The sequence below is a fragment of the Sylvia atricapilla genome, chromosome Z (assembly GCF_009819655.1).
Source record: "Sylvia atricapilla isolate bSylAtr1 chromosome Z, bSylAtr1.pri, whole genome shotgun sequence".
Classification (NCBI taxonomy): Eukaryota; Metazoa; Chordata; class Aves; order Passeriformes; family Sylviidae; genus Sylvia; species Sylvia atricapilla.
The window spans coordinates 37,388,207-37,460,295 of NC_089174.1; the positions used below are offsets into that span (position 1 = coordinate 37,388,207).

At 37.0% G+C, this 72,089-nt stretch overlaps 2 protein-coding genes across 3 annotated transcripts; both read left to right on the plus strand.

Moving 5' to 3' along the window:
- Nucleotides 1-16,194: 16,194 nt before the first annotated feature.
- Nucleotides 16,195-51,785, plus strand: ERCC6L2 (ERCC excision repair 6 like 2). 2 transcript variants are annotated; one of them, XR_010745884.1, is made up of 16 exons: nt 16,195-16,478; nt 18,971-19,395; nt 22,271-22,390; nt 23,818-24,011; nt 26,651-26,812; nt 27,965-28,172; nt 29,557-29,697; nt 31,217-31,330; nt 32,760-32,879; nt 38,744-38,815; nt 40,034-40,179; nt 45,005-45,100; nt 46,521-46,620; nt 49,440-49,594; nt 50,279-50,359; nt 51,648-51,785. XR_010745884.1 is itself a non-coding variant. In XM_066339663.1 (14 exons), the coding sequence occupies exons 1-14, from the start codon at nt 16,457-16,459 to the stop codon at nt 49,596-49,598; spliced, it is 2,079 nt and encodes a 692-aa protein (XP_066195760.1). In that variant the 5' UTR covers nt 16,195-16,456. The 2 variants fall into 2 exon arrangements, 1 of the variants encoding a protein (XP_066195760.1); XM_066339663.1 differs by lacking the exons at nt 50,279-50,359; nt 51,648-51,785 and having other exon boundaries at nt 49,440-49,598.
- Nucleotides 51,786-57,142: 5,357 nt separating this feature from the next.
- Nucleotides 57,143-71,769, plus strand: LOC136374349 (DNA excision repair protein ERCC-6-like 2). The gene is given in 3 exon segments (XM_066339664.1): nt 57,143-57,364; nt 68,712-68,899; nt 70,504-71,769. Coding segments are annotated over 2 exon segments (1,134 nt in total). The 5' UTR covers nt 57,143-57,364; nt 68,712-68,774; the 3' UTR covers nt 71,513-71,769.
- Nucleotides 71,770-72,089: the final 320 nt, after the last annotated feature.

A 72,089-nucleotide genomic window follows, 5' to 3' on the forward strand; every position in this document is an offset into this window, starting at 1 on the left:
TGACAGCACCTCAGTTGCACCATAAACCTTTTTCAGGCTAGCTTTCAGTTTAGCTGAGAGATCAATTTTTGTAAGTGCCCTTAGTTTTACATTAGGAGGATGTCACTGGAGGATAAAATTATAGTATTGTTTACATGGAAAAGGCTGCATTTTTGACACAACCTGCCTTTCAAGAAGCAAAATTCCATTTTCTTATCATTAAATTGTCTTTGATTCAAACTCCTGATAATAATATCTGTCAGAGAAATCTCACTGGTCACAACTGTATGGTCAAAAGAAAAACTGGCTTAACTCATGATGAATGGAATGGAATATACAAAAGAAGGGTTTTCTTCTCAGTACTAAAAGTTTTCCAAAGTCATCATTATACAAAGTAATAACTAAGAGCTGAATCTCTCAATCGATGACCACTTGGGATTCAGATATTTTATGATTCACTTCTTGAAGAGCTTGGTTTGGAAAGAAAATAATTTCCATGTTCCATACTATTTCTGAATTTAGCTCCATGAGCAAAAAACTAACAGGCCAATACGCCCAACTGGTTCATATACAACCCACTGAGAATAATTTTTGTTACTTTTAGTCACAGTGGACACTTTGGAGGCTCATCTTACCAGACAAGGAGCATTTCCATTCTTTGAAGGGTACCAGATGAATAGATACAGATCACAAATAGATCACCTTCTGCAATAAGACAAGCATTTACCATAAAACCCAATATAGGGGCTACAGCCTAATGTTACCAATGCTGTGGGCCATAAATTTCAGTAGAAATTATTCTCCCTGGTAATCTGGAGGCCCCTTGCCTATGTTCTTAACCAGTAAGAATCTCCTCTCCACTCCTGTATCTGTCCTCAGCCCTTAAGTTTTAGGCAAAATTATCAGTGTCCCAAAATGGACTCGTAGGGCCTCTGGCAGAGGATTTTTCTGCTTGTATTTTGCATATGAGGAATAAATCCACACTAAGCAAAAGGTGCCTACCTTCATAGGCAAAAAGGTCTGGCATGCGGCACTGTGTCAGGCTCCAGTACTTTATTTCAGGCCTGAGGAACACATCATCTTCAACTAGTCTTGAGAATCCACTTGCTAAGTCTTGTGGGTTTGGCTGATGTAGTACTGCACATGACCAAGGAGTCCCAGTGTATCAGCAAGGAGCCTGAAGCAATAAATTTGTGACAACCTCTTGAACATTCAATAAATGACAAGAATAATTTTAGGATGCACACACCACACAGGCCTCTCATTCTCGGTTTTTGGGTTTTTCTGATTAGTCAGAATGGCTAATCAGAATGCAGTTCTGAAATTCCAAAAACTATGTTTGAAAGTATAATACCCTTTGCAGACAGAAAATGTCTTTCATCTTCAATCTATCTGTCATGATGAAAACAGAAATGGAAGTCTTCACATGCCACAGTCCTTGTGGCTGGATTGTATTCTCCTAGGGCTAGAGCTTTATGTGTTTCTTAGATATACGCAAAGGAAAATGCTGCAGGGGGCAAAAAATGTATTTTGGAGGGCAAAAGACCTACTACTGAAGAGCAGCCTGTCAGTGTGTGGTATAAGATTAGACCATCCATTTGTCATGGCCTTTGCTATTACTCTGAGACTATGTGGGATGGAATACAACTGTCTGATCTTTCAGCCTCCAGTCAGTTCCAAACTCCTCCAAACTGCAGATATTTTAGAGAAAAGATATTGTTGGTTCTTTCCAGTTTTGGCTGAAGAATTATCCACACCCAAAATCTGCTAATGCAATTAATTCTGTTAATCTAATTAAATATTCTGAACATTTTAGTTGCACATGATAAAGATTCGTCAGAAATATACTGTCCACTAGTCCAGCCATTTCACTGGGGGCCTCTGTCCATGGTGCCAGACCAGGCACTTTCTTACTCTCTATCTGCTACGTTAAGAGGCACAATAGAAGAGCCAAGATTTTTTTGGGGGAAAAAGAGTTTGAAAGACACAGTTCAAGATGTCTCTCTAACTCCCTGCCTGACCCCATGAAAAATCAAATTGCAGCAATTCATTCTTTTGCTAAAACAAAGGCTGAAGAATGTTATTCATTTAACCCCACCCAGGGAGGATGTGGCTTTGGTCCCAAAAGTCTAAAATACAGTAGATAACAGCAAAGACAAAATGGCAGAAAACATGCAACAAGAGTAGAATGAAACAGCAAGAAAATATTGTTTTCTTCAAATCTCCTCTTCATGATTTTTTCCTTCTGTATTAACTGACATGTTGAAGAAAGGATTTAAAGAAGGAATAAGCTAAATTTATCAGCATTAAATAGTTAGAAAATGAAGCTCAGTAATCTCAGAAGTTTGGGATATTTTTGTATAAAACTCAACCTAGCAGATCAGTACCTTTTATGTTAACCTTTTCTGAAAAATACTCTAGAAATGCAAGTAAATTTGAAACACAATATAAGGCATCTAAACAAGAAGCCCATTTGTGAAGACACCATTCCTTTCTTTTCTGCAAAAGTAACCAGGCCCTTACAAACTGCATTATAGCTCCATCTGTAGGAAGTTTGGACATAAATAATTTCCTAAGTCAGTAAATATACATAGGTATATATCCATCAGCCTTGTGGTTTCTTGTGCCAGAAAGTGATTTCTTGAGTTTCTTGTTTCAGAAGGAAAACAGGTGAAAGGGAAGGTGAGGTAAAAAAAAACTCAAACAAACCCTAAACTAAGAGCATAACCTCTGTCTTCATCTAAGTTCACTAAAATGGTTTATATTACTCCAAGGTTAGAATAAACCTTTTTGTAAGATAGAGGTTTGCAATGTGATTGGAAAACACTTTTCAAAGTTTATTTTCTGCACCTTCAGCATTTGAACTTTCTTTGAAGTTAGCCCAACTACAAGAAGTGCTGGAAGAACCACCCAGGGAACTAAAGGCCTACCTTGATCTTGTTGCTGGGAAGATTTTCTGGAGTACCATTACATGGCACATGCAGGACAGCCAGGGTATCAGGCTTAGCCAGCATGTGTTTATGAAAGGCAGGTCCTGCTAGACCAGTGTGATCTTCTAAGACAAGGTGGTCCACTCAGTGGATGAGAAGGCTTTGGGTATTGTCTGCTTGGGCTTCAGTAATGCCTTTAACAGCATCTCCCACAGCATTTTTCTGGAGAAACTGGCTGCTTGCATCTTGGATTGGGGAGTGCTGGTTGCTGTGTTAAAAACTGGCTGGATGGCCAGGCCCAGAGAGTGGTGATGGATGGAGTTATATACAGCTGGTGGTCAGATCCCAGTGGTGCTGAGTGTTGGGGCCATGTATGCTTAATATCTTTATCAATGATCTGGATGAGGGGATCAAGTGCCCCTTCAGTCAGTTTGCAGATAACACCAAGTTGGTTGGGAGTATTTATCTGCTGGAGGGTCAGAACACTCAACAGAGGAGTTTGGACAGGCCGGATTGATGTATAAAGTTCAACAGGACCACGTGCTGTGTCCTGACCTTGGGTCACAATGACCCCATGCAGGACTATAGGCTTCGGACGAGTGGCTGGGAAGCTGCTCAGTAGAAAAGGACCTGGGGATGCCAACCCAGTAGTGTGTTCAGGTGACCAAGAAGGTCAATGGCATCCTGGCCTGTATCAGCAATAGTATGGCCAGCAGGACCAGGGCAGTGATTATGCCCCTACACTTGATACTAGCAAGGCTGCACCTTGAATCCTGTATTCTCCAGTTCTGAGCCCCTCATGACAGGAAGGTCATTGAGGTGCTGGAGTGTGTCCAAAACATTACTGGAGCTGGTGAAGGGTCTAGAACCCAAGTTCTGATGAACAGCTTAAAGAGTTGGAATTGTTTAGCCTAGAGAAAAGGAGGCTCAGTGTGACGTTGTTGCTTTCCACAATGACCTAAAAGGAGGATGTAGTGAGATGGGGATCAGTCTCTTCTCCCAGGTAACAAGTAATAGGATAAGAGGAAATGGCCTCAAATTGTGCTAGGGGAATTCCAGACTGGATACTTGATCTAAAATTATATGCAAACTATGTAAAACAATACTCCATTCCTTTATCCTTGAGATACATTAATTCCAAAACAAAGAGTGTGAAGTCAAGCATGGAACAACATAGTATTTTTTTGCTACCCTGAGAAAATGGCCACACTCACTTTAGTTGATGCACGAGAATTACTGTGTTTATATAAGATTGTTTTCTTGGCATGAACAATGCTTTTTCACTGCATATTTGTATATTTTGCATTTTTGCAGCTGGAGGTGAGTTTACTGGGTTTTAAATGTGGAGGTGAGTTTACTGGGGTTTTTTTTAGTAGAAAACAACATACTACCAGTAAACGTAGATCTCAGAATTTGAGTTTAGCAGTGCAGATCTATAGTGTAGAAATGAGAAACTAAAAATCAAAGGGCACCTTTTTCCTGAATACTGTAAGAATTCTTTTTCCTCTGTGGCAAGTCTTTCACTCAACCGCCTCATATTTGATTGCTTAGCTGTGAAATACTTTGCTGTCCTTTGTATATGCTGCAATATGCTACTGATTAGGTAGCAGAGATGCTGTCACAGAAGCATCTGCTGTTACTGTTAAGTAAAATATTTGAAGAAAATTAATTAGCAACAACTTCACACAGTTCATACTCACACAGCACTTGAAGTTTATGGTATATTTGTTCTTCAGATACAGGTTTATCCTATCACCTGTTTTCCACTACGTTATCACATAGTTGTTTCTACAGTGCAGTTTGTTTTGCATTTGCAAGCTACAATATGACAACAATATGAAAATGCTCCTAGAATTTTCCCCAGTGGCTTGGTTTGTTTCTAATGAGCAAGTCAAAGGCATAAGATCTGTTTGCTTTCTGACTGCAATCCAAACAGCACATTAATATCAATCCTGATCCCTGAGAATACTGTAATCTACACTTATCCTGCAGAAAACACTATTTACTGAAGAAGAGGAAAGCAATTAATTTCTCAGACATAGTAATTTCTTACAATCTATGAAGTGTGAATAGATTGTCAAATGTGATGTATATGACAAATTGTAAACCAGGAGATTTTGACAGTCTTCTTACAGAATTCATCCTTTAAAGACTTTTGGTAATAATGAATTCTGGAAGATCCAATGAAAGCTGCACAGTTGTTCACAGAATGAATAACTATTCACCTATAAGCACCCTGTACTTTGGATCTTTTATTGGATATTGGATCATACCCATTGCAATCTTCCAAGCAATTTGACAAAGCAGGTGTGATTACATTATCTACTATATATATCTATATAGTAGATGAGATATACATATATATAAATCTATCCTCTTATAATTCTCAAATTTTAGAGCCAATTTCAACTAAAAGGAGGAGAATCTTTGACAAGTCTTGTCAGAAAAAAGTTTTGGGTGATTATACATTCACCCTCTTGCTTTTTAAAAGTAGGACCAATTTCACATTAGAATTTCAATAGAGAAGCCTGAAGAATTTCAAGTTCAAAACCTAATTTCAAGCTTGAAACCTAATTTTAAGCTAGAAGCCTAATTTCAGCTTAGAAGCTTTGTATTTTGTCCAGTCAAGTTTTAAAAATATCTTAAAAAGTGATCATCCATTTCCTAAAAATCTCTTGTTATACTTATATTTCTAAAATTTAACAAAACCTGTCTTCTGGATAGAGAGGTCAATAAAAGTATAATTGTCAAAGAAAAGGCACATAGAAAGCAGATAGTACACATTTTGCTTGACTTTCTCAAGTTAGATACTCAGCTTATGGCTGAGGTTTTTTATGGCACACAGGGAAAATGGCAAAAAGGAAATTAGTGAACACATCAAGGATAAAAATAAACTTTGTTAACTCTCCTGTTTCCCAAATATATTGGAAAATCAATAAACACATGATGGTAAACAGAATTTTCACTTTTCAGCTATTTTTTTTTCACCTATGTAATGTAGTTCCACTTCCTAAACAGCATTTTACATTAAAGCTTTAAAAAGCAGATATACATAACTAGTGCCCAGATTAAAAAATCTTATTTGCATAGCTCATTCAAATAAATGCAAACCACTTAGATACATTTTAAGCAGAATTCAGTTTGTTTTGGAAGGCTAAAATCAGATTGGCAGATATGTTATGTACTGTTTAAGTACATAACAACACAAGTCCAAGAATGTACTTGATGTAACAGGTTTTTTAGAAATCCTAAGAGTAAAAAAGTATCAAACATTACAGAATGAATATCAGTGTCTGATATGGTTGTAACACTCATAATTGTGCACATTCCTACAGATCAGGACTAGAAATAAACAGTCAACACTGATGTACTCAGACTTCAATACCCAAAACCTCAGTTTATGAGTCAACAGCACGGAAGATGAATGGCAAAAAATGGTAATTTGTACTGTTTATGGTTTTCATCTGAAATAAAAACATTCTAAATATAATATATTCTTATAATAACTGAGTAATTTTAGACTTCTGGACCTTTACATCACCTAGTGTAGCAAGAAAATATATATTTTTATTGGGTGGGTTGCTGTCATGTCAGTTGTCTAGCAATGGAAGACAAAAACCTTTTTTATGCATTTTTACTTAAACATTTTATTGCACTTGATCAGACACCAATAAAAACCCCTTCAAATTATTTTATATAATTTTGTACATTGCAGATGAGGCAGCAACAAAGTTGAAAATGTCTGCAAAGTAAACAGCTAAGGCAGAATTTGTTTTTTCGACTGATTTTGTTGTTGTTTAAATTGGTATCTAGCCTCTAAGTATTAAAGAAAAATAGCTTAAAATTATAGAAATAAATCACAGTTTAGAGCTAAAGGCTTACATTTAACCTGAGAAATTGGTTATACATGATCATGACAACTTTGATTTCTGCATAGGAGCATTGCATCCAACTATACTTAGCAATCCAGCACTATATATTCTTGAAAGGCAGAGTGACATCAAAACCACTAAGCATTTCAGAGATCCAGTAATATAGACTGGGTTTTTTTCCTGTTTCAGATGCAGATGTTTGTTTAACTGACAAATTGAATTTTATGTCCTAGTCATCTGTATCTTTCAATGACGGATCATCATCCAGCCCTGAAATAAATGTTACCTGATTAAAGTAGTAAAGGTTAAAACATTTAAAACACATGCTGTAGACCTCAGAAATCAAGTCAAGATGTGTAAGGGTATGAATTATTAGAGGACTTATGAAATCTGCCCCGAACAAACTAATTCATCAGTTTAGCCAAAAGCTTGTCAATGAATTCAAGAGTTTTTCAAAAAATAAAACATCTGTTCAAAAAATGAAACACATATTTAAAGATTCTGTGTATATGTAAATGTGTAAATGTTGTAGATAATTCTTTCCAAGGTGGGATATGCAGCTTAAATAAATGTGTTTGGAAGTTACTTTGTAATTGCTGTAATGTCCTTGAAGGGTTCCAGCAGCCTCTGAATTGTCAAGCCTAGGGAGTTATTGAGGCAAATTAGATCTTGAGTGAAGCTGAAAGATGCATCCATAAATCTGCATAATGACATCATTGTCAAAACAATCTATTACCCCACAAGACTTAATAGTAGCTTGCTTTTTTTTTTTTTTTTTTTTTTTTTTAAAGGAATCAAGATTACATGGCTTTTTAGAAACAAGGTGAAATTCTTTCTGGATTCTGTTTTCTTTCCAAGATGACATAATAACCAAGGATCTCATCTGCTCTACAACTGAGCAACATACAACTGATCTACAACATTTGCTCTAAGCACTGACTAATCTCACTGTTTAGAAAATAATTTGAGCATCACTTCACTAAAACAATCTGATGTTTTCTCTTTCTTGAAAGGATGGTATTGATCCAAAAATTTGCATTAAGCAAAAGTTTTCTTCTTTGGTATATTTATACCAATTCTGTGCTGTAAATGAACATCCCAGATTCTGCAGAAAACTTACTTGATTGTGATAGTTTGTACTAGTTGCATAAACTTAATATGCACACAAGGTATAATGAATACAGCCACATACTAATTGAGATATTTTAATCTTCCTACATATTGCCTAAAGTATTCTAAGAAAACATTACATGAATGCAGCTGAATTAAAATATTTTTATACCATGTATATGAAATGGAACCTCAACTATCTGGTTTAGAAGGTGACATTTTTGCCTCTAGTATCTATGGTGACAACTGCTACTCCATTTACTTTTATGCTCCTGTAGTTGTAGTAGTTGTACAATAAATATCAAAAAAGTCACAGTAACAAACAAATTTGTCTTAAACCAGAATTATTCCCTCACACCTACAAATACTAAGCTACGTTAATATCGTCTTTAAGAAGAAGAGGAAAAAAAGGCATGCAAAGAATGACTGATTCTTGGGAACTTTGTTCTGCTATTTTTTTCCCAGTTAATTAAACCTATGACTGCAGGTCTGGACTTTTAGCACATCCTTTTTTGGTCAAAGTCAATGCACCTCCTTTTACATTTAGCCTTAGTAGCCAGTTACTAGTTTATTTTACCCGAAGACCCACACAGAGAGAATCAGCCCCCAGGTTCAACCACAAGACAGCTGAATTTGAAGAAAGGCTGGTAAGCTCTGGACTGGCAATAATCCTGAATGTTGTGAGAAGTCCCTGGTGGGCCTGTGCAGAAAGCAGAAGCAATAGAATACTGTATATTTTAGTCTTTTTTTTTCTGGCTACATTTGTTTGGTTTGGACACTACGACTTCACTATTATGGCATAGGGGTAAAGTTTGCTATTTTGTGGTTTAATTATGTTTTAATCACTGATACTCGCATTTGAAAAATTAAAGCCTTAATAACAAACTAGGAAAAGGTTTTAGTCTAGTTTTGGGCCAGGAACACATCATATGCATGTGCACATATATGTACAGGCCAACAGATTGCTTTGATTAATACCAACAGAGATACTGCCTATTAGGGTGATCAGATACCAAGCAACAATTTTAAGTTACACCTATACATAAAAAAGGTAGGCATGGCAACTTAATTTTTAATATAGAATATATTTATAATGATTCATTTCAATTAAAGTTACTTTTAAGGAAGTTACTTTTATTTCTCCTAGTTTATCTTCCATTCTATTTATAAACAAATAGTTGAAAAAAAAAATCCACCAGGAGTTTTACTGGTATTATAATCTATTGCCAGTGTCACGAATGGTTTCACACTTTTTTTAACACAAGAATGATCATTGGACAGGGGCTGAAAATTTGTCTAAATCAAAGATATGCTTTGCAGTGCAGTTACCATTGTGTTACGAAATGCGCTTAGGTTATTGACTTAATACATTTGTTATATCGAGAGCTGATTCAGCAGAAATAATCTCTGACATATTGGTGCCAGACTTTTGTGGTTTCTGGCACTACCAGCAGGCTGATTCCCCTAGTAAAAGAGGTTAACTGACTTTAGAGTTAGAGAAAATACCCTCAGGGATACAGTAAAAATATCCCTGCTTTCCACACAAAACCCCAGCATTTTTACATGCTTTAGGGAAGCTGACTGCTGAATTGTTTGACAAGACTCCAGTTTAGCCTGTCAGTAGTTTACATCTCTAGCATATTTGTATACAGTTATAATATTCCCCTAAAAACTGCCAGTTTATCAAGCTACCCTACTTTGTTAGATGTACAGACAGCACAAAGAAGAAACACAGGGAATAACTTGTAAAAAGCCCTGGATTCTACTCGCAATATTGGAATATAAATTTTTGTGTTTAAACAAGGGTCCTATACTCAATGGAGTTCCAAAGTTGCTTCCTAATATGCTTTTTTGTGTGTATTGTATGTATGTCTCTGCTTGTTTCCTCAAAAGTATAACACATCAGGTTATGATTCACACAAATAATGATGTAAACTGCCTAAAACAGGTCAGAAAGGAAAACAAGTTTTATATTTAAGAAAATCACTATACAGTTTTTCTTAGCTTTCAGATCCTTATAGCAGCCTAGCAATTTACAGCTGGCATTGGTATTTCCTATATTTTCACTTAGTTAGGGATCTTTTGGCTAGGTTTAACCTGATGATTGAGTCAGAGAGGTGTTTACAAGGGCCATTTATTACAGGCTTTATGATTTTAGTTATAAAAGATGCATGTTCAAGTTTCCCACACCAGATCATATTTTCATCTTATCTGCTTACAAGGCTTTAAATGAAGATTCTCTTATCTCTTGAGAACTTGCCATGTCACTCTACCTGATTCACGTTTTAGTCTATTTTGCTTTCCTTCTGTGTGCACTGCTTTTAACTCTTTCCCTTCATGCTTTGCTGTTAATCAGACCTCAAAAAATAGTGAAATTAAACTGGAGGAAGCAAGTACTTTTTTTTTTTCCTCAAGGAAAAAAGAGATTACGGGAACCAAACTCAATTGTAATTTAGCATAAAGTATTTCTATAACTACTAGTCCTAATGGAAAGATCTGTTCCCTTTCTAAAATAATTTTTATTTGTAAAGTGAAATGTGCAACACGTAATAAAAGATCCTCTGAAGAATAATTATGCTGATTTCATTTAACCAGACCAGGACTGTAACTGAGACTAGTCCACAAGCCTTTCAAATGTTCACAGATTTTTCTGCAACATTCAAAACTGCTCTATACAAATACCTGCTACAAATCCAGTGGAGCTGACAAGTCTCATTATCCAGTTTCCACTCCAGGCAATCATGAAATCTGAGTGTTGCTGACATGATCCATTTATATACAATATTTATTTAAGAACAAAACTTTACATTTTCCTCAAGTCACCCTTTAGCCAGACACTCAAAGGAAATGAATCAATACTTCATAACACTTGTGGAATCAGTCTCTCAGGTTTATTCAAGCTGAGTAACACATAATCTGGCAGACAAGCTTAAAAGGACAACTTTGTAGCAGTTATAGGAATTATATTACCCTGGCTTCTAAGAGTTAGTAAGATCTAGGACTAGTCAGAGTATGTTTGAGGGAGAAATAGTTAACAAGGAATAGTTTAAGGAATATCTGACTTATTGCGTTAAACTCTCAAGGTGTTATCTATTTTTATGGGTTGTGCACATGTTTAAGTGTGCAGCATTTCCAAACATCCTTAGTTAGCATTTTCAGGCTTTTATTTTACAATTGAGGATACAGAAGAGAGGAGAGACTTGAATATCTTTAACTTATTAAGAATAACCAGAAGATGAGAAATATGCATCCAGTTAGGTCAGAAATGGTGCCATATCTTATAGCACTGGGCAACAGAGCAAGCTGGATTCTATCTAAGCAATCTGACTGGTATCTGCAGCTCTTAATTTTTAAATAATAGCACAAGCAGTTAGCCAGGCCTCAGTTTGACCTCCACAATTACTCAAACACTTACAGAATGAGCACAGCTGGGGCCCTAGTGCAACTATGCCTACTCCAAGTAGTGTCACCTTAAGCAGGTTCCTCAGGCCTGTCTGCAGAGGAGTTTTGACTCTCTTCAAGGACATGGATTCTACCTCTCTCAGCAAACTGTGGCAGTGTTTGCCACTTCCACAGCTGAAAAGCTTTTCCTTATCTTTAAATGGAATTTCCGGTTTCAGTTTGCACCTGTTGCCTCTTGCCCTGGGGACCAAAGTATGGACCCATCCTTTTAATACCCTCTCATCAAGTGTTTGTGCACAAACAGGATCTCCCTAGACTTTTCTCAAGGCTACACAGTTCCAACTACAATCTCTTAAAACTCATGGCCTTGGATTTTCTCCACTATTTTCATGTCCTTCTTGTTGTGAATAGCCAGGAACTGTACACAGCACTTCAGATGTGGTATAACCTCGGCTGAACAGAGCAGAAGGCTCACCTCCCTTGAGCTGCTGAGCAGTGCTCTTCCTGACATAGCCTAAGACACTGCTGGCCCTTCATGCTGCTGGATGCACCACTTTCATGCTGCTGGATGTACAGTTTGATGTCCTTCAGAGCCCTTAAGCCCTTTTCCGCAAAGATGCTTTCCAACTAGTCTATCGCCAGCCTTACAGTGGTGCACAGGGTAATTTGACTGCTGGTGTGGGACTTTGTTGAACTTCATGAGATTACTACCTCCCCATTTTCCAGCATGTCACTGCCCCTCTTGCATGGGACCATGAGTATTTGGTTTGTTGACCACTCCTCCTGACTGAGTATCATCTGTAAGCTTGCTAAGGACGCACTCTGTCCCACCATCCAACTCATCAATGGACAGTACCAGCCTCAGTATCAGACTCGAAATAACGGGACTGCAGGTGGACTTTGTGCTACTCATAACACTCCTTTAAATCCAGAAGATCAGCCTGTTTTCGACCACCTCACTGCTCATTTACCTAGTCCATTTTCCACCAGCTTGTATATTGAGGATGTTACAGGAGAAAACAGTGAAGGCATTCCTGATCAAGGTAAACAATATATACTGCTTTCCCCTAACCCCTAAGCCAGCAACACTCCTTAAGTTCATGATCCTGCCATTTGATTTGCCTTGTTCCCGTCTCTCAAGATCCTGGACTCCAACATCTCATGGGCTCTACAGACCAGGCAGAGCTCCACATATCCTTCCTGTGGTCTGACATAAAAGGCCAAATCAGCTCCCTATTGTCCTGACCTGTTCTTTCTAAATCCTGCCCATTTCTGCCCACTCTGGCATTCAGATGTGCTATCCTTCCACATCTCTGTGATCCCAAGGAGGCTGTAGCCCTGCAGCTGCACACCAGGACTCTAATGCCTTTTCTTTGTTCTGTATGGATGTGATTCAGAGCACCCAGTCAGGCTCATTTTCATGAAAAACTCTGAAAGCTTCTTCAAAACTCTTCATGGGTCATGTTTAAAACACTGTGGCAAATAAATTGTTGAAGAGACAAAAAGCATTCCAAAATGTTAATTTGGTGAATATTACATTGTGAAGTTCTTCTTTGTGGCAATTTTAATGTTGCCATGCCTAATTAATGCTAATTAATTGAACCACCTCTTCTTTCTCCTAATATAGAGTTAAACAAACAACATTCAAAAGAATTCTGGGTGCCTGTACTTTCTGTGGCTTTTGGTTAGACTTTCAAACGCTGAGAATCAGTCTTGCTTTGTGGAGGATGCTGTAAATGTAACTAAGCCGCCATTTTTAGATGTACATCAGTTAATTTGTCTCCTTTCTCTGTCAAAGAAGAGTGAACATGAAGGCCACAATGTTACACGCGAAATGCTTTCAGGGATATAGCGCATATTTAAAAAGTGCTTATCTCCATTATGGTATTTGCTTTGGTTGTTATCTGAGCCTAACACTTCCCTTATGAAATCTAAACTAAGTCAGATATGACCAGTGTTCAAATTTTAATATGGAGTTTGGATATATTCAACTTTTCAGTAACGGCAATAGCTTTTCAAAGTAAAATCTTTTATGAATCTTTTCCTGAAGAAACACGATGTGAGATATTTTTGACATCCCAGAAAATGCCTTCTAACTTGTGCTAGAAAGATCTCTGAAAGGACTTACACAGTGCAAAAACTTTTAAAGATACGTGATAGGGCTAAATATTCTCTGGCCTTGGGAAACACTTTCATTATGGGCCCAATCTAAAGAGGGTGTTGCATGAAAGAATTCCTAATTGCAATGGGACAGCTTGTTTTCTAGCTTCTTCTTCAACGTGAAGATACAGAAACTGTAGCTGGCTAGAGAAACTTCAAAGGTAAAAAGAAAATTACCTGTTCACACACAGCCAACCAACTGCTCCTGTTAAGGGTGCTTTCCTCCCTTTGCCCTCCCCTCCTGAATGGAAAAGCTTCAAGAGTGTAACTAACTGTTATGGAGACTAGTCCTAATGACTTAATCAGGCTTTTCAGGTGAAATTCTGTTTCCAGCTAAGCCACTGAGGTCTTATTACTGACACAAAAGCACAATGTACCTTTCAACAGTACGCAGATTTTTTCTGCCTTTTTTAAGAAAAATTGAAGAATAAGAAATAATTTAATGTTTCTTATTTTTTATAATGTGAAGTCATAATATCAAATTTGTCACTGTAAAATAGCAGCTCAACCCTGCATCAGAGTTTGTGCTTTATTCAGCACAAACACTATTATAAGAATCTAATGCAACCTTGTAGAGTAAACACACATTTATTTTCAAATACAATCCAATTTAAAAGCTTCCTTAGAATCAGAACCTACATTCTTAGTCCATTTTCAAAGATGCTCTCAGGATCAAGCTCTATTAGGTACCTGAGGTCATATACAGTTTACATGTTTCTTCAGTGAGACTTTTAAAATTGGGCACCCTATTCCTTTCACTTCTGTTTGTTTTTTTTTGGGTTTTGTTTTTTGTTTTTTGTTTTTGTTTTTTTTTTTCTTTTTTTTTTTTGGTTTTTTTTTTTTTTTTTTTTTTTTTTTTTTTTTTTGTTTTGTTTTTTGTTTTTTGTTTTTTGTTTTTTGTTTTGTTTTGTTTTGTTTTTTGTGGTTGGCAAAGTTCTTGCCATGTTCCTTTGAAATGAATGCATGACTACAAGCATGTATCTAAAATAATGTAACATTGGTACTGTATTATGTTCTACTGCTGAACAACCTCCTGCAATATATGTGGTGCTCAGTTTTCATCTAGTTCATAGTTGTAGCAACTGCTGTTAGTGCTTTCATGCTTGCTGTATTCCTATTGGTCAAATTTAACTGACTGAGCAAACAACACCCATCTTTTATTAACCTCTCGTAAAAATTCTGCTTAACAGCAGACAACAGAAAGAAGCAACTTAATGCTGCTCTAGGCTGCACGAGTCTATACACTCTTAGAGCAGACAGGCAGCTTTTTGCATGTTTGCTGCAAGCAGAAACACCATGGAGACCTATATCCACTGCCTTGCCTTGCTTCTGAAAATACTGCAGGATGCAGAATTTTGATCAGTTAGTCTAACTATCCATCCTCATTGTACAGAATTTTGTGGCATATGCCAAAAGAATCCAGGTTTTTTACTGCTAATGCTCAATCCCTTCTAAAAGTTCACCAAAATTATGTAAGTGGAAAGATAATTAAAAGGAATGGAGAAATCATCTCAAACTTCTTGTCTTCTGCATTAAAAATCAAAGCTAATTTAAAAATTGATCTTGCATGCTCCTTACACATTTGCATTTGACTTTCAGATGTGAAATCAATATAGAACAATTAAATGCATGCGAAGGCATCTTGTCAACAGCAAGGATCTGGGAAGCCATGCCCTTCATGCATGGAGTGTACAATACTCCACTGTATTGCTACTGAGATATGAGTCAATCTGGATAGATTTCTTGGTGGGGCCAAATTTTTTTTCAGCAAGAACAGGATAATTGCTGCTTAACTGCATTTGTAATCTGCAAAATGTAACTGCGTCCACTTCAGCTCCTCCGAAAGCAGAGCTGCTGTCATGGATGGAGGTGGAATGGCTGTAAGCAAATGGGTCTCTCTTGATTTTTCCTCTTCCCAAATGCCAGATCTTTTGCTCCCAGAACCTCCATGCAGCTGGCTGCTCTATACTGTGCCAGCTGTGCCTTCCATTGCACCAGCTCTTTGCTCTGCTTCCTCACCTCTCCAATATTTTCACAGAGAATGACTTTAAATCTTTTCCCCGCCTGCTGCCCCAGAATTGCAGAACAGGTAAGGTTAGATAGGATCACAGGGAGTCATCCGATCTAACCTCCCTGTTTAAGCATGATCAGCCTTGTGCACATTCTACAGGATTATGTCCAGTCAGTTCTTGAATTCATCTCCAGTGAGGGAGACCCCACAACCTCTCTGGATAATCTCTTCCAGGGCTTGGTCACCTGCACCACAGTAAAGAAGTCCTTCCTCATGTTCAGGTGAACTTCTGTTAATCAGTTTGTGCCCATTGCCTTTGTCCTATTGCTTGGCGCCTCAGAGAAGAGCCTGGCTCCATCCTCTGATACCTTCCCTTCAAACATTTATACACATTGTTATGGCCCCCTCTCAGTCATCTCTTCTCGACACTGAACAGGCCGAGCTCCCTCAGCCTGTCCTCACAAGAGAAATGCTCCTCTAATCATCCTCCTAACTCTGTGTTGGACCCACTCCAAGAGCTCCAAGCCCCTCTTCTCCTGAGGGGCCAGTACGGGCACAACATTACAGGGTAGGCCGCGCCAAAAGCGCCACTCGCTCTCGCCGCAGCCCGTACAGCTCCGCCAGAAAACCTCGCGATATTTGCCGCCTACCCTCCGGCGCCTGTAAGCGCGGAGCATCCTGACAACGAACGTCTCGCGATACTCACGCGGTTGCAGCCTGTGCCCGGCGGGGCGGGGCGAGGCTGACGTGCGGACCCGGCCGCGGGCCCGGCTCTTCCCGGCTGCGGCTCTCCGGGGGCCGGCCGCGGTGCAAAGAGCGGGGACTGCCACGAGGCCCTTCCCTCAGGCGCCCCAGGGGCTCCCTCGGCGCCCGCCCCGCCGTGACCCGCCCGGGGGAGGAGGGGGCTGTGGGTCCCCAGCGCGCCGGAGTCCGTGGACTCCCGGTGCCTCCACCCGCGGGCCCCGTCGGGCTTTGCACAGACAAAAGTTAAAATGTGTGATGATGGTATCGCAGGTAAGCGTCTTCCGTGTGTCTTGCTCTACAATATTCTCGAATTTTGTTTTTACAGTAATTTATTAGAGTGTAAAATTATTTTTTTTTTAAAAAAGGGAAACAAAACCTTACACTCTACGTTAAGTGTTCAACCCTCACTAGTTAGAAAACATTTGACATAATTTCATAGAGGAGTAGTGGTTGAAAGGAACTAGTGTGTGACATGAGGCCATTACCACCGTGATTTAGTACAGTTAATGTTGACAGTGGCACATCTCTTCGACCTGTAGTAAAAGGGTAAGTACAGGCAAGCATCTTAAATACCAGCTGTCATCATTGGTGGCAATGTACTATACCCATGCTAGGAAGCCATAAAAGATAATTTTTGTTGTTGTTGTTCTTACAGTTCTAATTCAAAAGCCAAGAACTTGGTGAATCAGGCTAGTTAAAGTAAGCAGTTCATGCTTTGGCTTTAAGAGCATTATTTTCCGGCCTTTTGTAGCAGTGGGGCCCTTATACCATTTTATGTCGTAGTGTTTTTCTCATTCTGTTTCCTGCTTCTCACTAGGTTTGGAGCTTAGAAACACTAGTACTATTGCCCAGTGTAATTTATTCCACTTTGCACCTGAAGTCTAGTTGTGATTAGACATATGCAACTCCTTAGCAAGTAAATGCTTTTGTAAAGAACAAAAACTCTGTTGTCTTAAATCATGGTTTTGAGAGCCTCTAAATGTATTGCATGTCCCTTTACTGCTGTAAAAAAAGGAATTACAAATGCTCTGCTATTTTACACTTTGATTTGCATATTTAACAGTGTGCTGTACATAGCTGGTTTTGGTTTTTCAGTTTGGTTCCTGTTCTCATGAAATTGCAGAAAGAATTAGATTCTGTTGGCATTCTGTTGGCTCATTTTTTTGCACTGAATACAAATGTCATGAATTTTAAGGATTACCTATGTATAATACGTTGAATGTTCAGCCTGTACTTCCCACTTTGCCTCAAAAAGTTACATCTGAGCTTCAAGCCTTTGGGAAGATCTGAAATGGCTGAAGGTCTTGAGCAGCTTATGTAGCAGGTCACAGGGTATGGGGTTGAATTCCAAATGAAGATGATGGGGGCATTATTAAAGAGATCTGCAAAATGGTGGATCAAATGGAGAGGCTTTGGTTTGTGACCATGTTAGTGTAAGGATTAGTGGGCCATCAGTTTAGGTCCTTGGATCAAAGTTCATATCAGGCAAAAGTGTGACATATATCCAGAGCAGACCCACAATATTTTACTCAGAACTCACCAAATTCTGGGGATCTGCATGTGTTGAAAGGGCAGTGGAGCTACTTGAAAGAGGACAGTCTGCTGGGGTTTGCTGAACAGACAAACCACACGTGGCCCCTGAAATCTCTGTAACTAAAAAATACTTTAGAGGCCAAAGAATTTTGGAATAGGGGTGTTCTGTAGATTTGTGCTATTTTTATTGTTACCTGCATGCCAGCTTGGGGCCAATGCTGGTTGCAGAATAGTGGGCTTGTCTACATGCATGCTTTTGTTTTCTCTAAGTGTATATAACTAAATCTATTTAGTAAATGAATTATAGTTACCTTTGATTTAACTAACATATTGTGGACAGTAGTCCTGTGAGTGTATGCTTCCAGGTGCTCAGAACTTGGTAAGGAGAACCAGTCTTCTTGCAGCTTTTACACAGAGACATTAAAATTGGTGAAAGTGGAGTTTCTTGCCTTCTGAACGTTTTTCCTTATCTGTGAAAAGTGTCTGGGTTAATGTGTCCAGGAGCACATACCACCACTGGTCATAGAATGGTCAATACTTGCTCGGGTGCAAGATTCTCTCTGGCTCACTCCTTCCTGTAAAAAAAGTGGCACTCATGTAATTGATAATGACTTTCTTATAAGTATCAAAACTTATTCCAGCAAATAGATAAGAAATAAAAGAGGTTCTGAAATTAATCATATATCCCTTTGTTTGGGATGACTGAGCAGAGGAAGATTGGAAATTGTTTCTGCAAACTCAGAAGAATACCCCTTTAACTCTCAGTTCAGATTTGGAAAACTTTGTGGGCAGCCATTATTTGCAAGGTCTTTTTTTCTGTGAAGAGTGAAGACCTTGTTTTTTCTAGTAGAGGTATTTTGTTCTGTTTTTTGTTGTCAGTAGGATGTTGGGTCTTTCCACTTTGATACATATTGCTGTGTTTGCCTGTGTGAAGCCACTGTGTAAACTTAATGCATTTGAATCTGGATTTTGCTTTTTATTCCTATACACCTTCTGTTATTTCTAAAATAGTGGTGTTAGAGCAAACTTTAATTTTATGTTTAGCTCAGGCTTTGGTTGTAAACAGTAACTGCTGTTTTGATTCTAGTGCTACCTTCAATAAAGTGTTTCATATGAAGTTGTATGCATTTTGTCAATTAAATTTACATCCGTTGTTTTAATAGCGAAGAAATGGTGTTCTTTGTACATCAGGCTAGTTTATCATTATATGTGTTTGGTTTTCTTTATAGACCATTGGCGTATTGGGGAGAAATGCCTTGCTCCTTGTTCTGAAAATGGAAAACTTCATGAAGGAACAATAACTTCTCTTGAAAGGGACAAGAATGGAAAATCATTTGCTATTGTATCATTCTTGGAGTCTGAAGAAAGGAAAATACTGATAACAAAACTTTGTAAAGTCAAAGACGGCAGAGGACCCTGGAAGAGCTTAATATTTGATGAGGGTGATCTGGAAAAGCCATATTTTCCTGACCAAAATCTTCCATCTCCTCCAGTTGCTTTTAAATTATCTGACAATGGCGATTTCATCCCATATACAATTAACAGATACTTGCGTGATTATCAGAGGGAAGGAGCCCAGTTTCTGTACAGGCACTATGCTAATAAAAGAGGGTGTGTTCTTGGAGATGATATGGGTCTTGGAAAGACAATACAGGTATTCTTTTTGTTTGTCACAGTGGGAAAAATATAGTATCTTCTGGGATCTGTAAATATTTTTAAAAATTTTTTTTAAATTGCATTAATGACGTTCCCCCCCTTCCCCCCCCCCCTTTTTTCCCCCTCTTTTGCCCTCTCGCCCCCCCCTTTTTCTCGCCCCCACCCTTTTTCTCGCCCCCCCCCTTTTTCTAGCCCCCTCCCCTTTTTCCTCGCCGCCCCCCCCCCCCTTTTTTTCTCGACCCTCTTTTTTTCTCCCCCCTTTTACTTTTTCAACTTTTTTTTCCCTCCTTCCCCTCCCTTTGAAGAGTTGACTGTCTGGATGCAGCCAGAGTTGTGGTCAATGTGTTGAGGTGGAGGCTGGTGATGAGTGATGTCCCTCAGGATCTGTTTTGGGAGCACTGCTTTGCAATGTCTGCCTCAGTGACATAGAAAGAGGGATCAAGTGCACTCTCAGCGATTTTGCAGAAGACACAAATCTGAGCAGTGCAGTTGACACAGCAGAAGGATGGGATGCCATCCAAAGGGACCTGGATGAGCCTGAGAATTTGGCCCATGAGAACCTTTTGAAGTTCAGTAAGTCCATGTGCAAGGTGCTGCACCTGGGCTGGGGCACTCCCAGACATGAGCACAAACTGGGAGAAGTTGTAGAGAGCAGCCCTGAGAAGAGGGACTGGGGGATTCTTGTGGGTGAAGAGCTGGACTTGAGCCAAGAGTGTGTGCTTGCAGCTCAGGGTGCATCCAGAGCAGCATGGGCCCCATCAAGGGAGGTGATTCTGCCCCTCTGCTCCACTCTTCTGAGACCCCACCCGGAACACTGCATCCAGCTCTGAGGTCCCCAGCACAGGAGGGGTGTTGACCTGTTAGAATAGGTCGTGAGAAGCCACAGTGTTTTCTGAGGGATCGAGCACCTCTCCTATGAAGACAGGCAGAGAGATTTGAGGCAGTTCAGCCTAGAGAGGAGAAGGCTCTTCAGGGACCTCACTGCAGCCTTCCAGTGACCTTTTTGTTCAAGGCCAGGTTGGATGAGGGCCTGAGCAATCTGGTCAACTGAATAGCATCCTTGCCCATTGCAGGGATTGGAACTAGGTGATCTTTAACCATTACCATTTTATGATTTTATGGTCCTGTGTATTTTCTGTAAAAGACAGTGTTTATGCTCAAGTTCAGCATGGGAAAGGCAGTTTAGTGGATAATGAAGTAAGATGGTAGGATTCGCTTGTTCAGAAAGGTTACTACATATGAAAAAATGTAAACTTCATCAAATAACTGATATAGTCTTAGAAAAAAGTTGGCCTATGCTTGTCAGTTTGCTGAAGCTTACTGTTTCTGAATTAGAGCATGATTCATAAGATATAGACTTCTCTGGAAATCATTTAAATTTTAATGTTCTGTGTACATCTGGACTGATTTTTGCTTTCAGTGGCCTGGCCATATGGTTCATTCATACAAAGCTGAAGTTTAGGTGGAGGTAAATAGAATAATGTTGTTTCTTAGTGTGATTACAGTAAACTGGTTTGCTGTCAAGGCATTTAGCAAGGCTTCTTGCTTTATCTAGAAGAGCCAAAGATTTCTGATAATGATTTGCTGTTTCACTGCTTTTGCTGCTCTTAGAAATTTGTGATGAAAATTCTTCGAGGATGGAGAATGTGGAAAAGACATGGAGATTTATTGTTCAGTTGAATTTGGTTCTATTTCTCAAAGGATTAAAAAAAAAAAAAAAGACAAGGTGTACAAACTGGCAGTTCATCTCAACCTTAGTTTATGAGATACTATGTATAAAAGTGTTTGGGTTACTTTTATTCTGCATACCTTTCTTTCACTTTGTGGCCATACATATGATGGATTTCTTCTCTCTTCTGCACATCTGGCCGCTCTTCAGGCAGGTTTTTTTTCTGCACTCTGCTCTCTTGACTAGCTGTTTCTCCCGATCATGAGAGGGAGAAAGTTCTTTCTTTGGAAATCAACAGTTGGTAGCTCTACCTCTGTCCTGTTATGAGCAGTGGTGTAGCAGCTGTAAAAAGGAAGTGGCGGGAGCTGGCTGCTCTGAAAAAAAGGGATCTATTGAGTTTTCAAAAGAAGGACACCTCTCTGGTGATGCATCTGGTCCTTGCTGCTGCTTAGTCCATGGATACTATTTATCCCAAGTGGGTTTTGGATTTGCATGGTCTGGCCAGATCTTTCTCTGCCTTCTTCCTGTTTTGGATAGGAGCAGTTTGGAATAGCCTGTGCTGGGATGTTTGTCATTGTTGTAGTGTTTTGTAATAAATATGTTCTCATAATCACCTTGAGTGGTTTGAGGGAGATGGGAGGATATAGTGCAAAAGAAAAAATGGTTTTGATGTCAACAACCGGAATTTGAAGGAATGGAATATTCAGAAAAAGGCATATTTGTAAAAAACAAATCTCTAGGATAATCCTCTTCTTCTTGCAGAAATAATGTTGAGAGGATAGTTAGAGGATATTGGAAACCTTCTGTTTTCCCATCTGAAATTCAAGTACCCTGAAAAAGAGGAGAGTTGCAAGACAAGCGTCATCTGTTTTTTCCTGGCTTATTCATACTCTGTCTCTTGTGTATTTTTTTGACTTTTCCACTTAAAGAATGAAAGCGTGAGATAGAGTAATTAATTGCACTTAAAATTCATTCAAGCAATTCTTGGGAATCCAAGGGAGGGAGGAGTCCCATTTTACAACCAGATTTATTTAAAACCAACAAACACCCCCTGCCTACACTGCCCAGAAAAAAATCTCCCCCCCGCCAAACCAAACCACCTTCTGAAGTCTTGTCCAAGATTCTGTCCTAAGTGTTTATTTTTTGTGGAATTCATTCAACTTCTCATTGTACATAGTCACTAAGAATTGTTTTCTTTCTCAAGGTCATTTCATTTTTGGCTGCAGTGTTACACAAAAAGGGAACACATGAGGATATTGAAAATAATATGCCGGAATTTTTACTGAGGACAATGAAAAAGGGCTCAGATTGTAACCCCAAGAAGGTACAACTTTTAGTGATACTAGCTTAAGGATTTTGATGAAAAGCAGTACTTGGATTTGTTTGTTTGTTCTAAGGGTATATTTAGATTAATTTTTAAAATTCAGCTGCTGAAGTAGGATTTCATGCCTTTCCTAGTAATGTTTGGGAAGCCTTCAATTTTCCAGACTGTCGTAGTGCCCTCCTTCTAGTTATTATTATCTACTCTATTACTACTCTAAAGGAGTACTATAAAAGGAGGTGTCTGGGTTAGATTTGTGGCTAGAAAAAGCATGAAAAAGCCCATGGCATGAAAAGCCCATGATAGTGAGTAGAAAATTAGTGTGTGATATTTTTAAATGAAAAAAGCTTGTATATCTATAATAACGGGGTATTTAATTACGAGAAATCCATATATTTGGAAAATGTATTGTTAATTGCTTTGTGACATTCTGTATATTCTTAATTAGCTGTCATAATGTTGGAAGTAATTCTGGCTGATAATCTAGGTAATCAAATACAGTGACAGCAAATAAAAGATACATGTGAAAGTTCTGTGCACATTAGATAAATCTGCAGATAATTTTAATTTAACGCATTACAGAAACCATGGGATTTTTATTTTCCATTGTTATTTTGATTTTGCTGGAATAGTTGGAGAATTTGAATGGCATGATGGCTCATGTAACTATAGCTCTGTGAATAATGGACAGATGCTCCTCAGGAAATACAGGCTGAGAGGAAGGGGTAAAGGGATAGCACTTCATGTGGAAAGAAACAGAAATACTTCTGACTAAGAATAAGAGAAGAATGTCACTTTGAGTACATTTAATGTTGAAACAGGTCACAGAGAGACCCCATCCATCCTTATAAGGTTTTGAAGATCTCAGTTGGCAAAGCCTGCGTTTGAAGTCAGTGTTGCCACTGTTGTGGCAACTGAACATGTCCCAAGGTCACTTCCTACCTCACTGGTTTTGCTGTCCTGTTATATTAAGTGAATTGTGTGAGCTGTCCTAATGTTTTTAACCTTTTCAGGACTATGTGTTTTCAAGTCACTAGACCTGTGGATTTGAGGAAGCTGCTTACTCTCTTCATCCTTTTATTTTCTCCATTTGTAGAACATTTTATGGTATACAGATACATAACAAAGCAAAATGGTAGTTTCACATCTTACTGCAGTTTTTAGAGTATAATTTGAGTAAGTAGTGCTTTTTAGTATTTAATTTTAGTATTACAGTATTTTTCTGCTCTATTATATAGATACTTAGAGTAAACTGATTATTTTTGAATTTATATTTACTTTAGATATTTTCCATCCTTTGAAATGAAAGACTTAAACAGTCAAACTGATCAGAGCAGTAAAACAGTCAAGATCTTGACTTCTGTTATTGAGAAATTGGTATGTTGTAGTTTTTTGAGTGAAAATACTATATAATGTATGTTTGTTTTCAGACTTTCCTCATAGTGGCCCCTCTTTCAGTGCTGTACAACTGGAAGGATGAGTTAGACACTTGGGGATACTTTAAGGTCATTGTCTTACATGGCAGTAAAAAAGATGATGACATGCGTCGCATCAAGCAAGGGAAATGTGAAGTTGCTCTTACAACATATGAGGTACTTCGCCTGTATTTGGATGAATTTAACAGGTAATGGTTTTAATATGTTTTTGTGCACACTGAATTTTAACTGTCTTATTTTATCATTGTTCATTGTTCTTTTCAAGGACTTTTTTCTCTATAATATATTTACTGTTAAATCTATTGACTCACTGTGCTGCAGAGAAGAATCCCTGGTCTGTTGAGTTATCTTGTACTACTGAATTTAACCTGTACGATTTTGGTGGGTCAGCCTTGGCTGGACACCAGGTGCCCACCAAGCCACTATTATCAGTCTCCTTCCCAGCTGGACAGGGAGGAGAAATTATGATTAAGAACCAGCTCTTTAGGTGAGATAAGGCAGTTTACTAAAGCAAAAGCAAAAATTTAGGCATGCAAAGAGGGGGGGAAAAAAAGGTTGGTTTTTTTTTCTCATCAGCAAGCAGTGTTGAATCACTTCCCAGGAAGCAGGACTCCTGCAAATGTAGCAGTTGCTCTGGAAGGCAAAGACCATAAACAGCAAATGCCCCATTCCTCCTTCTGTCCTTAGCTTTTATATCTGAGCTGATACCATATGGGATGAGCTATCCCTTTGGTCAGTTTGGGTCAGCTGGCCAAGTTTTGTCCCCTCCCAGGATCTTAGCCATTCCCAGTCTACTGATGGGTGTGGGGGGAATGTTGAGAGACAGTGCTGATGCCCTGCTGGTGCTGCTCAGCAGTAGCCAAAGCCCTGGTGTGTTAACACCTTTCCAGCTACCCACAGACCTGTGAGAGCTGCTGTGGAAAAATTAACTACATCTCAGTTAGAGTCAATACAACTATCTTTGTAATAGGACACTTGGGAGCAAGAAGTGTTTGAATAGTTCCCATAAAAGCAGTCTTTGCTGGTAACAGAGTTATGAAATGTTCTCTGAAAGATACAGGAATTGCCTGCCTGAAAACTCATGACAGCTAAAAGATACATAGAAGGTATTTCTATCTTTAACTACAGTGTAAGGAGAACAATCACCTGGAATTCTTAGTGAATGTTCAAAAAGGTATTTTCCTTGTTATTTGCTCTTTTCACCAGCTTGATGAAATTATTGAGCCATAAAAGCTTTGAGATTTAAACCCACACATTTCCTGTGCATTTCTAGAGGTCGTTTTCCCTTATGTTGTCTTAGAAGTAGGATAAGAGTTGTGCCAGTGGTTGGTGGTAGAAGCCTGTCCTCGGCAGCTGATAGAAGTGGATCTGCAGATCTTGGCATTTCAGGTGTTGGGAAAAGCCCAGGCCCCAGAGAGTACCCTAGTTGTCTGGAGATCCATCATCAAAACAATCAGATCTTCATCTCTGTGGTCAGGTCTGAAGTACAGAGAGTAGAGAAGTACAGATGGAAAAGTAGTTTTGTTATCAGACCCCTGACTATTTGTGTTCTTTCTGAGGAACTCTTCATGCTTGACCATGGAATAGACTGTGGTCAGGAAATAGGTGCAGGTGTGGAGCAGATCTGATGTGGGACTGCCTGCAAATAGCACGGAGATTTACCAAATTGCAAATGATGTTACTGAATGGGCCTATGATCTCAACACAAGAGGAAGCTTTATGTCTTGCTTTACTACAGTGATGGATTGGCTTCAAAAGCTGCTCTTAAATGGGTAGCTATCAGAAATAAGAATACATATGCTCAGTTATGCATGTAAATCAGTATGAGAGATTTAAGTGGAAGGAGTGAGGATATGAACATTTGTTAGACTTTTTAGAAACTCCAAATTTTAGCATATTTTGGGAATGTAGTAACTTGAATATGAATGAATGTATTTAGTTGGTAGCAAAAATGCCACAAGATTGGCCTTCATTAGTGAGCTAAATGCAGCTTGCTCAGGAGATAGGCTTTCTACTAAACAACTAAACATCTCTAAACACATCTGTTTCTGTTTTTTGCAGCATATCAAACTTGGAATGGTCGTGTTTTGAAAAATTCATATATATAAAGTTAGTAAATCTCTTCCTAGGGACTTGAAGACTTTTTGTTGTTGTTGTTGTTGTTTTTGTTGTTGTTGTTGTTATCACAGCATACAGATCGTTCTACCCATAAGTTTTATTCTTAAACCGGCTACAAAATATCTTTTGGTCACTACTTAATAGCTATGTTCCCTCACATCACAATCCCAAAATATTAAAATTCCTCTGCTGTATTGGTACTTTATAGATACTTGAGTGATAGCTTCTTATAGAAAACCACGCAGATTGAAATGTTTTCAGTTCACTGGTAGTTGCATTGGATAATATTTGTTGGGAAAATAAAGTGTACCTATGTTAAACTTCACTGTATTTCAGTTGTTTACCATCAGAGACTTACTTATTTTTTGTAAATCTTAATTATGAGTGGAGTTAATTTTAGTGAGATGTGCTGGATTCATTAGTCCATGGATTGAAAGCTGCTTTCTTCACAGCATTTGATAGAGGTAACAGTAGCTCATTTGTTTTTGTGGTGTGCTTTGGCCATTATGTTCACTGTGCTAATTGAAATTACTAAACAAACATTATGAAACATTAAGAAATGGAGTGGTATAGTACAAAAAACCAGGGAAATCAAAAAGTAATAATGTGTTATCATATAATCACAGCTGTTTGTGTGGCTGACTTTTTTGCATGTATGTGGGGTGATGGGACAAGTAATGTGAATTAATGAAATCTTTTTGATCTACAGTATAGAGTGGTCTGCTGTGATAGTGGATGAAGCACATAGAATCAAGAATCCAAAGGCTCAAATAACTCAAACCATGAAGTCATTAAAATGCAGTGTTCGAATAGGTCTTACTGGAACCATTCTTCAAAACAATATGAAGGAACTTTGGTGTGTTATGGACTGGTAAATAAAATATTTTCTTTTATGATTTTACACCTCTGTGTGTTAACTGTGCATTGGGGTTTTGGCAGGACTGGATGGTATGGACCCATCTGCATTATAAAAAACAACGAAACACAACTCTTGACCTCAAAACACTTGCTTTTTTTGAGAATATAACTTACTGGGAAGGTAAGCTCCTGATATTGTGCAGTTACTTAATACATTCGGAGTTCATCCCAGCTGGCTTCTTTGGGGAATTTGGGAAGTAGTTAAAATTATTTTTCCTCCACCTCCCTTTTTTTTTTTTATTTTTATTTTTTTTTCATAAGAACACTTTTTATTACTTCTGTGCTTTGCCCAGTCGATAGGGAACCATTACACAGCCTTAACCACATAGTGCCTTGGCTCTGTCCAGTATGTGCAGGTCATTCTGACCTACTTGGAGGATCAAAGTAATAATATTTTGCTTTTTTTTCCAAAATGCACAAGTGCACATATTTGAAAAGTAACAGTCTTCTCCAGAAAAATTTTTAATGGTCAAGGAGAGGGGCAACTGACTGTAGATACAAATCTAAACCTCCTGGGAATGCTTTGCAGAGGAAGAGCAAAGCAAACATACGTTAAATATAATATACAGAAATAACTGGAGGAATATTTTAAGCTTAGTGTTACTTTTGGTTCATTGAAACTATGCTGATGTTGTTAGTCAATTGTTCCAATGTGTAATGCTGCCAACAATTAATAAATTCTTTTTGTTATTTGGTTTCTCAAGATTTTATTTAGTTAATTGCTATATCTGCATATTCTGATCTCACAGAACCAGTAAAAATTGAAAACATGACTGCTTAGCTTCCAGTTTAGGCTCCTCAACACTAGCAGCCTTGTAGTTTAGAGGTTCTGTATACTTGTGATTTCTGTTGTTCTGCTAAACATTTTTTTCCTTGAGTTTACAACCCTTTTTTTAAGGGGTATGTCTTAGCATTTGGGAATTACAGAAAACGGATGAAAAATGGCATCTCTTAAAATAGTATATGTTTCCATTTGTACTTAAAATTTTTAGTAGTTTCTCTAGTGACTGCTACCTTAAGATATTTTGCTGTTAGCCAGAAAAGAAAATTATGGTATGCTTTAAGTCAATGAATCAATCCCTCATCCCCTTTTGTTTTTTAATAGGGCTGTACCAGGACTTCTAGGTAGCAGAGTATATTTCAAGAAGAAATTTTCTGATCCAGTGGAGCATGGCCAGAGGCACACTGCAACAAAAAGAGAGCTAGCAACAGGTCGTAAGGCCATGGTGAAGCTAGCAAGAAAAATGGCTGGCTGGTTTCTGAGACGTACCAAAGCACTTATCAGTGATCAGTTGCCAAAAAAGGAAGACAGAGTAAGAGTGCCTTCACATTTCAAATACAATGCTAATTAATGTACTCTTCTTTTTTGTTTTCTTGTTGTATTTTCCCTATTGCATCATGTCTGTAATTTATGGTTTTCTCTTCATCTTATTAAGAAAAATCCATAGCCTTGGAAAAAGTGCACTTGGAGTAGTGTGCTTTGTTCACATAATTACTATGATTGCACATTGAAATGGAGTTAATCAAGCATGAAAATGCTCAGCTAGTCTTCTGACTAGTGATTTACACGTCTGTTTTAGTCCTTGTCTCTGCAAGCCCAAAGCAATGTGTGTAAATTTCTTGGAATTCTATGCAGAACTTCTTAATTTGCATCTTCATATTTTGTGTATGGAACAAGAGGCTTTTAACTCCCTCATTTTTGATCTTGAAATAAAAGAAAAATCTCAGACAAGCTGATTCTATGATTGGTCTGTAATCCTATTCATCTGATGCAATTGTAAATATTTTATGAAGTGATAATACTGTATTGATATAGCTAAAAGTTCTTCAAAATCTTTTCTTTTGTGTAGACAAATATGTACGTTTCCAGCTGGTTTTATTTTCAAAATTTGGGTTTTTTTCTTCATCCTTAGTCTATAATAATGTCATCTAGGTTGTCTTCTGAAGGAGAGATTAACACAAATGTCAATCGCTTTTCCGAATCTAGCAGGTTTTATTCTTTTCATTATCTTGTTAATGTGAGTATATGTTCAAGTTACTGCTGTATTATTATAGCTCAGCATGGTGCTGCTGCTGTGTGGATAGCATAGGTTAAGGAATGATCTTGGGATTTCTGTCTCCTGCTGCTTAAGACTAAAGATGTCATGGAGATGCCACCCATGGTCTTAAAGAAGAGGGATCAGAGTTTTGGCCATAGCACTGTGTAGATCCTTGCCTTCTCATTGTTTGTTCTGTTTGTCCTGCTTGTGGTAGTGCCCTACAACAGCTAATGCCTAAAAAGGGGAAAGAAAGGGCAAATTAAGCACTCTGCAAAACAGAGAGAAATCTTTAATTAAATTATTTATTTCTCTCGCTTTTCCTTCCTCCTATTCTGTCACAAAAGCCATATTTAAAGGTTTTGAGCAAAATAACAGCAGGTTCTTGTAGAATGATATTGATATTCTTTGTAGAATTTTGGGGTGGAATAAAACAAGTATGCATACATTTTGGCTACAGTTTCATGCTCTTTTGGTGTCAAGATCCATGTTTTTTTTTCATTTGGTGGTAGCATAATTTCCTGTAATATTTTAGCAGGTGTAGTAGTTATTTCTACTGTCTTTTCCGTGATCTGTGACTTGTGTTTTTTGGTGCAGTGGTTTTTTTGCCTTTCATTGTATGCTGCACATGGTATTGTTTCTTGTGTTTTCTCTTTGGCAGATGGTGTTTTGTTCCCTAACTGAATTCCAGAAAGCGGTGTACCAGGCTGTGCTAGAGACAGATGATGTGGCCTTGGTCTTAAGAGCAGGAGAGCCCTGTAGCTGCAATAGTGGTCGGAAAAGGAAGAACTGTTGTTACAAAGTAAGAACTTGGCACTGTTTGGCTTTTCCAGTGTAGTCTTCTGAATTTCTCCAGAGACTCTCTGCTGATGAAGAGCTGATTGAACTGTGTGCCTAGTTGTAGCCCATCTGTTTGGGAAATTCCAACTGGAAACATGGGGAGCTGTATCACCAGCATGATGGAGTTAGACACTTTGAGGTTACTGCAAAGCTGCTTTGCATACCGTGAGCAGGTGATTGTTAGCTATACAGTAAATTCTGGATCTTTTGTATTCATAAATGCACCTGTGATCTCGTTAATATTGGCAAGGGTACTGCTTTGAGATGTTCAGTATGTGTCAAGCGTGCTGCTCCCAGTTGCCTCAGGTGGTTTGCCTCAGGAACTGCCAATGGGAGGCACCCTGAACTCAGCAGGTTGCCTGGGCAGTTCCTTGTGTTGTAGTTGAGGTTGTGCCTTTCTGTGCCATTAAACATTCAATTTGCCTTGCCTCATGAGGGGAGAACTGCAACAGCAGACACAGAACACAAACTGAACTTTATTCATGAGTAACAGCTTTGCAGAATTCTTCAGTCTTCTCTGGACTTGTTAAAAGAAGCTAGACTTGATTAGTCTAGCTATGTATTTGTTTTGCCTCCCTCACTCAGATTAAGCACATCTTTTAAACATTCAGAAGTGTATGTCACATGCTTGTTTCTCGCTTTTATCTCTCTGGCCTGCTCTGATTCTAATGTAGAATTTTTTGGGTTTTTTTCCAAATTATGTAGCTTCTTCAGTCTCTTGCATCTTTCTTTATGAGCAATCCACTTATCAGTTTTGTTTAATATTCCACAGATGCTAGTCCTCTTTGAAGGGTTTTTGTTTCTACTGTTGTTATGAAGAAAAAAGTTAGTATTGGTGAACTTGATTCACAAAAAGGTAGTAGGAAGACCTGCAGATATACTCTTATGGACTGTCTTATTCCAAAGTTAACTGTGAAATTTAGTAATTTGCGAAGACAAAGGAAAGCAAATATTGGTCAAGCCAGCCAACCCTAACTAGGAAGGTAGCTGATGAGGCTGTTGCTGGTTACACTGTAGAATGTCTGAAGCTTGAATTATGCTATTTGAGATGTTTGTAAAGCTTTATAGGCTTTTGCTGGAGAGAAAAGTAAAGTTAGCAATTGAAAGGTAAGAGGTCATTCTGACTGCTCTTGCTTGATTTAGTTAGTTATAAAGTTACCATCTTCTTGTTTACTGAAGAGTTCTTGGTTATCTCCATGTGATGTCTGTGGAAGTTACTATCTGAAATGTCTAGCAAGCAGTGAAAATATCTGTAGGGTTTTTTTTCTTATTGAAAAGATGTTCCTATTAACAGGGTCACAAAGCTGCAGGAAAAACAAAACTTGGTTTATTTTTATCACAATTACAGTATTCATCTCTTGGGGAATCACTTATAGTACTAGGAATTGTTAATGCATTTAACCTGATAAGAACATCATTTATTTGAGATTATTACTTCTTTTCAGTAGATTTGTTTGCATAAACTGGATTTTCTTTTGTAGGTAAATGCTCATGGTGAAACAATTAAGTCATTGCGCTTCAGTTACCTAATGATCCTACAGAAGGTTGCAAATCATGCTGCACTGCTGCAGACAGACAACACTAGCAAGCTGCAGGTTAGTTTTATAAGTATCTAAAAATGGATTTGAAAAAATGGAGTGAAAACTATTGAATGCAACTTGCTACTGGCCTTCTTTCTAAGTCTTAACTAACTGCAATTAAGATATTTTGTGAAATTCCTTTTCCATTCAGTCATACAGAATGCATACCTTATGAAGATGTTATACAAAACAACATGTTAATTTAATTGATTCATGTCTGAAAGTAAGGGTTAATTGATTCATATCTGAAAGTTAGGGTTATAAAGCATTGAAGAGATTAGGAGGGAGAGTAATTTTTAATGATTTCTAATGGTGCCATTTTTGTTACATTTATGAAGAATGCCTATAAAAGGAATGTCTTTGTGCAAATAGACAAATAAGAGATAATTAGAATTTTTTTCTCACTAGTACTTTATACTAAGAGCTGAGTTTTGTTTAAATAATGTGAAACATATTTTAGAAGAAATTGCTCAATGAAAGGTCAGTGTCAGCTTATCTTATTACTATGGCAAACAACAAGACCAACAAACGACAGTTTTAGAAATGTTTGTTTGTGAGCCTTAAGACCCAGGAATATGAAAGGGGATTTAGAAATGTTACCACTTTCTCTTAGCATCTATCAAGTAAGAGAAATCAGACTGTCCTAGCTAATATTGCAGATCTGTTTCATTAAAGCAGTTTTGCATACAGCATATACCCTGATGTTTTCAGTGGGGGTTTTTGTGTATTGCTTGTGTAGTTTTTCTTGTAATAACATTTGATATTTAAATAACCTCTGGAATAACAGAATACAAATCTTTTGTGACTTACAGTCTTCTGCATAATGCATAATTATTATTTTTGCCAACATCTACTAAATAAACTAATATTTGGTAGTGTTTTTTCCTTGAGTATTGAAGGCCCTCACGTGTATTATTCTTAGGCGAGAGATGTGATCTTTTCTTTCTCTCTGGAAAAGTGGACTTAAAGTGTGAGGTCATGTTTAAGTTCAGAGCTATATTTAGCAGTGGAGCTTTATGTGGCTTTTGAACAGCTTAAGTGCTTTTCCTCTACAATTTTTGTTATGGAACAATATGTAGTTCCTATCCTGGCTTGTTCCACCAGAGGATCAAGAGAAATGTTGGTGCACAACTGTTGGGTAATGGAAACCTCAAGGCAACAGAATTTTTTGAAACTGACAGTTCTGGACAGGGGAAGAAATTTTGAATATGATCCATGATTTCACATTAAGAATATATTTTGGTTTTAAATGAAACAAAGCAAAACACACAGGATATGTTTTATCAGTTTTTTATCAGGCAGTTTTGTAGTAAACTAAATTGAAAACCACGTAACTCTGCTTGAGATACTTCGGCAGATCATGTTTCAACGTGTTTAATTCCTTGCTTGCCTTAATATAGCTCTGATTTTTAACACCTATTCAGTCTTTCTGCTTTTCTTCCAGGAAGCGCATATCAAACGAGTTTGCAGCCAGGTATTTTCCAGTTTTCCAGATTTTGTGCAGTTAAGCAAGGATGCAGCCTTTGAAACTATTTCAGATCCAAAATATAGTGGAAAAATGAAGGTAAACCCATTCCTTAAAAGAAAAATAAATATTATTAATAGTAATAGATTTTACTTATATTATATGGATACAAGAAAATAAACACCAAATAGTTTTGGAGGTTTTTTATTTTGCTTATGGTTGATCATACAGTAGAAGGTATCTCCTGTCATGGATCAGTATTTATCTGGGCAAAGACTGGATAAGAGTAATCTTTTTCTGTGATTTTAGCTTCACATGTTTGATGGTGAGCATGGAAATTACCCTTATAGTCAACAGAACCATTGTTTTATGAAACTATGGATTCCAGTGACAGTTGGAAATATTTGCAAAGAAAAGGAAGCAAAACAAAATCAGTATGGGCTTAATGGGCATGGCTTCAATTTTGTGTGTAGTTCCAATCTCTCCTCTCAAAAAGAATATGTCAGACTTTGAAAAGGTTCAGAAGATAGTTCAGAGAAGGGCCACAAGGGTGATTAGTAATTGTGTTTCAGAAGCAGCCAAGTAGGCTGGGACCCTCCAGACTGTAAAGAATGTCAAAGGATAAATGTAAGTGGGACCTACACAATCATTAGTAGAATGGAACTGGTGAAGATGTACTAAGTGCATCCTGACTTCTTGAGCCCTTTGGACACTAAATGAAAATAATAGTGGTTGTGCTACTGATGACCAAAATGAATGTGTCTGGTACGAATATGCAAAACTCCTTATCTCTAATGATAAGGAATGCAGAATTTTGGCTATGCAGAATTTTGGCTCTCCATAAACATGGATACTAACTTTTTCTTCTTGAGACTGGTGGCAATGAGAGGACTATGTTGTTGTAATAAGAATGGCTGTTACCACTTCACTGATTTGTTACCATGTAAGCAACGTCTTTCTTTACTGTTAATACGTATGTGTGAAATGCCTGCATATTAACTTCATTGTATACACTTAATTATTTTGAGAAGGTGAGTTTAGTTGTTAAATTGGCTACCAGCAAATTTTTAGTACATAGCTTTAAAAACCAAAACCCTCATCCTCAGGAGCTGAAGAATTGCTTATGAAGCAATTCTATGATTGTTTATTTTACCATGATGTTATTAATGTTACTATTTTACTTTTTTGTTACTATTTTATTATATATATATATTTTTTAACTTTCCATGACATTCACCTGGAAAAGCTGGCATCATATGGCTTGGACATATGGCAGATTAAAAACTGGTTGGGTAGCTGAGCCCAGAGAGTGGTGATGGATGGTGCTGCATCCAGTTGACATCCAGTCACCAGTGGTGTCTCCCAGGGCTCAGTGTTGAGGCCAGTCCTGTTTAATATCTTCACTGATGATCTGGATGAGGGGGCTGAGTGCACTAAGTGCACTCTCTAGGTTTGTACACCTAAGATAGGTGGGATTATTGTTCTGCTGGAGGTTTGGAAGGCCCTGCAGAGGGATCAGTGGGCTGAGACCAATGGTATGAGGTTCAACAAGACCAAATGCCAGGTCTTGCATTTGGCCACAACCCCCTGCAGTACTACAGGCTGGGACAGAGTAGCTGGAAAGCTGCCAAGTGGGAAGGGATGTGGAGGTGCTGGTCAGCAGTGGCTGGACATTAGCCAGCAGCTTGCCCAGGTGGCCAAGAAGAATTATTACTTGTAGCAGAAATTTTGTGTCTAGCAGTGTCAGGGAAGTGATTCTTCCCCTGTGCTTGGCATCAGTGAGGCCACACCTTGAGTGCTGTATCCAGTTCTGGGCCCTTCTCCGCAAGGAGGAGGCTGAGATGCTTCTCGAGCATGTCCAGAGAAGGGTGAGGGGTCTGGAGTGTCAGGTTTATGTGGAGCAGCTGAGAGAGCTAGGGTTGTTTAGCCTGGAGAAAAGGTCTCCCTTGAGGCTCATTACTCTGTACAACTGCCTGAAATGAGGTTGTGATAAGATGCTGTCCTGATTCTGGCCAGAGTTAATTTTTTGCAGTAGCTCTTATGAGGCAGTGCCTGAAGTGATGCTGGTATCGCCAAGGAGTTGTTCTGTACAACCCAGAAATCCAAACGTGTCCTGGAGTGCATCAAAGGAGATGTGGCCAGCAGGGCAAGAGAGGTTAATTTTTCTCCTCTGCTCCACATTGCAGTGTACTGTATACACCTTTCTCAGCACAGAAAATATATAGGCATTTTGGAACAAGCTCAGAGGGGAACCATGAAGATTATTAGATGGGTGGAACACCTGGTCTGTGAGGAAAAGCTGAGGGAGTTAAAGTTGTTGAGTCTGGAAAGGAGAAGGCTCATGGGTAATCTTATTGCCACCTTTCACTGATGAAGGAAATCTAAAGAAATCTGGCAGGGGACTTTTTACAGTGATGGGACAAGGGATAATGGCTTCAAAGGGAACAAGAATAAGTTTAGATTGGATAATAGGAAGAAATTCTTCACTCTGAGGGTAGTGAGGCACTGGAGCAGGTTCCCTGTAGAAGCTGTGGATGTCCCATCCCTGGAAGTGTTCAAGGCCAGTCAGGATGCCACTTTGAATCTAGTAGGCGGCATCCCTGCCCATGGTGGCATGGTTTGAAATGAAATGATCTTTAACCCAAACTGTTGTATGATTTGTGATCTTTGTGCCCGGGAGGAGGATAATGGGTTATATAGCTGTCATTGAAAATCAGCTGGGCCGAGTCCATTAATTTTAACTTCATGGTGCCAGAAACTGCTGGTTCATACCTTTGATGTGGTGATGTGCTTTTTTGTTTCCTATTCTTAATTTTAAAATGGAAGCTCTTTGTCATGATTTTGCATTTTATACTGTGAGAGCAAAATCATTCAGGAAGTATTTAATTTAGAAAGTTGTCTTGCCATAAGAAAGTAACCACAGAAGAGTCAACTGGTACTAGAGCTTGGAAGTGGCTTTATCAACTTTTAATGTATTTATTTGGAAATAAATGAGACAATTGATGAAAGTGAAATGTTTTTAATAACCTTGTTGCACTGTACTAGTTTGCATTTCCTGTTTCATAAATAAATTCTAGAAACTAAGTGACATTCTTTTGTAACTTATCTTCTAGTGTAGACTGAATAAATATTACTTTGTCTTTTAACTTAAAATTCAGTACAGACGACTCAGAAGTTTTGGTACAGGTGATTATTCTTTTGTAGATAATCTTATGTGCGAAAGAATAGTTTGTGATATTTTTTAAAAAATTATTCAGGGAAGGGGGAAAGGCTATGATTTTTCAAAAATGAAGTTTATTAGCTAAACAGCTGTAACTTCTGCCAGGTTCAAAAGGCTCCATCTGCTTAGCATATCTGTTCTCCAACCAAACAGAGATAAAACACAGGGAAACATTCTGTTATGGGATATGAATTACTTTGACCAGTAAAACTAGATTTGCTTGTACACAAAGGTTAAAGAGTGGGCTATATGGGGTATTTGCCTGTTTCTGTAGCTGCAGTCATCTCTCTCTTTTGCAAGCTGTAGCATTAACAACATGCCACTCCAGGTTTTCTGTTCTGAATTTTGGATTACAAGAACCTGGAAAAAACAGTCCCTACAATCCAAATGTACATGTATAATCATTCATGATGTACCTAATATGGTATAATGAGGACACTGTTACATGGGAGGTGGGTAATACACAATGATTGAAAGCTTCTGCCTTTTTTGTGAAATTATCCCCTCCTTTTCACCCATACTGCAGAACATACCATTTGTAAGCTTTGCTTGCATTTTATTACAAGATGAATTTTATTACAAGATGAATTTCATGCTTAGGTTTTTAAATAGAAGTGGTTGAGTATATGAGAACTGAGTGAAAGGATTGTCATGCTTTGTTTGGAAGCCACTGTTTTTCTGTTATGATGTAAAACAGTGGGGATCTGCAAAGTGTAAGGACAAGTGGTTCATTGCTTTTGAAATGCAGTGGTTTCAGATTGTCTACACAGAAGTATTGAGGACTGCTTGGAAAAGAGGACAAGTGAGAATAGCTTTACAATCCTGCAGTAATTCTCATTCATACTACCTTGTTTGATTATTTCTACAGTTGTGTTAAAATTGTGTGTCAGAGAGACTCTATAAGCTTTCTAAGAGAAAAAGGGGTATTAAATGTCTGGGCAGTTGAAATTTTTTAACTGCACAGATTTCCACAGACATCCATTTGTGGGGTTTTGGAATACTGGTTTTAATACAAATCTCTTAAGAATAACTTTATATTGATTTAATTATTTTTGCTTGGGCTACCATCATTCAGTAGGAAAATGAAAGTCTATTGGAGCAGTTTGCAAGAAATTGTAACCTCTAGCATTAAACATAACCCTGACCAAGGCAGGTTATATCTTTGAAGGCTTAAAAAATACTGTAGGTTAACTTGAACATCTCTATAGAAAAAACCTCACAAAATCAAGAGGTAAAATGTCAGCACATAGAGATGACTCACAATGTGTAGCAATGGAGAGATGTATGTTTAAATCCGTGTGGACTCTCAAAAAGAGCATAGGACTTCTTCTTGAGTATGGTTGAGTATTTCGGTTTCAGACTAAGCACACGGGATAATATTCTGGTGTGCGAGTGTAGAATTTACTTCTTAGGTGCGAAAACATTCATTACTTTTCTGTGTTAGAGTTGTTTCTTACTCCAGAATACCTAAATTCCCAATGGGGGTGAAATCGATCCATTTTATTTAAGCAAATTGTGTGGATTTATTTTTGTATTCTCCTATAGGAAATTCACTATTTGACCCATAATTTAATAATAACAACAGTAACACAGAAACTAATTCCTTCTAGTTTAAAAGAATGTCAGTTTTGTTTCTTTTCTTAATATGGCTAAATAAGTGCAAATGTAAGTAGTATAACTCTTGTTAAATTACCTGTTGTGTATTTTTCCCCAGTAAAATAAATCCTAGTGTATATGTTCATGTACAATGAAACAAGGCCAAGAATATCTGTAATTTGTATCTTGTTTTCACTTGTAACAAACTGGCTAACATTTACTAAGGAGATAATGAGTGACGTCTAATTACCATTTTATATTCTAGATGTTGTCCAGAATTGTAATATTAATACAAACATCCATCATTATTTGATTGTTAAGGATTTGTTAGGCTTGTAGTGAAATGACTCTTAATTAACAGTTTATCTGTTTATCAGTGAATAAATACAATTTCAAAAATATTTATTGCCCAGTGGGGAAAAGCTACAGTCATAAAGTACAGAAAATTCCTCTTTTCCCATTAAGTATGACTTCTGCACAGTGCTCTGGAGCTGCCATTGCCAGATCTAGACATACTTCTTTTGAAAATAACAGTATCACTATTATATACAAAGCTCTGGATTATTTGCTTCCCCACCAGAAGAACGTTGTGTGTGGGCAGATTATTGGCATTTCAAGGTCTGTGCAGAGTCTGGGAAGCTGGATCCTACTGTAAACAGAGCAACAGATGAGAGCGAGAGTGAGGAGGGGCATACATCTCACTGATTATTTTAAGAAGACAAGTTCCAAGAAGCTCTGAACTCAGATGTAGGAGAGTTTAAACAGACCTTGGAGTTGCCAGGATAAATGTGTGCATTTTTTAAATGAAAAAACTCAGAATCTGAGCTGGCGTGTGACATAAGTAACTTTTTGTTCCAGTCTATACACTGACAAAAGTATCTTCTGAATCCACCTCTTAGTGGTCTTAGTGATCTGATGACTTTTTCACAGTAGGATTTCCATGTACATAATTGAAAAGTTCGAAGTTCCAGCATCTCCATTGCTTTTGACCCATTTATTTTATTAGTAATGATTTTTGTTGTGGCTCTGTTTGGCTTTGCAAAGAATTAAGTACAGCGTCGCCTCTTCAGAGGTTGAAAATAGGAGTGTGTGTGAGATGACCCGTGGATAAAAATTTCTTCATTTTTCTGCTGTGGTTCATTTGCAGGTCCTTCAGCAGCTTTTAAATCACTTCCAAAAAAATAAGGATAAAGTTCTTCTTTTCTCCTTTTCCACAAAGGTGAGCTCTGTGTGACTTTTATCAATTAAGCACAGCAGTAAATTCTGAAGCGTGAATCTGAAAGCTGACATTTTGTCAACCACATTTCCTTATTGCTTCTAGGGTAATTAGTAATTAGTGAAGAGTAATTACAAGGACAGTGTGCTGTACTCCACAAGCATATTGAAACATTGTTACCTCATTATAAAAATGGTAATATCAAAGCAAGTGTAACGCTCTCCTGCCTTCCCTAGAGATTTTTGAAGTAGTTGTATTACTTCAGGCGCAGATAGCTGAGTTTAGCTGGAATGTCTTGAGTTAGAGCACTGTCACAGCTCAGTATGACTGTCATACCATAAACCCTTTGTCTTAGCACTGAAAGTTGTTAAGTTTTCTCATTCTGTTGACTTTTGATCATCAGCAGCAATGAAACTTCAATTCTTGGTACACTAGGTGATTTGAACTTAAAACTAATTGGAGCCATATATGAAGATGTATGTGTACATTTTAATTTTAAGGTTCTTGCTCCTTGGTTGCCTTATTAGAGAATAATGTGTTTCCTGAAATAGTGCACACTATAGTATTGTAAGTGAATATTTGTAAATGTGAATATTTGTAATGATAGCATGAAAAAATATTTTAACAAACAGTAATTTGAATGGTAGTTCAGGACTCTTAAATACCTCTTTTTTTCTTTTTACTTTTTTCTTTAATAAAGAATGCAAATTTAATGTTTAGATGCAGTAATAAAGTAGTCATGTATCTTAAGCTTTGTTTTACGGTGTCCAATACCAGACTGACTGCTGGTTACTGCAGTCTGTTTCACTCCATGGCCCTGAACTCTGACTGTGCACTCTGTGCTGGCTGTGGTGTTCATTTGCTGTATTTCAAGTAACTGCAGCTTGCTGAGATGGGAGGAAGCTGCTTAAATGAACTGCTTGGTGATTGGGTTGGATTGAGTGACAGTTAGAGATGAAACAGGCAGCCAGGAGTGATGGAGTAGATGGTGGAGTCAGGCCACAGCAGACCAATATTAATTCCCTTGAGTGCTGTAAAATCGTGACCAAAGAGAATCATGAATATTGATACCAAAATGGCAGAGTTTTACTGTCATTAGAAATGGGTGGTGTACTGAAAATATATTTGCTAAACATGGTCCCTGTGATCATGTTTCATTAAAAAGATACCATTAAGTATGTAACTTCTTCTTTTCCTTTTTTCTTCACTTTTTACACTCAGTTGCTAGATGTGCTGGAACAGTACTGCATGGCATCTGGGCTAGATTACCGAAGACTTGATGGAAATACAAAATCAGAAGATAGGATCAGAATTGTAAGAGAGTTCAACAGCATTCAGGAAATTAACATATGTCTTGTCTCTACAATGTAAGAAAATTTAACTTGTAGTTTGCTTCAATATATCTGTCTAGTGTTCAGTAAATTGGTTACTCTGCATTTTTCTTGCTGAGCTTGTGAGGGATTGCTTTTTGAGAAAGGGAAAGTATAGACTTACTGCTTTGGTCTGAAGCTTCTTAAAATAAATGGACACTTTCTCCCTCGCCCGTTCCTGCCTCATGAAGATTTCTAAGATCAGAAAGAAGTATGTTTGCTGGATCCTAATTTTAAATTTCTGGTTGTTGTAGGATTGAGGAAACAGTTTTAAACACTATTATTAAAACGTTATTATTATGTAATTATCTACAAAAGGCTTTTAATTTTATTGTACACAGACTCAGTTTCTTGTGTTGTATTAGTAGAACAAGCAAGTGTGAACATGAAATGCCATATTGAACTGAAATTTTCTCTCACTATTAGTCACATTAATTAGCTAGCATAACTATTTAAAATATTTCAAAAGAAGAAAGAAGATCTTTGATTGTCTTTTAAAAATGTGTTTACCTATCAGATTTGCTTATCAATTTATGATGGGTAATGAATTATTTTGAAATAGATTATTATGTTCAACTGAACTTATTGTTACTACTGTGACTACTTATTTGTTTTATTCAGGTTACTTCTGTGCTTCATCTTGGATGAAGTTTTTTACTGGGCAAGGGCAGAAAAGAAGCAAAGAGAAGCTTTGCTTCTTTTGCCTCCTACCCAGAGGGGAAAACTCAGTGAGGCTTCAGGAAGTATTGTTGATGTATGGTGACCATAATATATGGTCACTGTAGTTCTTATTTACTGGAAATGTGTATGTTGGAGTTAGGAGGATCCACACTGCTGCTATTTAACTAGAAGTCAGACGTCATCTTTTAAGGCTGTTGCAGGTAGATGTCAGAACAGTATTCAAATACTCTGGTGCTCATATATAGCACTGTGAAGGGATCTGTGATACTGGTCATATACGTTGGCTTGTAATCTCTATCAACTCTGGAATCTGGCCATCAACTTCTCTAAGATCTTTGTGAGTCCATACCCCTTGCGTGGTATGGACTGAAGATAGAGGGAAATTTCAGAATCTGTACAATTATGAAGGACTAATTTTTGTTTCAGTCAGTACTGTAATCATAGCCTTATTAGTTCACTTTCATTTATTTATGTCAAAATAAAAATGAAGGTTAACTAAACAGAGATGGACTTTCTCCTTACTGTTTTGGGAGCTTGTGTATAGCGACTAGTGAGCCTTCTCTGCCTGCTGATGGTGCTGGAGAAGTGTGTTGATTCTGTTTTTTGTAGTTTTACTTATCTTACAAAACAAGTGAAAGGAACAAGCCGTTACAGAATTACAGTCAATATAACTAGTATGTTTTAAGCAAAACAGAGGGTGCAATTGTTTGCCTAGCTTATTACAGATAACAGGAAGTGATCTTTTTTTTCCCTTGATACACAGTAATGAAAGCATCTTTACGTTTGTAATCCTTTGGAAATTTGAAAGTGATTTATCCTAGTTCTACTGTACAAGAGATTAATCTCTCCTGTCACTCAGATTTCACTCATACATACAATAATAATATGTTTTAGAGCATATATATATATAATATATATATATATTTAGGTGCAGAGTACATTAACATAATTTGTTCATAATCTTCTGTCTGTCCTTTCTTTCAAAGTTTCTGGCTGACTGTTATATGTAGCCAGCTTGTGTGTTCTGTAGGTCTCATTGCTCAGAGATCCCAGTGTTGATTTTCACTAAAAATACTTGCACGATCTTTTGGATTTGTAATTGCATTCTGCAAAGGATGAATTCTCTGTACAGTAATCTTGAGACTGACATTATGTTCACTGGCACAAGTAACATGCAACTTACAAAACATAAAGCACTAATCAGACAATTACAGTGCAGCAGGGATGATGATTTCATCATCTGTTAAATTTGCAATGTCCCATAGAGCTTTGAAAATCCTGGTGTTAATTATCAATTAAATTTTTTGAGAAATGGGACCTTAAAAAATAAAATAACTAAAGAATAAAAAATAAAGGTTTGTTTATCTGTAGATGTGACCTCAATTCTTGCATTTAATATTGATTAGGTTAACTCACCTAGCATAGTCCCATGACTATCCCTAATGGTTTTATTGACAGCTGTGACTAATACAGCTTTATGGATAAATGTATTTTATAGGCATTGAGAGAAAATGTAATTGATTTCTTCAGAGACTGTACATTTCATCAAACCATTAGATCATGAATTTCAGGTTGAGCACTAGGAAAAAATAGTATACACCTGTTAGAACTTTTAAGTCTCATGAAGTAGTACCTGTTCAAGAATACTTCTGATTATTTAGAAGAAGAGAAGAAGATTTTTAGATATGCTTAGAAACATTAAAGCAATTACTGGAATTGTTGTAACTTGATAGGAGAATGTCAAAGCTTTCAATTCAAATGATGCTGCTTAGCCAGAAGAAGGCAAACTGTATATGTACAGTACCAAAGTCAGCACAGTTCAATTCCATCTTAGTGTTGAGGAATAAATAAAAGCAGCAAGTATGCCTGCCTTTAAATCACACTTTCTGGCTTTTTCTGTGCTAGTCTTTCTCTAGAATAATTCTGTCAGAATTAATTGGGAAAGAAAATCCATTTCTGTTTCTCAGTTTTCTTTCTATGTAAAGAGAGTAGGTAGTTTTTATCATGAAAGGTTACATATCCACTTCCATTCTACCTGCAGCATTCTGTTACTGTCCAATAGTGGACTGCTGTTCATACTTTTTACTTTTGCAGGCCTCCATTTAGCTTTAATTCTTTCAGAGCAGTGTTTTGGACAACTTTTATGTGTGCATGTGATACCATTCAAAGAACTTTCAGCCACAAAATCTCTCTGAAACAAAGAACATAGAAATTATAGAAAACGTAGCTTGGTAAACAGAATTATGTAATCAAAGCTTTCACAGAACCCTTCCTAATGCTGTATTGTTCTGTACATTTTGAGTTATTAAGTTGTGCAGTTTTAATTGAGACGATCTTCTGAAAACTCTTCTTTTTGACAGAACTCTTTATTTAAACCATATCATAGTAATTTGCCTAGACCAAATTGCAGTAATGACTAACAGTTTGTTAAAATGAAAGGTAAAATGGAAGACATAAAGTACAATGCATAAACTGCTGCATTTGTTCTGTCTGTGAGGGATATAGGAGCCATTCTTTTCTGTTTTGATTTAACTGAATTTTTGGATCATACCTAAAAACATTGAAAGGTTAAATTATTATATAGCTAGGTATCCGTTTCTGTTAATTTCTGGTTTTACAGTTGGCTTTACATCTTGACTTATGTTTCAGTCCAACTGCAGAGCTGGTTTGGAGAGATGAGAGGCTGAAACACAATAAATTCCAAAAATACCAGAATGTATTCTGAAAGAAAAACACAAATATTGTTATTCTTTATTTCACAGTTTGAGAATGCGAATCCTCTGTAAAAACACCCATTAATATTGGTAGGTTTCCATATTCCCTGCCTTTCTGGATATAACTAACCCAAAGCTATACCATACTTAGAAGGAAAAGGTCACAGCTGCATTTGCCTTGACATGTATTCCATGAAAACCAAAAAATGTTGGGGCTCTATAAGTTTTTTCTGTCTCCATTCACTCCTATACCTGAAAACTTAACCTTTCTTGTCTGCTTCAAACAAGCAAAATTTAAAGTAATCTGTTGAACCAGGTGCTTTATAAGTAAAATGGGATTGACTTTTTCCATTTTGCAGTACCTCTTTCAGAGAAACAGCACACTTGGAATTAGTGATGCCTGTGCCAGTATGAATAATTGTTTTAATAGTTTACTTAATTATAGTATTTAGCATGTGCTTGTGTAGGAACTGGTGTGTCTTGTATGATAGTTGGTTGAGCAAGTCAGAAAAAATTTCAGTATTTGCCTGCTTTGCAGCTGGATGAGAAGTGGTATTTTCCTCACTTTTGCTCCTGTCAAATCATTCATCTTTGCACATGCCAAACTCCAAGTAACTGAGCCATTTTTAGGGTTCAACAGTTAGCTGCCTCAGGTTAGATGTATGCTCAATTTCTTCTCTGACTTGCAGATTTTACCTGAAAACACTCTACAGCTATTGAGTATTAGAAGATGATGCAGCTGGTATGCCTGTGATGCCTAACCTGTAGAGCAGACAAATTTCTGACTATTACTTTTTTCCTTTTAATGACTGATATGAATGTTACGCATATGCAGCTGTGTGGCAGACTGTGTTTTTAATAGCGGAGAAACTTGCTGTGCAAATACCACTTATATTAGTTGTTAATGCTTACTGGTATGACTTACCTGAGATGATGACCTTTTAGTGGAAGCTGCATAGCATTATTGTCAAAAACTGTGTACTGGGACTAGAGGAAGTAAAATTTCACCTGTAATTTTCCTGCTTCTCTGATGTTAACTGGCTTAAAAGTAGTTATGAATTTTGTTAAGAGTATTTGGAGGGAGTTGTACTGTGCAAGACTTAATGGCAATGTAGTAGTAACAGGGATTTTTACTAAGTAAGTTGATAGCAGTTGCTTATGACTCAACTATTCATACAGTCTGTAACGATCTTGAGATTTACATGAGAAAACTGCATTTTATGGTAGAGGTTATTTGAGTGCTTGGTGGTTGTTTTAGTACAACAGTAATACAAAGCTGTACTGCACTATTTTCAGTATCTTTAAATGTGTTCTTTTTTTTAAGTTGGGGGAGGGTAGGCAAGTATGGACCTAATACAGAACAATCTAGTTGCAGGGTTTTTTCCTTATTATCATATAGTTCTGGTTTTTCATTTTTATGTTTTCAGGGCTGGTGGACTAGGTCTTAATTTTGTTGGTGCCAATGTTGTTATACTGTTTGATCCCACATGGAATCCGGCAAATGATCTTCAAGCGATTGACAGGTACACTTTCAAAATACAGAACTTGATCCGTGTTGCAGTCTTCCATTCATTCTGTAATCTGATTGTCCAACTAAAACTTTTCCTCAATTAAATTTTTTTTTACATCAACTGATTTATCCACAGGAAAATAGAGAAAATCCAACTAAATTAGTTTGTAGCTTTGATGTGATTATTTTTAATCCTAAATTTTACAATTCATTTTCCTTTATTTCTTTTTGACAGCAGTGGGCCAAACAAAAACTCAACAAAAAATTCCTGGTGGTTACTATAACTTTTTGTCATCTCTAGAATATGTGTGTGTAGATGACATTTGTCTTCTGTTTTTCATGAAGCGTATGTTGTTTTACCCTAGTTCAAATTATGTTTTGAATTCCAAAACCCTAAAAGACAGGGGAGCTTTATGTTCTCTTCTGCTTCACCATTGTGGAGATTAATTTCTTTTAGCACTCACATCTATCTCTGATATTACTGTGTTGGAGTATTTCCAGTAATACAGATTTTTCTTTCAAGGTTTTTTGTCTGTAGGATATTTCCCTAGGAATCCAAGCCAAGTTTTAGTAACTGAAGTAAAGAATATTAAAAAGAAAGAATATTAAAATATTAAAAATAAAGAAAGAATATTAAAATATTAAAAATAATATTAAAAACCTATAAAGAGTATTAAAACGTATAAAAGAATATTAAAAATTCAGTTGGTTTATATATTTTCATGCAAAAATACACTTGTTTCTTTGATCTCATGCAATTAAGTAATTTTGTTTTAAAAGCCTTTCTGATTTCTAGGATGTGTTTATGAGGACCTCTTCTAGAGAAATGTATCAGAAACATGTATTGGGGACTGTCTTTGTAAGATCACTTTGTAAGATTACTATGAATTGTTTTAGCCTCCTGTGATTTTTGTGGAATATAGCCTATTAGAAGTCTCAGAATTTACGATTCAAAGAAAACACTACCAGTTGATTAGCTGTTTTTATTGTATTGTGTCTTGTAAAGTGTTTTATAAAGAAAGGACAGACTGCTCCAAGTAATCCATGAGTTAATTCCTGTATAATGGAAATAGAAGAACCCTTGCAGGAAAAGTAGGTGGAGACACAGAGGGAAAAAAACCAAACAAATCTGAGATAAACAGAGGGGATGTGTTTTCTCAAGAGGTGGGAGACAGTTCTTGTGATAAAAAATGAAGAGAAAGCTTTTTAAACTGGATAGGCCTGGAGGGAAATATGAAATAGTAAAGGAAAAGGAAATGGATTACTGAGGAAAATTCAGAAAAGTAAGGAAAACAACCCAATCAACATATGCATGATTTGGAATAGTCTTGTTTTATTAAGATGCTTTTATGTTTTTAGTTTGTTTATTGTTTATTATCACCCCTAAGAGCTCTCATTTCTTAAAATGTTTTTGATGTACCATGTTCTTGCAGAGCTTATAGAATTGGCCAACACAGAGCTGTTAAAGTGTTTAGATTGATATCTTTGGGGACTGTGGAAGAGATGATGTACTTGCGACAAGTTTATAAACAGGTAAAGCTCATAAACTGTTTAAATGGAGGACTCTTCCTAGCAGTTTCAGGGACGGAAAGCTAATCTAGCCTATACTAAAATTTAGGTTTACCTTGCATTTATGGTGTATTGTTAAAGAATGGAACAGAATTATATTTGTGTTCAAGTTTTTCTGTAACTATTGACAGTTTAATTACGCAATGTTTTTAACAATGCAATTAACATTATGCAATTTAATTTTGCAATGTTCAGGTTGAATAGAGAACTTTTCATTTGAAGACTTGTAAAGTACAACTGTGATAGTTGTAGTTAGTATCTGCAGCAGTCTGATTCAGGCAGCTTTTTCTCATGAAAGTCTGTTGAAGATAAAGTAGCAATCTTGCTGATACTGTAAAAGAAAAGCAAGAAGCACTGCAACTCTCCTGGTTCTATAAATTTGTGTGTAAAAGGAGAAGGAGCATTGTTGGTTCTGTTATGAAGATGAGAAGTGATGTTGCTTGCTGGAATGCGCAGCCTGGATCACTTGCACTTTTTAGAGTTTTTGACTTGGGCTGATAAGCTTTTTAAAGCCATGACAGGGCCAATTTTTGCATCAGCCAGAAGGGGGCATGGCCAGGGCCTAAAAGTAATTCCATACCACCTCCCATCATTTTTCGAGAATCGGAGAAGTGATTTCCTGGGTTGTGTACTGTGGTGGAGGGAGAGATTAGGTGTTATTGGGGATTTCCAAGTGGTGAGCAATTGTGTATTAATCATTCACCTCTCTTGCACACTCTGTTATTCACCGTGTTGCTGTTCTTTCTGGTAAATTGTTCTTCTCACAACCCCTGATCTTCACCCTGAACCTCCAGTTTTCCTGTTCAGCCTGCTGCAGGGGGAGGAGGAATATATAAATTGGGGAGTATCATTCCTGAGTCACGACAAGCTTAAGTATTCAAGAGCAGGGAAAGAAGAGTGTGGGATTTGAGGAACACATAACCTAGGAACTGTTTCCTGATGAGATCAGAATTGAAACAAAAAATAAGCAAACTCAAATATGATCAGCAAAGAGCAGGCTGCAGAATAGTAAGAAATGAGAAGAAATAATGAACACGTTTCTCTCAACAAAAGTCAGAAGTTAAGAAATGAGATGATTGATTTTTTTCCAGTTCTGGTATTACAAGCATGTAAACTTGGAGAAAGGAAGAAAACCATTGGGATACAGTTGTCCTGAAGCATGCATTTATAGAAAAGATAAAAGTAGGTCGACTCTGTGGGAGAATGATACTATATATTGAAGAAAACTTCATAAGGCTTAAGGAATTAACCGAAAAATCTGAAATTTTGTCCATAGAAATGAAAAGTTGTTAATGAGTCTTTAGGGACAGCTCTTGTAGCTGAGTTATTTACAAGGAGGAGGTTGGAGGCTGAATGAGTGGGAAATGCAGCAGTAAAGAGATTGTCATTAGACTCCTCAGATCTGAATAAGTGACAAATTAAAAAAGGGTTCTAAGTTCATCTGATTTCAGAGCACAGTAGTCATAAAAGGAATTTATCTTCAGGAAAATCAGATCTTGAGCTGCTGTTTAGTAATGTGCATGGTTTGCATTAAAATGCTAGTTTTGGAAAGTAACAGTGACTTTTGTCTCACTTGAAGTCAGTGTTTTACGTTTTATAAAGCAAAAAAGCCATTCGAGTGTTTATTTTTGACAAAATGATCTAAATAAGAAAGAGGAAACTTAGGGAAGAATTGAAACAAGTAGGTGATGGGATATACAGGTAATTGGGAAATTTTCAGAGATTTTGTATCAAAAGCTCAGAATAAGACCTTTTAGTTGTTGAAATAATATACTAGAAAGGCAAGTTTAATATAATGCATGGTAAGTCCTTAAACAATATTTGAGCAGCAGTGGTCTAAAACCATAAAAGCTGATAGTTTAGTTCTTTAACACATCACAAGCATAAACTGTACTGCTCTATGGACTTTAGTAAGGTTTAAAAGAGTGTTCACTGCAAAAACACCTCTAAACTTTATTTATTGTTCACATGCACATTCATGGAAAAGCTTAGAGAAGATCCTGTTCAGTTGTGCAAAGTACTTTTGAGAATTCCTTTAAGCAGCAAGTATCAATAGCAGAAGTCTCAGAAAATCTCAGGCTAACAAAATGAGCAATAGAAGATTGAAACAAACTATATTCTCTAAAATCCTAAGGAAGGGGAGCCTGCTTTGCAGAGATCTTTGGAGTTGGTGATCTCACAGAAAAAGAAAACCTGATTATTGTCTGTTTGGATTTCCAAAAAGCATGTACAAGTCTTGAAAGGATGTATAATTTTTTTTTCTTTCTTTGTCCTCCCCCCCTTTGTCCCCCCCCTCTTTTGTCCCCCTCCTTTCCCCCTTTTTCCAAAATTGATTTGTATTTTTTAAGTAGAATAAGCAGCAATAAACAGAGTAATTAAAAGTCTAAGGGGTTTTTTTCGCTATACTTGAATTGCTTTCCCTTAGCAAGTAAATATACAGTGCAAGGGAAGGTGAAAAAATACTGTTTAGTATAGTGGAAGGTGAGCTGTCAAGATAAAGAGTAGTGCCAGTAATACGTATGGTAGGTGTCTGATAATAGGCAAGAATGCAGTAAAAAATCTTCAAATAGTCAATTTTTTAAAAATTCAGTAAAGCCAAGCAGGTTTATATTATACCACAATCTATTATACCAACATCTGCCAGGGAAATTAAAACAAAGTATCCTCTCTTAGGAATTTTTGTTTGTTCCAGCTAAAGCTGTGTATGTAATGTGGGTGCCAGGAAATTCTGACATGTTATTGTAGCAAACACTTCTGAAATCTCTTGTGTTGTCCTGTTTTAGCAACTTCACTGTGCAGTGATTGGAACTGAAAATGCCAAGCGGTATTTCGAGGCAGTGCAAGGATCAAAGGAACATCAAGGAGAGCTTTTTGGGATTCATAACCTTTTCAAACTTAGGACTCATGGGTCCTGTCTTACCAAAGACATACTGGAGGTGTGAAGTACTACTCTTTTACTTCTGGATATTAGTTTTACATTTTTCCTTTCTTCATGAGACATTTTGGTCATTATTTTTAATAGAAACACTATAAAACAATCGTGAAACTTAATCAATTCTTCTCTGTGTGCAATGACTTGAATAAAATAGGCATGCTAATTTCTCGTTCTCATAACAGACGAGATAAATTTCTCAAACTTCAAGAACAGAAAAAGCTTGGATTATAATTTTCATAAATTGCCTAATATCTCTCTCTCTCTCTCTCTCTATATATATATATATCTAGAGAGAGAGAGAGAGAGAGAGAGATCTTTCATATAAAAACTACATAACTTGTTTTTTGATACTTTCATGGAGCTTTGTGCGCAGATACCTTTTATTCATCAGTTACTCAGACTGATCTTTTAAGCCAGAATTCTTCTTATCATAAAATAATTTTTTATGATCACATTAACTCTTTAGAGTACTTTTTGGGGTGTCAGTAACTGTTTAAAAAAAATGTTTGCTGCAGCTAGCTTACATCTTCAAATTTGCTGCAGCTTTATTCCATGTTTCTTCTTTCCATCCTTCCCCTTAGTTGGTTGTTTTATCTCTGCTCAGAATTTAGTCTGGGCCTAGCTGACCTTGTCTTTGTGTGTAACAAAACCTGTATCTGCTTATGTTAACATATTTGATTGTTTTAGAGGGAAGGTCAGGTAGAAGCAGGAGTTATGACAGCAACTACATGGCTGAAGGAAGAGAATTGTTCATCCAGCTCAGAAAAGGTGAGATATCTTTGTGGACTGTCGACCAGAGCATGACAAGCCTCTTGCAGTGGCAAATGTGGGCAATATGTCATTACGCTGATAATAGTTTTACTCTGTTGTTTAGCAGATTTTGTTTAGGAAATCGTAGAAAGGAGTACAGTTGGCTTAGGTGATTGAAAGCTTCAGGTTTTGTAGAACTCTAGAAGATCTGGGCTGTCTTGTTTGTCTGACTAGTTGTTGTAGTCGGAAAATCAGAGAATGATTCCCACGAAACCAGTGATGTGTTCAATACTGTCTTTTTTTTTAAATGTGTGTAATTATCTAATAGTTTCCTTCTGGAAGAGGATTTTTTTTTTTCAGCAAAGGTCAATTTTAATAGGACCATTGCATTTGTAGGAATGTTTTTGACTGAGCGCCCTTAAAGTAAATACGCCCTTAAAGCATATTTAAAGTAAAGTTATCATTAGATTAGATTGCACTGAAGTAAATTCGGTGAGTAAATGTCAGTATTTAATGTATTGTCTTGCACTAATCTCAGTCTCATATTGATAATATGTGACTGGATGGTCATGATCTCACATGTGACTTGCTGACAAACAGTGACTTTTTAAGCTTATGTTAAATGCTTTTTGATAAACTGAATTCTATCAGGATTAATATATTAATTTTAAGACGTCTCTCTAAGTGCAACATTTTGGTATTTACTGTTCCGACTTCCATTTACACACTATCATAATTCTTATTTCAGTATTATGCAGTTTCAGAGCTATGTTCTGGACTTTAGTTAACTGTAAAAATTAAGATTGCCTGAGCATAATTTTGTTTGATTAGAGTAGGCCTTGATGAACTTTAGAGTGGAATGTTGGCCCCCATGTACAAGGGACTTAACCAGTGCACTGCTATTTATTTTTCTTATAAATGTCATTACACACGGTGTTAAGGTTTGAATCACATAATCACCTTCCAGACTACCCTTGAAAGATGAAAAGTAGCAATGAGATTAGTACAAACTTGAAAAATATATATGTGGATTGGGAAGGCATAAGTTGTTTTTAGCAGTGTGCGCCATATGTTGTCTCAAGTACATAGTAGTATTGCGTATTTTCAGTGTTGTTCTGCTTAAAATATTCTGCTGCTAGACGCTTCAGTAATTTCTCATTATGAATTACTTTGCATTTTGTAATATTATTTTGCATATTTTTTGCTTGAGTAACAATGAAAATCTCCTTTTTTTAACACTGCTTTGGAGTTTGGCATGTTGTGTATACTATTAATGTTAAATAACTTGGGTTTTTGGGTTTTTTAGTGTGAACAACCAGACTGTCAAGAAGATGGAGATTCCCAAAGCAATGAGGTGCAATTAAAAAGAGAAGAAACTGATTTTTGGGATGATTTCAGTGATGATGATATTCTGGAGAGTTCTGTGAAAAAATGTGGTGGAAGGAAGCCACACAATGAAAATAATTTTATGGTAAAAAAAGGGCAGCTTTCTTTAATGCGGTGTGGATTCTCTAAGTTGCTGCAGAGAGAAATTGAAACTACCAAAGAAGGGGATGATAAATATAACTCTCATTATTCAAGTTCGGATGATCACGCTCAAAGAAAAAATGTAAATAGCAAGTATGGTGGTTTTCAGAAATGTCAAACCAGTGTACCTGGTTTGGAGCATGAGAAAGCTGTTCTCTCTCCAAATGGAACTGATAAACAAAATAGGCATAGTACTGACTGGCTTGGTTTACCAGACTCTGAGGAGAAAAGCAACAGAAAAAATGAGGATCAAGGCATTTCAAAACAATGTGATATAGTTATGGAAACCGAAAGTAGTTCTGAAGAGGATGAGGACATCATCTTTCCTACCCAAGCTCAAGTCTGCCAGCAACCAGTGCGTACTGAAGAAGTTGAAGTACATAGTTCAATATCTGAAAAATTTGAAGAGTTAGCAAAAGAAAAGGCTGGGTTTGGGTTTAAGGGAAACAGTAGACAATTTGGATTCCACTGTACTGAGTCAAATTTCAGCAATGCCATGTCTTTTGAAGACATCAAGAATGACATAGATTTGAAAGGAGCAAGTGATGTAAGTGATGAGTCTGATGATATTGAACTTTCCCATAATTCTGAATCAAGAAAGCTAGAAACTTTGAGTTTTCCAAAGTGGAAGAAGGGATGTGCCCTTAACAATGAACTAGATAATGTCTCCAAATCTCTGCTACAAGCCAAGAAGCCCCACAGAAAAGGAAAGGAAAGTGGTTCTCTGAATATAGATGAATTCTCATCCTCTGAGGATAACTTTCCAGTTGAGAAAATTCATGTCAGGAAGCAAAGCTATAGGTGTAAACAACAGAGAGGCAGAGTTCAGTTTGGGTCTAAAATGTTGTATCCTATTCAGGATACCTCTGTTGCACAAATGAAGTCTAGCAATTATTCTATGCATAGAACTTACACAAATAAAACTGAATTTGATCATCAAGAGAAAAAAATGGAATCAATGGACAAATACCTAGGTAACTAGTAAGTTAATTATATTTTATTTCAAATAAAGTAATAACATACGTATTTACCATTATCAGCAGGTTTTAAGTTCTTCTTGCTGTACGTTTGTCTGTTACAAGATGTAGTAAATGCTCTGCTAAGTTATTATTTAGTAATATCATTCTGTATCCTTCTCTTTGTTAGTCTTACTTTTCTGTCTTACAGGGTGGCAGGCTGCTTTGTAATTCTTGGTTAAACTCTTACCATCTCTTGAAATATCCTGAGGTTGAAGATGTATTAAGAATTCACAAACTAAATATTTGAACTGTAAAATCTTAAGAGTCTTGACAGGGCTGTTAAATAAAATGTACAGAAAAAAAAAAAAAAGTGGTTTGGGAGTTATAAACACCATGTGGATGACTTGATTCCTAAAGTCTTAATTTTGACCACTGATGTTGCAGCCATTAAGCCATAGATGCTTTGGAATGTCTTTGTCTGTCTGAAAATAACCACACTGAAATTGTAGTATTAAACCATCTGGATAAATCAAAAAAAATAATGATGGTTTTTAATTTTATAGAACTGAGAAACTTGGTGCTGAGTGAAATAATAACAAATTTTACAACTTTATTGTAATTTTTTTTTTAAATTACAGTATCTTTCAGTGCAAATGTGTACCTTGAGAGTTTTGACATAACCAACATCTTTGTGTTTTTCTTATCACGTATCAGATGGTGTTCAAGAAGTGGCATATATTCATTCAAATCAGAATGTGGTTGGATCCAGCAAGGCTGAAAATCACTTGAGCCGGTGGGCAGTGCGAGACGTATTTGAGTTGAAGCAGTTTTCCCAGCTCCCTGCTAATGTAGCTGTCTGTAGTGCCAAGGTAAAGAGATATTTTTGGAAATGTCATTTTAACTTTTTTCTATCCTCATTTTTCATCTTAAAAGCTCTAAAAAATTGCTTTCCTGTTACTGGCCACCGTGAATGATCAAAGACACTGAGCATGGGAGGAAGAGAATGCTCAGTTGGAAGTCTAATAAATTACATTGCTTTTTGTGGTGGCTTTTCCATTAGTCAGTTTTGAAAGAGTTGGGAGTTAAACAGTACAGCACCCTCTCTGGGATTCTTCTGTGAGAGAAGTGGTAAGATTAAAGATTGTGTTTTTGAAATCAAATTCTGTACCATGTTTTTCTGATTTGAGCCTTGAAAAATCTTCAGTTTGTCCTGGATCCAGTTAACAAAAATCGAGTTGACACAGTGCATTCTGGAACCCCCATAGCATAAAAATTTGAACATAAATCAATTTACAGACTCTGTTGAGGAGGTGAACATATGCAGTTGCTGTAGTTGAATCAAACTATCTATGTTTAATGTCTTGAACATAGAACTAGAGTTTACTGGGAGTTCTTATTTACAGCAACAAATATGTTTAATGCTTTTTGTTGGTCCCTTTAGCTTGTTTAATTGCATTTGGAATACACACATCTGTAATAAATTCAGGTACAGCTTCCAGATTTTTGTTATTACACAGTAGTTTTAATCTGCTCTGATTATCTGGGTACTTGGTTGCTTGCTTTGCAATAAACATTTGCAGTTTCCTGATTGTCAAGATGAGCCACAAGCACAGAATAAGTATTGATGCATGTGCAGCTTTGTCTTTACAGATATGTTAGCTATCATTACAGAAAAATTGTAGACATATGAGTGTGTTGTTCTGGGGTGTTGAACTTCCACAGTGACTAGAAGAGTTTCCTCCAGTGTATTTAATTAAGCCATTAACAGAGTTGCCAAGAATTTTTATACTAGGAAGATCAAACCATGTGAACCAGTAAAAGTAAGGCCTTTTCAGTTGTAACACATTTGATTAGAATGTCCCTCATTATCAGAAAAGTTGGTCGAAAACACTCTTAAGAATATCGTAGGAAGGTACTTACTAGTTGGCAGTGGCTGACAACAGTATTAAAACCAAATAAAAATGAAAGAAAACTTTGGAGAGAGTACTTTGACTAAATGTCTGTTGATCGACCTCTGTTCAAAACTAGTCTGTGGTGTTCATGCAACTTAGAGCTCTCCTACATAGAGCTTATGTAGGATTACGTGACTGCAAGTACTGCAAATTAGCTTTTCTTGATTAATTTGTCAGTTAGTTTTTTTAAGATATGCGCTTTTCATGCAGAAGCAAAAGTAGTATCACTCCTCTTGGAGAGCTAAATAGGAAGAAGAACATCAAAAGTTATGGAGAAGTCTGCCTCTTTTTTCACTTCTTGTTATTCATTTGTGTAAAGGCACTAATGTAGAAAAAAGATCTGGATGACTGCCTAATCTTAAATGTGGCATTTTGAGCTTTTTGTGCTCTGCTTAAAAAGAGAACTTTTGAAGCTTTGAAAGGTACTCTGCTTAGAATTTTACTGCTACTGTTTTTCTTTCTTCATTATTTCATATTTCCTTAGAAGGCATTTTGTGGAAAAATATGGTCACTCTTGTGTTTCTGGCCATCAGGCTTTGCTGGTCCATTTTTCACTTATTTGCCATCAAATGAAGTTAGGACATTCACTGTCTGAGCATCTACTTGTTTTGTCATAGACAATGCTACTTAAAAAAAATCCAGTAGATTAAAGTAGCAGCATGTGTAATATTAAAAAATACAACTGAGTAATTTAAATGTCCATTATTATTTTAAGTAAATAAAATTACAGTTTTGAATGTTGGAATGTTAATTGGAAACTGATACTTATGAAAGAAATACAAAGTTTTGTCAGAAGTTTTAAGATTTCCTGTTGGTGTAGATTTCAAGTATCATTGTCTAGTAGTTTCTCAGAAACTGTTATGTAGCTCTTTCTGTTGGCTGTGGGTATCAATGATATTAGATTCTTAATTAGAAGCTTTTTTACAGTGTATTTATCTTGAAGCTTTATGTGATAGCATCATGAAGGGACCTGAATAATATTTGTGTTCTGATAATATTTATGTCCTTTCTTAAGCATAGTTAATTGCATTGTTTTATTTCTAAGTAGGTGATCAGGAAAGGTTGTTTTCATTTCATAGACAAGTCTGCTAAGGACTAAAAAATACAGTCCTTCATGCTGTTCATTTTACCTATGCCAACTCTGTCTTCCTAGCTTACAATTTCACTCAGTAAGCAATCTGTAATAATACATTTCTGACTTAAAATTTTTAAATGCATTTTTCAAGCAATGACTTAAATCTCTGTGAGAGAAGTTCAAGAATTTTGAAAAACTAGAAGTATTCTGTTGAATTGGATGAGTTGTAAATTGGGAAATAGAAAATTCCTACAAATCTTCATGGAAGACTGACATTTCTGTTTCAAGCTTACATAGAAATCTGGAATGACAGGGATAATAAGCTACAGTAAGCTGAAGTAATTAGTAAAGAAAACCTCTTGTAAGAACATTGACATGTTGATTTCTTGCAATTGACTAGCCATCTAATCATGTTTTAGGTTCAATACTTCTCTTGAACTTTTAGAACTTAGGTGAAGGTCTTTAGTTTCAGAAGCCAATTTATGGAAATTATGTAAGTACGAGTAACAGAAAAAAAACAAGTTGCTGGAAAGCACTCTAAAAAAATGTTTTCTTCCCAGTTGTCTACCTATGGTAGCTAAAAGTATAAATCAGGTTTTAAGTGTTTCATTTATTGTTGAATCATGGAGACCAATGTAGTTGCTTAAGTTGTAGTAGCTGCTTAAAGCTGGAGGAGGCTGCAAAACCTGTGAGATTGCTTCTTTGAAAGTGAGAGGTTCCATGGAAAGGAGATACTTGAGACGCAGGTTAGAAGGAATGGAAGGCAGCAAGTCTTGTTCCTCAAAAGATAACTGAAGGTATGTAGAACATCATAAGAACATGAGTCACAAGCTTGTATTTAAATTGGTTATAAAAAAAGTGTAAGACTTGAACACGTTTTCTTAACTCAGATTTCACTTTGGTGATATTTTCCTTCCTTGAGTTTAGATTTGCACGGTTGACACTAGTGTAATTCTCAGTCAAGTCTCTCTTAACCTTTTAAACTGTAGGCTTCAATCAAGCTTATTTTTTTATCCAGTAGTAAGTATTCAGTCTAGCCTTAATTTTACCTGACCTAGTATTTGTACATCCCAGCTACCTTTTCTGTGAACAGGTAGAACATACTATTTTAATCTGCTGTTGCTGTGTACCTTTAAAGGCTTAAGGAAACAAAATTCTTTTTATGAGAAATAGGTCTCACTACTATTTCTTTTTTCTTGTTTGCTTGGTTCTCCAGGCTCCATAAGAGTCCTGAATTCAAGACTGCAGAGCCCTTTACTCTTCTTTCCCCAGAGCTGATGGGGAGTAGTCATATTGTCTGTATATCATTTTTAAGGGAATTTTGCTAACTGACTAGTTTAGCTAGAATGTTCTCATTTATAGTACTGAGTGCTGGTTTAGTCTGTATTTCTACAAGTACTGTATGACTCTGGAAAACAGAGTTTGGTAACGGCAACCAGAATATAAAGTATGCCATCAAGAAACAAAAACAAGATATCACTACTCTCTCACAACTCAGCAGCTGTGAAAGGTGAGATAAAATTCAGAAGTAATAAATGTAACAGTATAAACAATGCATTTGTTGTACAAGCAAGAGAACCATAATTTGATGGTATATGATTAGTCAAAATAAATCCTGTCCAGCACCTGAATTAAAGAAAGTTCGTGTATGACAAAAGTAGTAAGAAGTCTAAGTATATACATTTTCCACATATACTTACAAATAGTAGTAAGTATATGTGGAAAAGTATTTTATCACATGATCTGACGAAAGAAAAATAAATTGTGGAACATACTGCTTTTATCACAGAAGTCCATGGGATTGCATAAAAATAGAAGATGTTCTAGCTGTTAGGCGAGCTAAAGCAGTGTTCTCAGTGAAGAAAAATGTTGTCAAGTTGCTACAGAATGGGTTTTCATAAATAGTCATCTACAGCAGTGAAGATTCATTTATAGTTTATTTTGCAGGTATGATGAGGAAAGTACTTAAAAGACTAGGATTAACTGAGTCTTCTTGACAGATGTGGCATGATACCTCTTGAATATAGAATGGTTATAATTAGAACTATAATAAAAATATTGTAATACCAATAGTTCCTGTATTGAATGTGATTATCCTTTGTGTGAAGATTGTCTATTCTGACCATGGCCCATGACTGTCAGTATTGGATTGCTGTAGATTTTGAGAAGAAAATACATAAGAACTATAGATTATGACCCTCAAAGTTCATCTATTTCAAACTCCCTGGAATTGGCAGGGACATCATCAGCTAGATAAGGTTGCTTAGAGTCATATCCAACCTGACCTTGAATGTTTCCAGGGATGGGGCATTGTGGTGAGTTGACCCTAGCTGGGTGCCAGGTGCCCACTCAGTCGCTTCATCATTCCCTTTGCCACTGGGACAGGGGAGAGAATAAGATGGAAAATGACCAGCAGGATGAGATGAAGCAGTTTCATTACAGCAAAAGAAAGAAACAAGCAGAGATCTGCATGCACAGGAGCTATAGAAGATAAAGAACAGTCTCTACTTCCCAGCAGCAGTGATGTTTATACACTTCCTGGAAAGTCAGGTTCCAGAAGGCAAACACTGAAAACACACACACACACCTCCCCTTCCTCCTCTCCTGCTGTCATATGGTATGGAATATCCCTTTGGCTGATTTGGGTCAGCTGGCCTGGTTGTGTCCCTTCCCAGGATCTTGCCCACTCCCATCCTCTTTGGTGGGGGAAAGAATGTCAGAGGGACAGCACCACTCAACAGTAGCCAAAACACTGTCTGTTATCAACACCTATTCAGCTACCAGTGCAAAGCACAGCACTGTAAGGGCCATGAACTTTACCTCCCAATGCAGGCATCCACCACTTCTCTGGACAGCCAGGTGCAGTGTTTCATGATCTTCACTGCAAAAAAGCCTTCATTCTTGTGTCTTATCTAGATCAAAACCAGGCCCTGCTAAACAGCCTTTCTCCATCCTTCTAACAGACCCCTGTTAAGTACTGAAGGGTCACGGAAAGTTGTCTCCAGTCTTCTCTTCTCCAGGCTAAATAATCCCAAGACTCTCAGCCTTTCCTGACAGGAGAGGTATTCCATCCCTCCAGTCATTTTTATGGCCTTCCTGTGCTCTAAGAGCAGAGGGACAAGAATCACCTGCCTTGAGCTGTGGCCATACATCTTTTGATGCAGCACAGAACAGTATGAGAGTCTTCCCTCAAAAGTTGATGTTTCTGAGAGTACTTCTTATGGGGAAGGAACTGATGTATCAGTACTTGGAGGTGCTTAGAGCCTTGGTAATCAAAACAAAGCCAGGGATTTCTGTTCCATGCAGAAATGTAGCAGACAGCTGTTTCTGAATAAATTTTGGAGATATGGATTACAGTGTATAATAGTGCATCTCATCTTCCTTTATAGTTATAAACTTTGCTTGCATGTCTCAGACACTAAGTGACACAGAAAGTAGTCAGGTGTGTCTCTGTGCAGTTTGAGATCTCATGCTATTCATAATCTTTGTTAAAAAGTCATGAGTTTTAAAGCGTGAATTTCATTTCTATTTGTGGTGCTGTGATGCAGAGGGAATCACAGGAGGCTACAGTAAATGCCTTGAGTTAGAAAATGCACATCATTCAGTGTGGAACATGGCCACTCCAGTAAAAATTACTGAGAGCTGTTTATGACAACAAAACACACTTGATGTGCTGCTTCACTGAAGATTATTCATAGGAAGAGTTTTCCAGTCTACTATACACAAGTGTGAGGGAGGAAGATTATATTGCAAGTTCGTCTTGCAATATATAAATAACTTGGTTTTTTCCAGGATTTTTATGTTGAGTTTAGCCTGATTTGACGATGTTGAGCAATCTTTGTTCTGCGCGTGCGTTGAAATTAATGTCTTGTGCAAATGGATTTTTAAACATTTTGTTTTCATTTAACAATTGGAAGATTTCTGTCTCTGTTATCACATCACTATATGTTAAGAACATAGATGAAAACCAAAAAGAAATATCTGTGTAACCACAGAAAGAATCATATGGAAAATAAAACCTTTTTAAAGCAAATATGTGTAATGTACTTGTAGACTATACATGGTGCAAAGCCAGACTGTAATTTTCAGAGCAGATCTACATTTACTTCAGCCTTTCAGAGAGGGAAAAAAAAGTTTTGAGTAATTCATGTGATATTTTGCTCAAAATTATTCTGATATTAATTTTGTGAAAAAAATGGAAGTGTTAACAAACTCTCTAAGGCCTTAGTCATTTACTAAGTATTTTTAGAGGTTTTGATTTTTGTGGTCTTTTTCTTACTGATGGACTCCAGGTTCCAAAGCAACCTGATTTTCAGCTTTTTACTTCTATAGTAAACTTTGGTAACTTGCACTGAAACTTTTATTTGTGAAACTTTTTCTTAGCTACTATAAGAAAGAGAAACACCCCAGAGGCAAGATTTAAATATCTTATTCTAATGTTTCTAGTCTATGCTAAATTAAATGTCTGCATTTCTTAATAAATTTCTTTATTAATTTCTGTGTTAATTGGCAAAACCAGCTTATGTTAGATGTTTTTCACAGTATGGAAGTCTGGGATAGTATTTCTCTAGTTCTTATACAACTGAATTTGTGTAGTATTTCTTCAATAAGAGTCCAGTGTGTGGGGAGGGAGGCTGTATGAGCATGGGGAAGTCTTTGGAGAAGGTTTCTGTCTTTTCACAAAAAAGTGAAAAGGACATACTAAACAATTTGAAAAACTGGTGATGTCCCACATTAGAGTGAGTTTGCACTTTTTAGTATCTGGAAAAGTATTAGTACTTTTTTAGTGCAAGAACTTGTACTATACCTGTTTAATATGTGAAGTCTTTTTTTCTGTCAACTGCATGTTTTCAAGTCGAGTTTACTTTAAGTTTTACTGAAAAGAAATGTACAAAGACAGCCATTCAATTGAGGATTAATCACTATGGCAACAGAAATGTGGCGACTGAAAAGGGGGAGGATGTATTCTCCCCTCAGCTTCCTGCCAGCTGTCATATTCAACCTCTGCGGCATGAATTCAGGCCAAAATATAGACTGTGACCAGCTCTAAGAAACTTTATCTGTATTTTTATAAATTTGTACAAGAATTGCACTATAAAGGAAGGCTTAATCCCCTGAATTGGATGACAGACATTTGGCACTATTGCCAGTGTTTGACAGAGAAATAACGAGATGCTTTGTAGTAAAACCTGGATTAATGGTAAACCCCTCTTTATGTTATTGCAGTGTGGTGTAAATGAGAAAACTAAGCATGCTGTCAGCCTAGGAAAAAACATGCCCTTTATATCTCCAATGCAGATTTAAGTACTGTTGAGAATACTGTAAATACAAAAGTTGTGTCATTAAAAACTCTGCTTTATCTTATTTGTATTACATTGACATTTTGTAGATTATTTAAACAATGACTTTCTATCAGTTGTAGGAACTCTGGTTGCAGTGTGTTTGCACAGCTTTTGGATTCAACCAGTTTAGGTAGTTGTTTACAAGGGTAGGCTTTTGGGACATAACATGCCTTTGTCCTTGCTCTTCTAGGATAGGGAAATATTCAGCTTTAAAGTAATTGTTCCCAAATGATTGGCCTGTAATGCTGCTTTATTGAGTTTACTGGTTCAGTTTGCAGTCGAATTAACCATTCCACTATTCTGCTTTTTTATGTCCATTCCACTATTCTGCTTTTTTGTGTTTTTATAATGTAGTGAGTTAATGTGTGGCATTCTTTGAAGCTTGTAGTGGAGTTTTCATTATGATGTATGTGCATAGCCTTTGGTTATGCTTCTCTTTGATGGAAGGATGAGAGGGTGAAGGAAGATGGGCGCAAGTCCACAGCTTCTGCTGGAACAAGCAATTACCTTAAGCTTTGAATTCTGAGACAGACAGAGTATTTCCTCTCATTCTTGTCAGTACTAATAACTCTATTGATTCAAGGTCAGCTTTTTGGTGAAAGACAGTAATATGCCTTATGGGAGTTACTTTATGTAAAGGTTCAAAAACTTAAGTAAGATTGCTCTTAGTGAAAAATTCTTGCCTGATTTAGAAGATTACCTGATTGTAGAAGTAACAGACTCAGAAGTAAATGTGAAATAGAGAAGGTGCAATCTGATATCATGATATAGTAGTCAATTCTCCAGTGCCAAGCAAAAGATTAGAGTTTATGGAAGGTCCTTGGGTCTGTTTATGTAGTAAAGCTATGTGTGACATACATGGGAAAATGACTACATTTTACTCTAAAATTTGTGTAATTTTATCACCTTTAATTTTACTGTTCTCTTGGAGTTTGCAAAATATTTTGGAGGAGTAATTTGGATTCATAATGAATCACAGAATCACTAGGTTGGAAGAGACCTTCCAGATCATGGGGTCCAACCCAGCCCTAATACCTCAACTAAACCATGGCACTGAGTGCCACATCCAGTCGTTTTTTAAACACATCCAGGGATAGTGACTACAGCACTTCCCTGGACAGACTATTCCAGTACTTTATCACTCTTTCCATAAAAAACTTCTTCCTGATATCCACCTTGTATTTCCCTTGGTGCAGCTTAAGGCTGTGTCCTCTCATTCTGTCAGTTGCTGCCTGGAGAAAGAGACCAACCCCCAGCTGTCTACAACCACCTTTCAGGAAGTTCTAAAAGTGACAAGGTCACCCCTGAGTCTCCTTTTCTCCAGGCTCAGCAGCTCCCTCAGCCGTTCCTCACAGGATTTGTGTTCCCAGCCCCTCACCAGACTTGTTGCCTCCTCTGGACGTGCTCTAGTGTCCCAACGTCCTTCCTAAACTCAGGGGCCAGAACTGGACACAGCACTCGAGGTGTGGCCTCACAGTGCCCAGTACAAGGGAAGAATGACCTCCCTGCTCCTGCTGGCCACACCATTCCTGATCCAGGCCAGGATGCCATTGGCCCTCTTGGCCACCAGGGCACATTGGTGGCTCCTGTTCAGCTGCTGTCACCAGAACCCCCAGGTTCCTTTCTGCCTGGGCACTGTCCAGCCACACCATCCCCAGCCTAGAGCATTGCAGGGGTAATTGTGGCCAAAGTGCAGGACTTGGCACTTGGACTTACTAAACTTCATCTTATTGAACTCTGCCCATCCATCCAACTATTCCAGGTCCCTCTGCAGAGCCCTCCTATCTTCCAACAGATCAACACATGCTCCCAGCTTAGTGTTGTCTGCAAATTTACTAATGAAAGACTCAATACCCTCATTCATGTTGTCAGTAAAAATATTGAACAGAGCTGGCCCCAGCACAGCCCCCTGGGGGTCACCACTGGTGACTGTCCCCAGCTGGATGCAGCACCATTCCCCACCACTCTCTGGGCCCAGCCATCCAGCCAGTTCCTAATCCAGCTAAGAGTGCTCCTATCCAACAGTTTTTAGAACTTGAAAAATATTTCTGTTGTTAGTCTGCTGGGATACATTCAAATATTAGATATGCTTGTAATTTTAGCCAACATACTTTGGCTAAACATACTCAGAAATCTTGATGTATATATCATTATAGTAAAGTATTCTAAAATTTTAAGGTGGGTTAGCTTCATTTTCTATGACATTTATGGTACTGACTGTTGCCTATACATTACTTGTAATTCTCATTCTGCAGCCTTATTTTGTTACTGCAGCAAATGCATTCGTTCAGAGACTGCGTTTCCATTAAGAAAGCTAAATCAAAGGGAAAGCTAATGTCCAGATCAGAAATAATTCTGAAATATTGTAGATTTGGGCTCATTTCAAACTGGAATTTGTAACTCACCATAAGTTTCTGAAGTACAGTTTGTTCAGTAGTGTGTTCTTTGCAAGTAGAAAAGTAATTCTGGTTTAATTAAGAATCCTGAGAAAGTAGATACATTTTCTGCTAATAGTATTCATTGTCTTCACCATATGGACCTCATTTTTAGAGAAACTGCATGAAATTTTATGTGGACAGTATTACAATTTATCTTCCTTGACATACAGAGTAATTTAGGAAAAAATTCTTGTGTGACATGTACACATACAGATTGCCTTTAAAAGGTCCCTTCCAACTCAAACTACTCTTATCAGTCTGTACAGAAAAAAGAAGGAGACAAGACCATGAATGGACAGTCAAGTATCCAACATTTTTTGGTATTTTGTGTATGTCCTGACAGCAGAGATGCATCTGTGAAATAAAAAGAATGTGTAGCAATAGCATATAGAAGGATCATAATAATTAATACATATAATCAGAAAAGCTGCCAGGGGGGAAAAAACCTAACAAAAACCTTCAAATCAGACCAAGAAAACCACAAAGAAATCTGCAAAGGGGAAAAAGATTATTTGAAATCATTTAGAAATAATTTAGAATTGTGGTTTGTGCAGGTAAAGGCACTGGATTGCAGTATCAAATCATCAAATTAATAGCAATCATCCAAAACCAACTTCAAGTCACAATGTATTGGGAAAGTCATGAGTATTCTCAGGTTTTGCAGGAAGTGGAAAAATATAAATTCATATATGGCATAATGGTCTTTTATTTGCTTGTAAGATGCATTTTAAGAAGTCAGTCATACTGAATTTACTGTGTTTATTTCTTTTGTATTTATGGGGTGAGTGCAACGCAACTAGACATTTTAGAAGGCAATCTTGTTTATTACAGAAATGTAAACAATGGAACTGTGCAGTGATAAGTATCCTGGGTATCCGACAGCAGTGGTTTCATACATGCCTAAGGAGAAAGGTGTTGTAACACTGGAGGCAAGTCAGAGGGATTATTGATGACTGGAAGTCAGTATCTGGCAAGGTAGTTATTGTAGGGATACTTTGGGTAATGAGGCACTAAAAAGAACGTGCTTGAACACAGTGCAACTATGGCTGAAGAATAATTATGCAAACATTTTCAGATTCAGGCTTCTGAAGGATGTGCATTATCTTCCAAGTCTGGCTTCTTAACAAATTGTTGCAGACATGAAACAGCTTGAAAAACGAGTAGCCTGAATCTCTGTTTCCCTTTCTTTTCTGCTCATCTTACTCCCAGCTTCTGGCCACTTACTCTCCCATACCATCCTTTTCATCTTCCTGTATTTAAAAAAGTGAAACATTGTGGTCTTTTCCCTTGCTGGAAGGGACGAAAGAAAAGAAAGTTACTGGCTAAAGGTGTCTAGTCATCTCAGTCATGTCTGATGGTGCATATACGTGGATCAGCATTCATTCCAGAATAGCTCCAGAATATAGAGCTGCCTCTTTATGCCTATTACAGGAAGGACAGATACTGAAGTTTTGTACTGCAAAAGATAGACAAAAATTTGCTTTGGTAGGTGTTTTTAAATAACTGCTGTAACTAGGCATCAGGAGACAGATTACCATACAGAACTAACAGATCCAATTGCTGTAGATTCAAGACAGAATCTTAATGTGGAAGTTACTGCTGCATTGTAACAAATTCTTGCTTGATACCTGTGTTCATTCTTCTTGAAGAGTGTTACTCTTAAATGAGTTGTGTGATGTGCAGATAGTCTAGCATTTTTTACTAGACTCTTAGTTGCTGCATCCTCTTAGATAATATATAATCCAAGGAAATCAAAACTCATTATTGATATCCAAGGCTTGATATATACTTTCAAGAGTAAGGGAAGTGCAAAACAAAAGAAGGGATTGAACCATCATAGACTAAATGGAACATGAAAGGTATTTTTCAATTGTACTAAGAGTCCCTGGTGTTTCTGAATACTTTAGAAAACATTTTCTGCACAACTACTTAATTATCTGTCTTTTTCCCAATTGCAATATATAAAAAATATCTTAAGAATAAGTGTAGTAGATCAAGGGGGAGTAGAAGAAAACAAGGATAAGACAGGAAGGACTGGCTGCACTTTTGTAGGATTTTCCATAGTTCACAATAGCGCTTCATAACTTCATTTTATTGTACTTTCATAACTTTTTCTTTGCATTTAGGGGGGTATTTCTGGAGTGCAACTTTTTCTCATATAGTTTTTCCAATCAAAAATATTGCCTTCTACTAAACCACTTGCATGGTGTTTGTCTTATATGTATGCCTTTGAAAGTAAATAAAGTGTGCATTTCTTTTGAACTTGCTGCAAAAGTTTTCTTGACATAATGGAAGTGTGCAAAGTTTAATAAAGTAGTAAGAATATTGCATTCAGTAGTTCAGTCAAAATTTTTTATCTCTGATGTCAATGTAATTATTTTGCTCCACCTCCTACCCCTCCCTGCCAAGTTTGTGAAAACAGAAATGTATAATGGTGCTACAGACAATTCAGTATAGACAAACATAATTTGTCAGATGACTAACAAGTATTCGTCAGTTTTAAGTGAAACTTCTCCACTTTGATCTGTAGAAATTTTATAACATGCACTGCAAAGGCATATTATTGTATTTAAATACTTAGTACAGACTTTCTTGATGGCTGTGATTCTTGCTGTCAATATTCTTTTAACATACAGCAGACACTGTATGCTATAGCATACAGTGAAAGATTTTTGTTTCCTTTATTATTTCATCATATAGTATTCAAATACGGCATTTGAATGTCATATGGATTGTCACATTCAATAATATCAACAGATTAAATGTGCTGATGTCTGTAGAACAATGGGAGTCAGAGGCTCCTAGCTAAATCAAGTTGTCTATATTTTAGTCTTGCTTTGTGAGATTGTCTTATGCATGTGATAAATTTGATAGATAATTTTTGCAAATATGACCAGCCCTATACAGTCAACATAGCATTTCATGTGGAAGCAAGGAGTATGGACACAGTAATTTGTCAGTGAAAGGGCTTGAGGGACAGAAACATATATGTATGTATATATATATATATATGTATGTATATACATATGTGTCTGTGTATGTATATATATATATAGGTGTTGAAAAGAAATTTTCATTAGGAGATCAGTTACTTAGAGGGCAGATATTGAAAGATAATTAAAAAGATACTGGCCATGAGAGAAGTGAATTTAGGAGGACAATACAGGAAATCCAATTCAGGAGAAAGCAAAACAGTGTAGAATGTTGACAGGACTGGAATATTGATGGAAGTTTTCACTTTTTTGGTACTAATACTAATAGAATATTTTCATCTGATTTTGCAAATCTTACTTGTACATAGACCCTGTCATCCATTATATCATTCAGAGTAATGCACATCAGATTTGACCTTTAAGAAACATGGAAGCATCCAAAAAACCTAAGTGTTTTAGGTTTCTTTTTAAATGCTTATTTTTTATAAAAAGAAGTTTCTGGATTTAGGTGCTGGGTGTTTGGCTTCCTAAAACGTTCTTCAGTTTAGAAGAGTCAGTTGTTGTGTTTCAGCCTAACTGGGTATCATGTAACTAACTGCCTTTGCTCTAGGGGGATAGGAAGTTTTTCAGGAGTAACTCACAATGGCTGCAAACTTTCACTGGAGTTAACTCCTCTAGTTCTTGAAATACCTTCTTTTACAGTAACTTTTTCTGCCTTGAGTTAAAAAAACCCTAGCTTTAAACAACTTACTTAAGTAGAAGAGATGTTCTTTGAATGTATTTGGTGGTATTTTGATGTTATTCTTTTGGGTGGTGCAGTGTACCTAAAATTTTTACACTTCCAGAACTAAATATTGCCTTTTGTGCATTTATATGCAATTAGCAATACTTCTAACATTAAATGTGGTACTCTGCAAAGACAAGCATTTTTATGACTTTCAGTGTGTTTACAACATTTGGCTTTTTTCCCAAAGATATTAAAAATCTTCTATGTTTGAACAGATGTGTATTACTGCCTCTTATACTTTGGTCTTGTTTAATGAAAGGTAGATGGATGCATATTTATGGGGTTTAACATAACTTTAAGACAGGCATTGACATGGTTAGTCTTGTATTCTATTCAGGTTATACTTTCTTGAACTAAATGATACAGCCCTGATTTCCTAACAGAGTGAAAAATAACCTAAATTTTATCATTGTGAGATCAGAATACTATGACTATTTCTCATGCAAAAGATACATTAAAATGAATATTCTTTTATAACTGTGATTTCTTTCTTCTCTGAAAATAGATTTTCTAAGTAAAATTCTGTAATACCCATGCACACTTTAAAAAAAAAAAGTAGTTAACAAATGTATACTGAAACCAGCAAGAGAACTGTGGAATATTTATGCTGTAGGTAGCATCTACTAACTCAATCCCAATTTTGTTACTAGTATTATACTATAATTGGGAGAATAGGATTTTTATCTTAATTGGGGTAGGGTTTCAGTGTTGTGTGGAGTAACATAATGGTGAAGTAAAATTTTAATCTTTGGGGCTGTACATTTGTCTTACAGTGAAACTGTATGCCTGTAAGTTCTGTAATATTAACATCTCTCTCTGTATGCTAGCTTGAGGTTACTTACCACAGTTGTGGGGTGAGAACACCTGTGAGATTCTAAAGCTCAAGAACATTGTGAACAGATCATGAAAACAAAGGAAATGGACACAGATCAATTAGAAGAACACTGGGAAGAAACAGTGTAGATCTGAAACCAAATTTTGAACAGCAGATGACAAGGTGTGAATGCAATTTGTGATTTTATCTCTAAAGTAGTGTTAGTAGGGAGACTGAGGATATCACTAAGCAGTTATGTTCTGGCAAAAGGGAAATTTTGATGAGAATTTGTGAGAATTTCAGAAAAATAACTCAGGTTAAGTAGGATCATATTTTTGTGCAAGATGTCAGAGAACCAAGACTTCTCTTCAATGTCCCTGGACATTTGTGACTGAATAGGGAGTCCTCATTCCAGCTCTGAATCCCTATCTTGGTGTTCAGTCTAGTAATGCTAGTTACAAGGGACAGAATTGGGTGCAGTTAGGTGCATTGTTATGTCAGAGGCACAGCTGTTCTAATGATTTCAATGTCTCATTTTACTAGAAAAAATATGAAGTCGCAGAAGACAGTACTTCACAGAGGAAAGTTTTTAAGGAAGGGCAAGAAATGTTGATGAACAGTAAGCAACATCATCTGTATGTTATGCATCCTGTGACCCAGAGAAGCAGAAAAGTACGCAGAGTAGATTCAACCACCTTCTTGATTGGAAAGACACCCAAAGGAATACGCAGGTGAGATTATATTGGTGAGTTGGATGTAAAATTCTAAGGTTGAAACAAACTTCCCTTTGAGTAGTTGCATTTGTTTTGTTTCAACCGTACTCAGGGAATACTGTTATTTTCTATGGGAAGAGTGGAACTAGTAGGGAACTTCGACACACACTGCTCTGTGAGTACTGTAATTGATTAATTACATTAATTGAACTCACAAATTACTTGAACGTGTTGATTCAATCATCATATATTACATAACTGTGTAGATCTCATCACCATTAGTGTTCGTAGTATGTGCATCATGGGCTAATACAAAACAGTTTTAAAATGTACAGAAAGGAGGCATTTTATAATGTTAGCTTCTTACTCCATGCTGATTTTGCCCAGATCTCATCCCTTTCATTGTATGGCTTATAGAAAACTGGGCTTTGTGTTTCTTTTTTTAACATGGGGCTCAGTATTTTTTGATACCTCTTTTAAGGCTTTTCCAGCCCCTGTTATTTTTGAGAGTTAGTTTTTGTTTCCCTGTTTTCTTCTTTCCCAAATGATTGCTATTATTATAATATTAAATTCCTATGTTATGTAGGTAGAAGTTCAGTAAAAATAACCCAGTGGTTTGTAGAAATAGAGAGGTAAAAGCTGTAGCTAGCTAACAGAACCTACAGAATAGGTATTTGGTATATATTTTCAATTTACCTTGAGACAAGTAAATGACTATATGAAAGTTGGTATGTAGGTAATGCCTGTAAGCATTCAGAAGCTGTCATAGCTGTCAGCTAGCTGGTGTCAGTTATCCATACTGTTATTATCAAAGTGACAATAATTATTTTGTTTGTTTACTGTTATGGACACTGAATAAATATTTTTCAGGTAGGTAAAAGATAACCATTCATTATAAAAATGTTCAGAATTGTAATTGGTTATGAAAAATTCATTGAGGTAAAATTTTCAAAGACAGTGAAGTGACTAAGAATGTTGTTCCAAGATCCTAAAGCTATATAGGTAAGATTTTTATTGATTCCCAAGTGCAAAAAGCTTGAACAATTTAGTCTTTAGCATGGAGCAGGTTATCTTTTAGCACCTGGCATGTAGTTAGACTTAGTAGTACATGTGGACGTGCCACGGAGTGAATGAGGATGATTGCATGCCTCAGTTTGTTGTAATTGTAGGGCAGAGTGGGAAGCTGTCTGCAGTCACCACACTCAAAAAACTGGAGCTAGCCAGTCAAGTGTTACTTGAGGCAGACAGGGTTAAATCTTACTGGCTTTTGGAGCTCTCGTACAGGAAAAGTGACTTTTCATATCCTTTCTCCAACGTGGGATTGTAAACCTTCCTCTCTAGCCTTCCAGTAAGGTTCCCTGACCTCAGACTAGAACTAACTCAACTAGAGTGATCTATGTTAATTAGAACTTGGCTTTTTAGCAGAAACAAATACTCCATAACTCACTGGGTAGGATGATATGGGTAGATAGACAATGCTTGTCTCCTGTGCATGCATTTATCCAATTTTTGTTTAGCAAGTCTTCTTTAAAAGGACTTGGAACAACTGTTTCCTCTCCATTTCCCCCACCCCTTAGTTAAGGGTGTCAGCATACCATATTTTTCCTTCTTGATAATTACAGGAGACAATTTGAGGAAATGGTATCCCACTTTAATATGGGATCAGTGAAAGGCCTTGCAGAGCATATTGCAAAAGCTACATCAGAAACCAGGCAGAAGATGTTGAAGGAATTCTATATTGCCAAGCATCCAGAGGTGGAGTCTTTCTTCTCACTTGAAATACCAGCAGAATCTTCACATAACGGTGAGGAAAGAGAACTGGAATCTTCACATAACGGTGAGGAAAGAGAACTGGGTACAACCCACACCAGGAAAAGAAAATCCATTGTTAATTTTGGAAGATCTAAGTCTAGACCTTTGTCAGCTAACAGACTACTTCTGAGTGGAACTACAGAAACACAGACCCAGGAGAGCCATAAAGGAGAAGCAGAACAGCTTCACAAGGACTCCTACTTGCAAGATGTGTTTGTTGAAGCAAAATATAAACAATCACCCACTGTTGCTACTCAGCATATCCAAAGAAGAAACAGTCAGGCATTCAAGGATTTTATGGCATCTGGCTCATTAAGCAGTAAATCAGAAATAATTGAGGTGCTGCCTGTAAAAAGTTGTGAAGGACAGTCAGACCCAGAAGGAACACAGCTGCCAAAAAAAAGATGCCTGTCTCAGTCAGAAAATGGGGAGAGAAAAGCTCAGATTTGCAAGAAAAATTCTTTTGTGGACTTACTTGGAGATACCTCTATTCTCAATGAAGTCTTCAGAACTGATGGAAATGGATCTACAGGATCACCAAGGAGATTCTCCTCTGGACAAGCAGAAAAATCAAAGGGGAGACCAAAAGATTTCTGGGATATGGTGAATGAACAGAATGAGGAGAGCCTCAGAAAGCTCACAGATATAGCAGTCATAGAGAAGCTTTGTGAAAGAGCCCCTCATTCCACAGTGATAGAAGAGAGAGAAGCATGTGAAGATTCCCTTTGGAAAAGAAATGAAACTTTTTTGTGGAAAAAATACAGTGCAGATGATTGAGATGAACTATCCACTGCTAAATCTTGTAATGTAGTAAAATGAAAGTTTTCTATATAAGTTGCATTATAACTCTTTTATTTGAACTTTGAGAGCATTGTGCCACAAAACATGGTAATTCCATGAAATTAAAGGTAAAATGATGAATTAATATTTATAGTGATACAGAATTACATTTTACAATTGTGGATATGTATGGAATTACATATGCAGTATATAGTACATATGTGCATAGTCGTGCATATGCGATATATATTTTAACCTATGATATATAATGATTTTATATTAAACTTTTTTTAAAATTTTCTGAGAGCAGTTTACTTTCTTTAATTCTGATTATCTTCCTAGGCTCAATAGAATTACTAAGTAATTTTTTCCCTTTACTTAAATTTGGACATTGTCAGTCATCTCAACACAATTTAGAGATAAAGGATTTGACAATGATACTGTATATATTTTCTGAGATGTTAGAGACTGGAGGATTTCCTGAGACAGGGATAATGTCTGTGTGTCTGGTAGCTTTTGATGGATTCCCATCCTCCATGATTTTGCTAAGTCTCTGGAACAGTGGGCCTTTGAAATCTTCATAGTGTCCTATGAAAGTGAGTTTCTCAGCTTGTTT

Excerpts from the sequence above, each read along its gene's own strand:
- ERCC6L2 (XM_066339663.1), top strand. The coding sequence starts at position 16,457 with ATGTGTGATGATGGTATCGCAG. Across the intron at positions 32,880-38,743 it reads AATATAGTGGAAAAATGAAG|GTCCTTCAGCAGCTTTTAAA; the intron begins GTAAACCCATTC and ends GTTCATTTGCAG. Across the intron at positions 45,101-46,520 it reads GATCTTCAAGCGATTGACAG|AGCTTATAGAATTGGCCAAC; the intron begins GTACACTTTCAA and ends ATGTTCTTGCAG.